This window comes from Helianthus annuus, chromosome 1 (genome assembly GCF_002127325.2).
Source record: "Helianthus annuus cultivar XRQ/B chromosome 1, HanXRQr2.0-SUNRISE, whole genome shotgun sequence".
NCBI classification, from domain to species: domain Eukaryota; kingdom Viridiplantae; phylum Streptophyta; class Magnoliopsida; order Asterales; family Asteraceae; genus Helianthus; species Helianthus annuus.
This window is the reverse complement of record NC_035433.2, coordinates 1,426,517-1,498,605: the sequence shown is the minus strand read 5'-3', so window position 1 is coordinate 1,498,605 and position 72,089 is coordinate 1,426,517. Positions and strand designations below refer to the sequence as shown.

General features: G+C 37.6%; 4 protein-coding genes across 4 annotated transcripts; 3 read left to right on the top strand and 1 right to left on the bottom strand.

The window, feature by feature from the left end:
• The first annotated feature begins 26,790 nt into the window (after nt 1–26,790).
• On the top strand, nt 26,791–28,578 carry LOC110941802 (protein LURP-one-related 8). The gene is made up of 2 exons (XM_022183470.2): nt 26,791–27,110; nt 27,932–28,578. The coding sequence occupies exons 1-2, from the start codon at nt 26,868–26,870 to the stop codon at nt 28,277–28,279; spliced, it is 591 nt and encodes a 196-aa protein (XP_022039162.1). The 5' UTR covers nt 26,791–26,867; the 3' UTR covers nt 28,280–28,578.
• Nucleotides 28,579–35,387: 6,809 nt separating this feature from the next.
• LOC110941794 (2,3-bisphosphoglycerate-independent phosphoglycerate mutase) lies at nt 35,388–40,402 on the top strand. The gene is made up of 9 exons (XM_022183462.2): nt 35,388–35,660; nt 35,780–35,907; nt 36,896–37,046; nt 37,135–37,338; nt 38,069–38,493; nt 38,570–38,762; nt 39,419–39,514; nt 39,585–39,740; nt 40,039–40,402. Exons 1-9 carry the CDS (start codon nt 35,496–35,498, stop codon nt 40,195–40,197), a joined length of 1,677 nt encoding a protein of 558 aa, XP_022039154.1. The 5' UTR covers nt 35,388–35,495; the 3' UTR covers nt 40,198–40,402.
• Nucleotides 40,403–41,968: 1,566 nt separating this feature from the next.
• On the top strand, nt 41,969–44,294 carry LOC110941807 (cell division control protein 2 homolog C). The gene is made up of 5 exons (XM_022183477.2): nt 41,969–42,783; nt 42,876–42,969; nt 43,474–43,543; nt 43,769–43,907; nt 44,001–44,294. Exons 1-5 carry the CDS (start codon nt 42,265–42,267, stop codon nt 44,091–44,093), a joined length of 915 nt encoding a protein of 304 aa, XP_022039169.1. The 5' UTR covers nt 41,969–42,264; the 3' UTR covers nt 44,094–44,294.
• A 2,319-nt stretch (nt 44,295–46,613) lies between these two features.
• Nucleotides 46,614–47,261, bottom strand: LOC110941289. The gene has a single exon (XM_022182913.1). The coding sequence runs from the start codon at nt 47,259–47,261 to the stop codon at nt 46,614–46,616; it is 648 nt and encodes a 215-aa protein (XP_022038605.1).
• Nucleotides 47,262–72,089: the final 24,828 nt, after the last annotated feature.

Sequence of the window (72,089 nt, the reverse complement as noted above, 5' to 3'; positions counted from 1 at the left end):
GCTTCAAATCAAAATTGGAAATCAAACCCGAATAGGTTCGATTCAAGACAGACCTGGAATTCTCATACACCCAGGTTCAGAACAACACAGAGTTGGAAAATATCAGTTGATATGACCAAACCCCAAGAGTTTTGGAAATCAAAAAATGTTGTTCAAAACCAAAGTGTTCAAAAAGTTTTACGTTTTTACAAACGTGGTACACCGAAAGGTCAAACATGGAGTGTTAAGAAACATGTTGATTCGGTTAAAGATGAAAACGTTGAAGTTAAAATTGAAAAGTTTTTGTGAAAAATGACAATGAATTTCCAGCATTGAATGAAAATTATTGTGTTGAAATGCCTAAGGTTCAACAGACCTGGGCTAAATTGTTCAAGTAATTCAATTAGTTGAATGTGCAGGTGCTCAAGAATTCTGAAGATTGTAAGTTTGGAAATTGGAGCAACCTGGCACACCAAGAGGAGGAGAAAGCTGCTAGACCCTGGTTTGGTTGAAACAAGGAGTTTATATGTTTTTTTTGTACATAAATAAACAATATTTCAAAAACTCTAAAAATTTGAAAATTAAAAACCAAAAATATGTTTTAGTTTGTTAAAATTTGAAAAACCAAAAATATGTTTGTTTTTTTTAATTTTTGTCAAAAATAGAAAAATCAAAAATATGTGTTGATTGAATACGCCGAAACCCTCACGGCTGAACAAACATGATTACATTCATCAGAATGAGAAACGGTTTTCAAACTGTAAAAATCAATGTGTTGTAAATCATGGGGGTAATTACTGATTTTTAGTATAATTCCGTGCATGAGAAGCAGAACATGGATGGCGAGACAAAGCTATCTACATCGGTTATCAAATTTCTTTTAATGATTTTGCATTTTAGGGGGAGAAATATTGTCAGAAAATACAAAAACATTAGAAAATTTGAAAAAAGCCAAAAACATGATAAAATTCGAAAATTTGAGTTTTGTTTAAAAAGAGGAAATGATAGTACATCAGTAGACAGTTACGGTATGCTAAAGAATTGTAATGATAAAATAGCGTTAAACAGTCTCACTGATGATATGCCGATAGGTTTTTATACATTTAGTAGACTTTTTCGGGATATAAACCTAAATTCAAACACTTGCTTATTTCGTGGGGAACACTACTTGGATATATAGGTAACCCCTGAAATCTCATTTGAAAGGTCTCGTATTCTGATATACTAGGTTTTTATACTCTATGATGTCTGGGGTATTATTCCGGGACTTCTGCTGAATGGAAGTTCTGACCTAGTCCTTGGATAATACTTTCACCGAATGCTTGAAACATAGCATAAACCCTCAGCATGCAGATGAAACAATAAAATTGATAGTCGCTGCTGTTGTAGCTAAAAGATCCTCTAAAGGGGACATACCAAAAAGTCGAAACTGATATCTCTCTGCGCATACGGAAGTTTCGACCTGAGATCCCTCAGTCCTCGCATACCTAATTTATGTACAGATATCATTGTAGTATAATTACCTGTAAGACTGAATATTGAGATTCTGGATATGGAAGTATATTCAAGAGGTGGGACACATGTTTGAGTTAAGTTTCTTAAAACATCTAATTCGTATCCTGAATCAGTTGAAATTTGTATGAAAATTTAAGTGGATCAGTATATTGACAATCTAAGTGAATTGTTTAATTCTTAATGTGTAACTAAGCTCAGCGGTACTTGTGACTTGTCAAAAACTGATATGATCCTCTGACGCATTGTAACACCTCGAAAAATTTCGTCCAATAATGTCTTGACACGTGTCATAAGGTTCCGTTATGTGAAAACATACTTTAGAGGGACTAAAAGTGACAAACAGTGAAAACTATGGAACGTAAGGGTCCAAAGTGTCAACAATGGATAAATAGGCTCTATGATAACCCTACATAATGTTTATAGCCTTAAACGGATGGTTCATGGATCATACGGCGCGGAAATTGCACAAAAGTGAAGTATTTCAAACTATAGGGGCCAAAAGTGTCAACATGTTTAATTTATACCTCTGAGTGAGCTTTTGGCAGACCCGAAGCTTTGTAAAGCTAAAATATACTCACTAGAATATGTGGTAAAAATTTCATGAAGTTTCGTCAACGTATGAGAAAGTTATGGCCAAAACCGTACTTGAAGGACTAAAAGCGTCAACGTCGAATTTCAGGGCTTTTCGGTTGAGCGCAAAATGTTCCGAGGACATTTCCATGTTGGTAAAAGTCCTAAGGTTCTTAGAAATCAAGTTTGGGGGTTTACGGGTCGAGAAAAGTAGCCGAAACATCGCGTACAAGTTCAGGGGCCAAAGCTGTCAAAGATTGAAACTTGTTTGGCTGAACAGGGGGTCAGGCGACCCGCCTGGACTGACCCAAGCGGGCCGCGTGGGTCTGCCAGCGACAGAATTCGCAAAACAGGCTGATTTGGGTCCGAATTTAAGTTGACTACAGCTCATTCCACCTCCCATCTGCCCCAATACGTGCCCTTGCATGCCTAGTTCAACAGGAGCCTACTACAAACATCTGATTCACTCTTTAAATCAGATTTTGATCATTGTTCTTGGCACTTGAAGTTGTGAACAAGGAGCTCTCTACATTCAAGAACTCTCTCAAGCTTTCTGGAGCATTTCTGAATATCAAGGACGATTTCTAGTGTTCACTAAACATCTATAGGACCCTTGTAAGCTCTCAATTCAATCTTTAATCCGTTCTTGTTGTGATTATTGCTAAAAGTCAAACTGTTTGTTCATAAGCTTTGACTTTCTGATTAAACAAGTTTCAATCAGTCATTTCTCGAATTGAAACCTGATACATGTTGGTAATATTATGGGAAACAAACCCTCAAAAGGGTACTCTCTCATTCCCACTACATGCATGCTAAATGTCGAGTCAAACCTATTTCTAAAAAGTCAACAGAAGCGATTTTTGTGAAAAATGACATGAATAATGATATAGATGACATGCAATCTGTTTGATCTTCATAGAAAGCTTTATTATGAATATAAGAATGTATTTTACCACGATCAACTCGACGATCTTTAGTGTAAACCCGGATTGGAACCGAAAGTCTTAATAAACGACTTTTTCGTAAACTATCGGTTCGGATCCGTACATGCATGTGTGAGATCTGTATTTTAGAGCATTTTTGACCATTGAAATTTTAGTTAAACTTTCTGGAAATTTTATGTCATAAGTCTATGCTTAGCCGATTCGAATGCATGTTTCCGATTTATGCATAAAGTTGACTATTTTGCCCTTTTTGATATAAAACGTGATTTTTGGAAAAGTGAAAGAGTAGAAATCTTTATTTCTAATATATAAACTTGCACTGAAAATTTCGGATCAGTTGGTGGTCCAGATTGTGAGTTATGGCCATTAGCGTAAAACTATATTATAAATTTACATAAACGGTCCTTTTCGCGTAGAACCCGTTTCTGGCCACGTTTTGATACGAAACTCTTTACCAACAGAAGTAATATAATATTCTGGGAATGTTGATGATTTTTAATTAATTTTTGGCTGAACGAATCCTAGATCGCCTAGTCATTTCGGCTTATGTCGGTTTTGACCGTTTTAGCCATAAAATGAGTTTTACACATCCTTTTGACCCGAAACCTTTTTCTACTGATTTTATATGATGAATAAATTATTTTAAGTATTCTAGAAATATAAAAATCTCAGATTTATTGTGAAAACCCGAAAACGCCCTTAAATCGCATTTTTAGCATTTTAAGCGCATAGTAAGCGTTATACTCGTTTTAAACATATAAGACTTATACCTACTGATGTAATTTGCATATTTTCATATAATAACAGTAAGTATAAGTATATGAACTCAGATTTCCAGTTTTGGCATTTTTAGCCCTTGTGAAATTACTAAAATACCCCTACGGTGCATAGTTTGGTTTTAAATGATAAATTTGATATATGGGCCATACCCTACTGATATAATATGTTATATTAAGTATATTTACTGTATGAACCAGACCCGAAACTCAGATTTCTAATTTTACTCTTCTATTATCTTTTAAATGACCAAAATGCCCTTCTAAGGCATAAATTGGGTTTAAAATTATTCCGGGCAATATAGAACATAACTTACTGATATAATATCATATTTTAAGCATATTATCTCAGGGAACTTGCATTTGACTCTTTTGGCTACCCGTAACGCCCTTATTGCGTTCGGTTCGGTTTACGTAACTAGTTTACGTAAATTGACCGAAACGGGTCAAACGTTATCATTTTTACCTTAAAATCCAGAATGTATTTAGTATACCCATATTATACAAGTATTCAAACTTGTCGGGTCTAAATCACATTCTATCCGGTCTTTCGCTTAATCGTGCGTAAACCGTATCATCCTTAAACTAACCGGTCAAAGCTTAAGCTTAAATAAAAGGCCGTTAGGAATCTAATAGGTTAATTATAAACCTTTGTTCCAGATTAGGAGGCCCGGTAAAAGCTACCAACACTTATCATTTGTGACTTATACTTGCTCAGGTAAATACATTTTGACTTATTTTCCCTATATGGGCTTGGGGTACGGTATTTAAAATACCGCTTGATCGGGCGCACAAGTCCTGCGCCTTATGGGTGTACAGTCTTGAATAGCTTGTGTGACTCGTTTAAACAGTCTTGTCTTACTTTAGGCTTTGGGGGGTTATTGACCGTGTCCCGGATATCCTTGGCATTATCTTACGAGATGGCCACGACCAGAGCACGGGGTGTAGGCGTACACTCGGCGTGTATAACTCTTTAATGTGGTGTGTCATTTAATCTTTAGCCCGGACAGTAGATCCCGGGCCACCAAAGATACGAGTGCATGTAAATCGTTCACAAGATTATATTATATAATTATCCCAAGTTAATAAAAATATTTATGCCTTGTGCATTTAAATCAATTTTCAATCATTTTCAAAATGAGTCAGTCGATTTGTATTTACCAGTGTAAACTGACGTATTTTTCCCAAAAGGTTAAGTGCAGGTACTATACGAAAATAGGCTGGCTGTTTCCTAAGAGCGTCCACTATAGTCTCGCAAGCTCGGACGACAAATATCTGTTGAACTATTTATTCTTATTTTTATTTGATCCGCCTGTGGATCCGTTTCAACTACTGTGATATTATTATTGCACTTTATTTAAAAGTTGAAATGAATCTATTCTGCTTCCGCTGTGCATTATTATATTGTGTTGATTGTCTATGACGATGCCAACTACGTCACTGTACCCCACACCGGGCCCACCGGTGACACGTGGAAATCGGGGGTGTGACAGGTTGGTATCAGAGCCAACGCTGAGTGAATTAAACACTATCCTAATGTGTTTAATCTCAGTTACACAATTGCACATTCCTCGATTTTTGAGTCTAGACAAAGAACTTAGGAAATGTTCAACATTTCGTTTATTTTATTTTAATCTCATTATTTGCTTTGTCTTATATATTTGTTGTGCAACTTGTTTAATTTTTGACAGGATCATTATGCCGCCACGAATGAGAGGTCGAGGAGGATTTGCTACAACTCACGACCATGAGGCAGGGCCCTCACATAGGCGAGCTCCATCCGCCACGCACAACACAGCCGCCAACGACCTTTGGAGGTCTTTCGCCGAGCCTGCTAGACACTCGGTATCCGCGAGCACTTCACCGTCATTACCCCACTCGTTTGGGCCCCACTCGGAGAATGGGCCCCATGGTTCGCATGGATCCTACATACCTTTGCATCAGTCACCGCACCAGTATCCAGCACCAGTCTACCAGGGTTTATATAACCCTGATGCTTTTGTGGATGAGCCAGTGGGTCATAACCCACTCGGACCGGAGGACCACTTTTCTGGTGGTCACGAGATGGACGTCGACGAGGATACGGACCCCTCGCTACCACCGTCAGGTACGCCCAACCATCCCATTGAGATATCGGATGGGTCGCCATTTAGGGGATCACCCTACAATGGTGGGGACATCTTTCAGGAGAGATTTAAGCAGCATGATTGGTATTACACCCCCAGCCACAACTCTCCGATGCTCCAGTCTCACCAGGTTTCGCCGGTGCACTCGCAGCACCACTCGCAGCAACAGCAGCTTCAGCAGCAGCCGCCTCTACCGCAGGACCTATCTGAGGCCCTATGGCGTGACGTGATCACTCCGTCACCACCGCCGCCACCAGTTTTACCTCCTCCGCCTTAGAGGCCTAGGAGGAACGCGCGCATGTCTACGCGCGGAGGGATTCGCATAGGCACCCCTCCACATGTTGGTAGCAGCCGCTACACGCCTCTTCCCGAGGAGTCCGAGACGGGGGAGTCTCAGCATCCCGTATCGGAGGTCACTTCAGTACCGATCCCGCCTCTGCCGCCGCAGAATTATGGAGAGCCGATTCCGGCTTATGCTAGTGCAGCTCAGTTTAACCCGTTCGAGCATGTTTTCCCTCAGGGTTATGATTACACAGGAGACCCTTATTGGCAAGCTGTGAACTACAGCTCACTCCCACCTAGTGGTCCATTGGGAGACACTTGGGCTGCTGGGCAGTCTACTTTTGGTTACCCTCCAGGTTACCAGCAGCCACCGCAGCCGCAGCAGTACCAGCCGCCGCAGCCGCAGCAGTACCAGCCACTGCCGCCGGCGCCTATGATGTCGCCGCCACAGGTTCAGGAAATCCTGCATGGGATTGATAGCATGCGACGAGAGTTTCAACACGAGATGCGAGCTGATCGCCGTCGCACCAGTGGCATGTTCAAGAAGGTGTTTGATTTGCTCAAGGGTAAGAGCAAGAAGGATCATTGAATCCTTCGATTATCATTTCATGTACTCATGTCCCTGTGTGGACATCTATTCTTGTATTCTACCCCTGTGTGGGTATATCTATCTTATTCTACCCCTGCGTGGGTATGTGGTTCTGTTAACCCCTGCGTGGGTTTGTTTTATTTTGTTGTTGTTGTTAGTTGTTTAGCCCCTGCGCGGGCATGTTATTCGTGTTATTTGCATTAAAGTCCCGTTTAGGGCAAATATGTACTGGTACTTTATTTGAAATTTGAAATGGTTAATTTGAACTTCTCACTTTATTTATATGCATGAATATAATATTAAAATAATGGAAAATATCAATTTTTATTTGATTTGCCATTTTATAAGAATCTTAGTAAGGTATAACCTAGCTTGAATGCCTTATTAACAGGTCTGGTCATGATGGTAAAACCTGGTTGAAAAGATTCAACTCCCTGTTAACGTCTGTGAACATGTTAACATTCTTGACTAAGCGTGATTCGTAAAATCACCCACGTCACCCTTTTTAATAAATTATCTACAGATTATATCTGTATACAAGTCTATTAATGACTTGATACCTACGGGTTATGACTATGTCATATAGTGACAGTTGTGGTTTATGACTCTCTGTCTAGTAAAGGATTATTTGTTTAGTTATACAATTTATAATCCTATAAAAATCTAAATTTATAATTTAGTGATTGTCCTTGTGACTAGGCCTATGGTGCCAATATATATATTTTCATTCCTTGATTGCTAATAAGAGCCTGAATGAAATTTATTAAATTAACTGCTAAGGTTCTTGATACCATGGTTAATAAATCGTCTAGAACGATAATACTGTTAGGTTCTAAAATAGACCTTGTCCTTTATTGTAGCTTAAAGCTACAATGGCCAAATCGGAGGAGACCAACAGTCATTCTAGGGAACACTCAGATAATGCAAAGATTCACGTTACCGGTGCAGAGTTGCAAGCACTGATAGATAACGCTGTTGCCAAAGCTATGGATAGGCAATTCAGGGAATCTAGTGGTACTCGGAGTAGGACCCGAACAGAACCGCACGCAAAGCCCAAGACTCATTCTGAGGCTCATAGTAAGCCACCTTCTAAAAAGAGTGAGCCGAAGAAAGCTGAGGATGATAATCACTCCTCCAACCACAGCAGCGTCCCAAAGCAGGAGATTAAGCTGAAACATGACACGTACAGCAGGTCCTGTACGTACAAGTATTTTGTATCTTGCAAGCCCAGAGATTTCACTGGGGAAAAGGGAGCCGTCGATTGTATGACGTGGATTGATGAGATGGATACTGTGGTTGATATCAGCGGGTGTGCTGATAGGGACGTCGTGAAGTACGTGTCCCAGTCATTCAAGGGAGATGCGTTAGCATGGTGGAAGTCACTCCTACAAGCTGCCGGTAAGGCCACACTGTACGGTTTGTCATGGGAACAGTTTGTGGCCCTGATCAAGGAGAACTTCTGCCCGCAGCATGAGGTTGAAAGAATTGAATCGGATTTTGTGTCTCTATTTATGAAGAATCTCGATTGTCAAGCGTATCTTACTACGTTCAACACCTTATCCCGGTTAGTGCCTTATTTGGTGACCCCGGAGCCGCGTAGGATCGCTCGATTTATTGGGGGTCTGGCACCGGAGATAAAGGCAAGTGTCAAGGCTTCAAGGCCTACTACATTTAGATCAGTAGCTGATCTATCCCTCTCCCTCACTCAAGATGTCGTCAGACTTAGAGCTATGAAGAGCTCGGAAGAAAACAAAAGGAAACGTGAGGATGACACCTCACGAAGATCTGAGAAACGACACAAGGAAAACAACGACCATAGGAAAGGGTCGGGGTTCAAGAAAGGGGATCAGTCGGGTGAGAAACCCAAATGCAAGGTTTGTAAGAGGTATCATTTTGGGAGATGCAGGCAGGAGTCTAAGTCCCAGTCTTTCGAGAAACGTTGTGGGATCTGCAAGTCCACAGATCATAAGGCTGTGGATTGCAAGAAAATGAAGGATGCAACTTGTTTCGGTTGCAACGAGAAAGGGCATATTCGGCCCAACTGCCCAAAGAATGCGAAGAAGGTTGATGATGGAAAGAAGACTAATGCGAGAGTCTTCCGAATGGACGCTAAGGAAGCAGTCCTTGACAATAACGTCATTACCGGTACGTTTCTTGTAAATGATGTTTTTGCTAGAGTCTTGTTTGATTCAGGAGCTGATAAGTCGTTTGTAGATGATAAGTTTTGTAAACTGTTGAACCTTCCTGTTAAAACCTTAAGTGTGAAATATGAGGTGGAATTAGCCGATGGAACCTTAGAAACCGCTTCCTTGCTTCCCTTTAAGATAGCTGGATTCGACATAGTGATAGGCATGGATTGGTTGTCGAGTAACCAAGCCCAGATTCTGTGCAACAGAAAGCAGGTGATAGTGAAGACTCCGTCTGGTGAGTCACTCACTATTCAAGGAGATACCCAGCATGGATTGCCGGAGCAAGTGTCCATGCTCAAAGCATCCAGATGTATGCAGAAAGGATGTGTCATCTATATGGCACAAGTTACCATTGATGAGCCGAAGCCGAAGATTGAAGATATTCCTGTTATTTCGGAATATCCTGAGGTTTTCCCTGAAGAGCTACCTGGTTTGCCACCAGATAGGCAAGTAGAGTTTCGGATAGATATCATACCAGGCGCTGCACCTGTAGCAAGAGCACCATACAGATTGGCACCAACAGAGATGAAGGAGTTGAGGACGCAGTTGGATGATTTATTAGCTAAAGGTTTTATTAGACCTAGCTCGTCTCCTTGGGGAGCGCCAATCTTGTTCGTTAAGAAGAAGGATGGATCGATGCGTCTGTGCATCGATTACCGTGAGCTTAACAAGGTCACTATCAAGAATAGATATCCGTTACCCAGGATCGACGATCTGTTCGATCAGTTGCAGGGAGCAAGCTACTTCTCCAAGATTGACCTAAGGTCAGGATATCATCAGTTGAAGGTCAAGGAAGAAGATGTGCACAAGACAGCGTTTAGGACTCGTTATGGACATTACGAGTTCCTAGTGATGCCGTTTGGGCTCACTAACGCACCAGCCGCGTTCATGGATCTCATGAATCGCGTCTGCAAACCTTATTTAGATAAATTCGTCATTGTCTTTATTGACGACATCCTTATCTACTCGAAGAGCCAAGCTGACCATGAGAAACACCTTCGTTGTATTCTCAAACTTTTGCATCAAGAGAAGCTTTATGCCAAATTCTCGAAGTGTGAATTTTGGCTTCGAGAAGTCCAGTTCCTTGGACATGTAGTAAGCGAGCGTGGTATCCAGGTGGATCCCGCTAAAGTAGAAGCAGTCATGAACTGGCAGGAGCCGAAGACTCCTACCGAGATTCGCAGTTTCCTCGGATTGGCAGGATACTATAGGAGATTCATCGAGAACTTCTCGAGGATTGCTGCGCCCCTAACTTCACTGACCCGTAAGAAGATTAAGTTTGATTGGGGCCCTAAGCAGCAGGAATCCTTTGGCATTCTGAAGCAGAAGCTGAGCAATGCGCCAGTATTGACATTGCCTGATGGAATAGATGAATTTGTGGTGTATTGTGATGTATCACATACTGGCATGGGCTGTGTACTCATGCAGAAAGGCAAAGTCATTGCCTACGCTTCTCGACAGCTCAAAGTGCATGAGAAGAACTACACCACCCACGATTTGGAATTGGGTGCAGTTGTATTTGCTTTGAAGCTATGGAGACATTACTTGTATGGAACCAAGTGCATAATTTATTCGGATCACAAGAGTCTTCAACACTTGTTCAATCAGAAGGAATTGAACATGCGTCAAAGGCGTTGGATGGAAACTCTCAATGACTATGATTGCGAGATACGATACCATCCAGGCAAGGCAAATGTGGTTGCCGACGCCTTAAGCAGAAAGGAAAGGGTGAAACCGATCAGAATCAATGCCAAGCGCATTGAAATAAGGAATAATTTGAACGAAAGGGTGTTAGCTGCACAGAAGGAAGCTGTGTTGGAAGCTAACTATCCTGCAGAAAAGTTGGGAGTAACTGAGGAGCAGTTATCCCACGGCAAAGATGGAATGCTACGACTAAACGGACGAATATGGGTTCCAGTTTATGGAGGACTTCGGGATGTTATCCTCCAGGAAGCCCACAGCTCTAAATACTCAGTTCATCCTGGGGCAGATAAGATGTACCAGGATTTGAAGACAAACTACTGGTGGATTGGTTTGAAAAAGTCAGTAGCTGAGCATGTAGCTAAATGCTTGACTTGTGCGCAAGTCAAGGCCGAGCATCAGAAGCCGTCAGGTTTGCTTCAACAACCTGAAATTCCCAAATGGAAATGGGAAATGGTGACAATGGATTTTATCACCAAGTTGCCGAAGACGAAAAAAGGAAATGATACCACATGGGTCATAGTAGACAGACTGACTAAGTCAGCCCATTTCCTACCCATCAAGGAGACGTATAGCTCAGATATGTTAGCCCAATTATACGTCGATAAGATAGTAGCGCTACATGGTATACCTATATCTATTATCTCCGATAGAGATACTAGATATACGTCACATTTTTGGAAAAGTTTCCAACAGTCGTTGGGCACTCGTTTGAATTTTAGTACGGCTTATCATCCTCAGACTGATGGTCAGAGTGAGCGTACTATTCAAACTTTGGAAGACATGCTTCGAGCATGTGCGATCGACTTAGGTGGTAGTTGGGATAAGAACTTACCACTGATTGAATTCTCCTACAACAATAGCTACCATTCCAGCATAAAGGCTGCGCCTTTTGAGGCCCTATACGGTAGAAAGTGTAGATCGCCCATTTGTTGGGCAGAAGTTGGAGATGTCCAGTTGTCAGGACCAGATATCGTCTTTGAGACGACAGACAAGATCGTTCAGATTCGCGATCGTTTGAAAGCTGCCAGGGATAGGCAGAAAAGTTATGCGGATCCTAAGCGTAAAGATTTTCACTTCGATGTAGGTGAAAAAGTATTGCTTAAAGTATCGCCCTGGAAGGGTGTGATGAGATTTGGAAAGAAAGGCAAGCTGAGCCCGAGATACATAGGACCTTTCGAGATTATCGAACGTGTCGGGTTAGTCGCTTACAAGTTAAACTTGCCTGAAGAGCTTAGTGCTATTCATAATGTGTTCCATATCTGTAATTTGAAGAAGTGTTTCGCTGACGATTCACTGGTTATACCGCATACAGATATACACATAGATGAAAGTCTAAAATTTGTGGAAAAACCTTTGTCGATTGAGGATCGACAGGTAAAGAAGCTTCGACGGAAGCACGTGCCTATTGTTAAGGTCAAATGGGATGCCCGTAGAGGACCCGAGTATACGTGGGAAGTGGAATCCACGATGAAAGAAAAATATCCCCATTTGTTTGAATAAATCTCGGGGTCGAGATTTCTTTTAAGGGGGTGAGGATGTAACACCTCGAAAAATTTCGTCCAATAATGTCTTGACACGTGTCATAAGGTTCCGTTATGTGAAAACATACTTTAGAGGGACTAAAAGTGACAAACAGTGAAAACTATGGAACGTAAGGGTCCAAAGTGTCAACAATGGATAAATAGGCTCTATGATAACCCTACATAATGTTTATAACCTTAAACGGATGGTTCATGGATCATACGGCGCGGAAATTGCACAAAAGTGAAGTATTTCAAACTATAGGGGCCAAAAGTGTCAACATGTTTAATTTATACCTCTGAGTGAGCTTTTGGCAGACCCGAAGCTTTGTAAAGCTAAAATATACTCACTAGAATATGTGGTAAAAATTTCATGAAGTTTCGTCAACGTAGGAGAAAGTTATGGCCAAAACCGTACTTGAAGGACTAAAAGCGTCAACGTCGAATTTCAGGGCTTTTCGGTTGAGCGCAAAATGTTCCGAGGACATTTCCATGTTGGTAAAAGTCCTAAGGTTCTTAGAAATCAAGTTTGGGGGTTTACGGGTCGAGAAAAGTAGCCGAAACATCGCGTACAAGTTCAGGGGCCAAAGCTGTCAAAGATTGAAACTTGTTTGGCTGAACAGGGGGTCAGGCGACCCGCCTGGACTGACCCAAGCGGGCCGCGTGGGTCTGCCAGTGACAGAATTCGCAAAACAGGCTGATTTGGGTCCGAATTTAAGTTGACTACAGCTCATTCCACCTCCCATCTACCCCAATACGTGCCCTTGCATGCCTAGTTCAACAGGAGCCTACTACAAACATCTGATTCACTCTTTAAATCAGATTTTGATCATTGTTCTTGGCACTTGAAGTTGTGAACAAGGAGCTCTCTACATTCAAGAACTCTCTCAAGCTTTCTGGAGCATTTCTGAATATCAAGGACGATTTCTAGTGTTCACTAAACATCTATAGGACCCTTGTAAGCTCTCAATTCAATCTTTAATCCGTTCTTGTTGTGATTATTGCTAAAAGTCAAACTGTTTGTTCATAAGCTTTGACTTTCTGATTAAACAAGTTTCAATCAGTCATTTCTCGAATTGAAACCTGATACATGTTGGTAATATTATGGGAAACAAACCCTCAAAAGGGTACTCTCTGATTCCCACTACATGCATGCTAAATGTCGAGTCAAACCTATTTCTAAAAAGTCAACAGAAGCGATTTTTGTGAAAAATGACATGAATAATGATATAGATGACATGCAATCTGTTTGATCTTCATAGAAAGCTTTATTATGAATATAAGAATGTATTTTACCACGATCAACTCGACGATCTTTGGTGTAAACCCGGATTGGAACCGAAAGTCTTAATAAACGACTTTTTCGTAAACTATCGGTTCGGATCCGTACATGCATGTGTGAGATCTGTATTTTAGAGCATTTTTGACCATTGACATTTTAGTTAAACTTTCTGGAAATTTTATGTCATAAGTCTATGCTTAGCCGATTCGAATGCATGTTTCCGATTTATGCATAAAGTTGACTATTTTGCCCTTTTTGATATGAAACGTGATTTTTGGAAAAGTGAAAGAGTAGAAATCTTTATTTCTAATATATAAACTTGCACTGAAAATTTCGGATCAGTTGGTGGTCCAGATTGTGAGTTATGGCCATTAGCGTAAAACTATATTATAAATTTACATAAACGGTCCTTTTCGCGTAGAACCCGTTTCTGGCCACGTTTTGATACGAAACTCTTTACCAACAGAAGTAATATAATATTCTGGGAATGTTGATGATTTTTAATTAATTTTTGGCTGAACGAATCCTAGATCGCCTAGTCATTTCGGCTTATGTCGGTTTTGACCGTTTTAGCCATAAAATGAGTTTTACACATCCTTTTGACCCGAAACCTTTTTCTACTGATTTTATATGATGAATAAATTATTTTAAGTATTCTGGAAATATAAAAATCTCAGATTTATTGTGAAAACCCGAAAACGCCCTTAAATCGCATTTTTAGCATTTTAAGCGCATAGTAAGCGTTATACTCGTTTTAAACATATAAGACTTATACCTACTGATGTAATTTGCATATTTTCATATAATAACAGTAAGTATAAGTATATGAACTCAGATTTCCAGTTTTGGCATTTTTAGCCCTTGTGAAATTACTAAAATACCCCTACGGTGCATAGTTTGGTTTTAAATGATAAATTTGATATATGGGCCATACCCTACTGATATAATATGTTATATTAAGTATATTTACTGTATGAACCAGACCCGAAACTCAGATTTCTAATTTTACTCTTCTATTATCTTTTAAATGACCAAAATGCCCTTCTAAGGCATAAATTGGGTTTAAAATTATTCCGGGCAATATAGAACATAACTTACTGATATAATATCATATTTTAAGCATATTATCTCAGGGAACTTGCATTTGACTCTTTTGGCTACCCGTAACGCCCTTATTGCGTTCGGTTCGGTTTACGTAACTAGTTTACGTAAATTGACCGAAACGGGTCAAACGTTATCATTTTTACCTTAAAATCCAGAATGTATTTAGTATACCCATATTATACAAGTATTCAAACTTGTCGGGTCTAAATCACATTCTATCCGGTCTTTCGCTTAATCGTGCGTAAACCGTATCATCCTTAAACTAACCGGTCAAAGCTTAAGCTTAAATAAAAGGCCGTTAGGAATCTAATAGGTTAATTATAAACCTTTGTTCCAGATTAGGAGGCCCGGTAAAAGCTACCAACACTTATCATTTGTGACTTATACTTGCTCAGGTAAATACATTTTGACTTATTTTCCCTATACGGGCTTGGGGTACGGTATTTAAAATACCGCTTGATCGGGCGCACAAGTCCTGCGCCTTATGGGTGTACAGTCTTGAATAGCTTGTGTGACTCGTTTAAACAGTCTTGTCTTACTTTAGGCTTTGGGGGGTTATTGACCGTGTCCCGGATATCCTTGGCATTATCTTACGAGATGGCCACGACCAGAGCACGGGGTGTAGGCGTACACTCGGCGTGTATAACTCTTTAATGTGGTGTGTCATTTAATCTTTAGCCCGGACAGTAGATCCCGGGCCACCAAAGATACGAGTGCATGTAAATCGTTCACAAGATTATATTATATAATTATCCCAAGTTAATAAAAATATTTATGCCTTGTGCATTTAAATCAATTTTCAATCATTTTCAAAATGAGTCAGTCGATTTGTATTTACCAGTGTAAACTGACGTATTTTTCCCAAAAGGTTAAGTGCAGGTACTATACGAAAATAGGCTGGCTGTTTCCTAAGAGCGTCCACTATAGTCTCGCAAGCTCGGACGACAAATATCTGTTGAACTATTTATTCTTATTTTTATTTGATTCGCCTGTGGATCCGTTTCAACTACTGTGATATTATTATTGCACTTTATTTAAAAGTTGAAATGAATCTATTCTGCTTCCGCTGTGCATTATTATATTGTGTTGATTGTCTATGACGATGCCAACTACGTCACTGTACCCCACACCGGGCCCACCGGTGACACGTGGAAATCGGGGGTGTGACACGCATACTCAAACAAAAATATTGTCTGTAAATATGTTTGTATATATTTCTTTACTGCTTTATATTTTCAGAAAATACAAAAAGATTTTGATTTCTGCTTTATTTTCGATAAACCGATGTCTGAGTTGCTGAGTTTCAAAATCTAAGTAAGCTGATTGTGTTTCTGAAAAATAAAACAAGTTCATTAATTTGATACTTGAATTAAAATCAAAAATTTCAAAAACAGTTTGTGATATCTCCAAGGTCATTAATTTGGACTTGGATGATTAACTGTGAGGGAGTTGGATTCTTTAACGCTGCCATATCTGTAAAGTTAGTTGATAGGGGGAGTGGATTAGAGAATTTAATTGAATGTTCAAAACATTGTTACTTATCATTTGTTGAGTGTTGCAGATGTTATACCAGACTACGATCCCGAAAGCCGAGTCTAAGGGGGAGTCTGAAGACGAGCTCAACGCAAACGAAAGCGTACAAAGAGCCAGATATCATTTCAGGAAGAGCTTGTAACCGGAAAGCAAGGTGTCGATCCCAAAGCACGGAAGCTTGACGAAAGGGGGAGCCTGACGAAGAAAAGAGTCTACAGAAAGGAGAAGCTGAAGCTGAAGACAGATCCACTGGGATTTTGTTTGAGCAAGGGGAAGTCTGTGTAGCTGAGGATGTTAAAGCTTCAAGAAGACTCAGAGAGAGAGAGAGAGAAAAGGCGCTACGAGTTGACTACAGATTGACTACAGCAATATCCAAGGGGGAGTCTGTTAGTGTATTATCTGTCTATCGCCTCCGTCAATCTAGTCCGTAGCAGAAACCGAGGAAAACGAGAGTTACATTGTTATATTTTAGGTTTAGTTAGTAAAAAGGCAAGGTGGCATAACTGTAATTAATGGGAAACCTCATTAAATGCCTTGGCCTATAAATAGAACTCTAGGGCTTCTAGTTTAGGACTTTGGAGCTTTTGTCATTTTCACAACTTGGAGGTTTCTAGAGCTAGAGAGAGAAAGCTAGAGAGAGAAAGTTCATTGTACGTGATTCAGGTGCTGTACACTTTCAGATTCGTTAATAGAATCACGTTTATATTACGTCTCGTGTGTTAGCTCGCGTTCGTGTACGGATTCCGCACGTCACACGTTCAATTACGCAATCGTTTCGGAGTCAAACCGGTCCTAACAGAAGAGATGATCCGTGAATGCGGTCTAGGACCGGCATCAAGGCAAGTAATGAAACGAATTGACCCCAGGTACGTAAACCTAGCGTATGGGCGTATGAATTGGCATGGTTAAGAAAGTGAAAGAAAAATTTTGAACAAATTATGACAACGACATGGTAAATAAGTTTTGAAAATGTTACACGAGCCGAAACTAAATTCTTCGGACATAAGGTGGCGATTACGCGAAGGCACGAAACTAGTACGTGGAATGTGTACCTGACCAGTACACAAGAAACGTATGACGTTCGTGAGACCGTGATAATTATTACAGGTATGTCCGATAGAGTTTGGTAGCAGCTAGGCGTGTGGGTGAAATGGGTAGTAGGACTCTCGGGGGATTGAGAGTACTTTGTAGGAATGAAATATGTGAATGCAATGCTTGAATCCGCGAGACGGATTCAAGGAATGAAATATGCGAATGCAATGCTTGAATCCGCGAGACGGATTCAAGGAATGAAATATGCGAATGCAATGCTTGAATCCGCGAGACGGATTCAAGGAATGAAATATGCGAATGCAATGCTTGAATCCGCGAGACGGATTCAAGGAATGAAAGATACGAATGATGCAAATCCCTTGCGGATTTGGTTAATATAGCGAATGCTATAATAAGCTATGCAAGTCGACCGGTTCAAGTTGAACAAGTCGAGTAAGGATAAGGTACCATCCGTTTAGAACGGGTGGTCGTGAATGCAATAACGAATGTATGAAGTTCAATCCGTTATACGGATAGAACGAAAGATTTATGTTGAAAGCAATTAACCCGATGTGACCGGGTCGTAAGCGGTATGCTTGAATCTCATTATGAGAGTATATGCCATTACCCCTTTAATTGGGTAATCGAATGTGTAAAGGAAATGAAAGTATATGAGCAAATGGAACTAAAATGTTAGTGTTGTAAGCGAAATAAGTATTATGACTAACTTTCAAAACGGGAAGGGCAAGTGTTTGCAAGAAAACACTGGAACAGTGAAGCGATGAGATCGTAAGTATGTCTGAATTGAAAAGGAGTACAAACATGTACCTCGATACGTATGTATATATAAATAATAAGAATGATATATTAAGAAATGGCCATGTATTGACCCGTTATGAATAGGTCTAACACACTAATGTCTTAAGAAGGAATTGAGAAAGTATTGATATATAAATGAGGTGATGTGATAAACAACATGTCTGAATGAGATCGAATGAAATGTGTAAATCACAAATTTTATAATGAGATTGGCAGTAATCATGATGCAATAAAGCTACCTAGGACGGTGAAAGAATGCTCATGAATGGAAGCTCATGTTACCAAATGGACAAGATCAACCCTGTTAAGATACGGGTTCGTGAAGGAGCAAGTCAACTCGGGTTGTTACACGTTGGCTCATGCCAAATTAGCGAGGTTAGTAAATGGTTTAACTTGTGGATGTTAAATAGAAAGTTACATATTGAATAATACTTCTATGCGAACTGGTGGTACTGAATTGAGTGATCGTAACTGTGGAAATTCTGATAGAATATAAGAAATGACAAGTATCGATAAGAAATGCTAACCTTGATGCTCGGCTAGTTGGCCATGTTCATTTGAACAAGGCATTGTAGAAAAGATATGCATGACATAAATAACAATAGTAACCATGGAAATAATGCTCAGTCTTCATGTTAAGTACGGATAAGTAGGTGTAAAAAGGGTGATTTTGGTTGTAATAATAAGTCTTTGAATGATTGCAGTAGGCGTATGATAATATATCGACCATTCCTATGCGCTTAAAGCTAATCAGAGGTAATGATAGTAATGGAATGTTTAGGATAGCTCATAGTGAACAAAATAAAAGACAGCATATGATGTATGAGTAGTATGAAATAAATCGATTTATTTTGATTAGTAAATGTATGAATGTAATATGGTTAAATAGGAAGCTAGAAACAAGTTGTGACCTTAGGTCTTTACGAGTAATAATTGTATACATTTGGAATAAGTTCAATGAATGAAATGCTAGTGATAGTATGTACTAGAAACTAGCAATATAAAGTGAAAGACACTAATAAGAGCTCTGGATCAGACCCTGACCTCGTGTGATTATGAAAGTAATTTACTAGTTTAAGAAGATAAGGACAATGCGTACGATCATAATTATTCATGATTAAGACTGTTGCAAAGACCCCGAATGACTTATGTTGTAATGTGCCCATTGAATGAGTACAATAGACTTGTACAAGAGTAAGAACGAGAAAGGTTTCGGGGACGAAACCTTCTTTAAGGGGGGGTAGACTTGTAACACCCCAAAATTCGAATTATTAAATTCGTTAGCATGTTGCCATGTTTAATAAAATGAGATACAATAACTGAGTTAATAAACCTAGTTAAATGCCTATTAGATAAGCTAAATGATGAAACTTGTGGCATTTATGATAGTAAGTTAAACTTGAGGGACTTAGAGTGCCAAACTTGGAAGTTTAATTTATTAAAACAAAAATCACACACACACCCACACAAGGTGTGCGTGTGATCGAGCAGGAGAAAAGGGGAAGGGGTGTAAACCCTAACCCACATGAAATCATCAAATTGGAAAAGGATTTGAGGGTTAATTGGATGCATAAACCAAGATTTATGATCACTCAAGCGTTCTTGACACCAAGTAAGTCGAATTTTGCATATTGGTGATGTTTGATTTAGTGGGTTTAGTGTAATTCGTGAATGTAATGCTAAATCTAGTATGAATGATGGTTGCTATGGCTGTGTAGACATCAAGATATGTTAAATTTTGAATATGAACATGGATTAGGCAAAACCCACTTGCATGTCAAGGAATGGCTAGAAATTTTGAGGTTTCTACATGTTAATTTGGTTGTTGTTGATGATCTTGTTATGAATAATTGATGTCACAACCATATGTTCATAGTTAGGATGAAATATTGTTTTGAACTTGATTGATTGTTAATAAGCTATGTGAAGAATTAGTAGGAATCACGCTTTAAAAGCTTGTACATAATGTGTTACAAATGCGAAACCCGCCAAGTGTTCGATGAAATGCCTAAGAGAACAAATTGTGAAATTATATGAAAGTTGTGGGTAAGTATGTATAGAAAGTGTTTGTAGTCGTTAGCAAAATAATATGTTAAGTGTGCTTACGATGGAGTCCATATGAGAATTCGGATTGAATGTATGGTTTGGTAAAATTATGCATTAGGAACTTGTACCTTATGCTTCAATGGTGTGATGCTCGCCATGTATTTGATGCGCTAGATTTATGGTAATTAAAAGTGAATGCGTATGAGTGTGAAATGAATAGCTTATTGGTAAACGATAATGTTGGAGTTATGTCGTGAACGTATGTAAGATAATAACTTTGATTAAGTGAATGTTGAACAATGTGGTTGTTAGTTCATGTTTATCTATGATAAAGTTCGACTATTAAGAGTCTATGTAGTTAAAAGTTGGAAATGGATGTGATATGAATGAACATGCGGACTAACTATGATATGGGCATAATGACTTGAAAGGATAGGAATCCCAAATTGACATGGACTCAAGTATGGAAAACTAACGGGTCAAGCGAAGGTGAGGAAGCAAGCATGAACACTAACGCTTAAGGTAAGTGATTCCGTAATCACTTCTTAGTTGTTTATGTAATGTTATATGCAATTTAATTATATGTGATAATTGAGGTCGAATAGGAATGAATTGTATGATGTCAATGAAGTATTAAACGGATTTTAGTTTTGATCCGAGCAAGGTAGGTGTGATTAAGAAATTGTAGCTAAGTAGTGGAATTGGTTACTTACGTAAGGAATTCCTTTGTTATTAAGGATAGAGCATAGTTGACTAAAATGCCCTTGATAGGTATATCGGGCAAACGACCTTAGAAGTCGTTTGGAAACGAGCTATTCGATTTGAGTAATGTCTTGGACAAGTATGAAAGCGAAGTATAGGGTTTGGTATGTCATAGTCCACTTAATGCGCAAATACCCATAACGGGTCAAAAATAAGCCTTTGAGCGAAAATGGGTTAAGAGGATGCAAGACGTCCGAGAATTTAATCTTTTATGATAGGTGCCAATGAAATTATTAAAGTTCATATGAGATTGAGGTCAAATAAACAGATTATGTTGATAAATGCATGAACGGGTCAAATAGTTAGAAAATGATAATATGTCGAATGCACGTAAGTTAAGAATTTCCTTAATCCGGAGGTAGGATTTTAAGTTAATATGATAGAATGTGAATTTACAAGCATGTAGGAAGAAACGGGAGGTTAAACGGGTAAACGGTTCAAAAGTTATGCGAGTTTTAGTGCGTTCGAACGACGAAAACAACACAGCAGGAAAACTGATTTTCGAGAGGCCGTAGCCTACGCCCAAGTAGGCCGTCGCCTACGACCCCTGGAAAGTCAGTTTTTGCTGACGGGTTATTTTGCTGCCTACGGAGGTTTTTGGCTACGTGTAAATGCAAGGGCCGTCGCCTACGACCCCTAGGGCCGTCGCCGACGCCCTCCCCATGTCCAAAGAGCTGAAATTTAGTTATTTATGTTAATTATGCATCGTAGGCTTCGGTATATTACCCGTGGTCTATGGCGAGCCTTCCAATCATGATTTCGAGTGTTCCCTTGACGCTTATGAGTTGTAAACCTAAGTCTAAGACCCATGTAAATATTGTATGATTATGTAAAGATGTAGGAAAGGTATGTACGTATGTAGTTGTGTATGTATGTATGTATGTGTAAAGACATGTAAGAGTGTATGCACGTAAGTAAGGTTGTAGGAAAGGTATGTATGTATGCAGATGTGTATGTATGTTTGTATGTAAGTACGTATGTATGCATGAATTGATATGTTAGAATTTTAACGTTACTAATTATGCATTTGAGGTCGGTATGTAATGCAGGAATGAGTACATCGGATTCTTATGAAATTTAATCCGAATCCGGAACAAGAGAAGGAGAAGGGTTATTCGAATGGATCAAGTTACATTATCGAACGTTATTCAATCTTTAATTATTTGAGATTAATGTTATATGATGTTGTCATCGACTAATGGCTAAGTTGTATGTGATGCCCACAGGTACTACACGGACTTCTTCTGCTGCTAAGGAAGTGAAGCGGACGTAGATCGAGTCAAGAGTAAGGATTGTACGGATAGACCGGTCACATAGTTGAAGTATATAATGTCTAGAAATCTAAATTTTAGTATGAATGTTGTGAATTCTTTTATAGAACGTTTAACATTTTTAGAATTTGGAACCTTCGTGAAAGTAATGTCGTTAATAAGGAAAGAAATTTTAAAGCTCTTTTTTCGCTGCGTCATTTTTAAGGTTAAACGTGTTAGGGTATAACACGGTGGATTTTGATGGGACAGCCACCGACATTTGTTTTTAAGATTATATAAATAATTAAAAAGTATTATAATTTCATCTATTTAGTTGTAGGAGTGAGTATATTGAATTGCAAACGAGGTTCATTACCTTTTACCTATTTGGAACTGAAAGTAGGAGCGAATATGAATAGAATTACAAGTTGGAAAGAAGTGATTGATAACCTACAAAAAAGATTATCTAATTGGAAGTCAAAAATATTATCTTTTGCGGGTCGCCTAACCCTTATAAATTCTGTTTTGAAAAGCATTCATAACTACTCTCTGTCGTTATATAAAGCTCCAAAAGCCGTAATAAGATCGTTGGAAGGAATTAGACAACGATTCCTATGGGGGGTTGTGGGGCGTAAACAAGATACGATGGGTAAAGTGGGAAAAGGTTGTCGGGAAAAGAACATGGGTGGATTGGGTGTGGGGGGAATACAGGAATTAAACCTAGCACTACTACTAAAATGGTGGTGGAGATTAAAAGAGGATCCGAACCAGTTATGGGTGAAACTAGTAGAATCTATTCATAGCAACACCAAAAAAGTTTCACAAATTTCATTAAAAGCGGCTAATACGGGTGTATGGAAAAATATTGCGAGGATCGGGGAGGATTTAAAAGAGGTAGGGCTAGACGTACAAAGAGGGCTCAATAGTGTTGTGGGCAATGGCGAGAAAACTTGATTTTGGCAAGACACGTGGACGACTTATGGTCCACTAAAATATGCCTTACTTTGTTATAATTTGGCAAAAAATAAGAGAGATACGGTGGCAAAACACTACAAAATGATTCAAGGGGTGCGATGTTGGGATTGGATATGGATTAGAGCACCACATAGGATTGAAGAGCAAGAAGAGATGCAAAGTATAGTTATGCTATTGGTCCAACAAAAGATGGGTGAGGGTAATGATGTGTGGAGATGGAAAGGAGAAAATGATATGGGCTTCTCGGTAAGAAGAGACCTAGGTGGGCAGGTGGGTCTTAACACCGATGCAAACAATTTTTAGTGGAACCGTATTGTAACATCAAAGGCAAATCTATTTGCGTGGAGAGTTAGTGTAGGAAAGATACCTACATTTGAAGCATTAAGAAAAAAGGGTATAAATGTAACATCACAAGTTTGTAAAGTGTGTGGAATGAGAACGGGAATGACGGATCACATCTTGATACAATGTCAATACGCGGACTTGCTGTGGACTCGGGTAGATTAGTGGCTAAATGTTCCAGCCGGCAATATTATGGATGAGGTTGAGACCAGATTGTTATATGTAAATGGGTTGGGAAGATCGAAGGCGAAACAAAAGATAATTCATGCAATCTTCCTTGCAACTTTATGGTACTTATGGAAGAATAGAAACAACATGGTTTTCTATGAAAGATTAACATCCACGAACAAACTAGTTGAAAAAATAAAGGAGGAAACTTTCGAACGGATGAGACAAAGATCAAAGAATGCTCGGGTGTCTTGGAGCGATTTGAGAAGATTTAATATTTAGCTGTAGAGTCGGCAATCACAATTCATCTCATGATCGTCATTTATTAGCTAGTACTTACTCATTACAAGGTAGAGTTACTGTTAATACTTTAAAAACCGGTTATTCTATTATTGTTATCTATACTATATTATAATGCATAAGAAAGTAGACATTTTAAGATACCGAAAAGATAAGAACTTTTTTTCTCTTAATTTGTATATACACCCTAAAATGAGGGTAAATTGGTCTTTTAAATAATGATTATATTTTAGCCCACATCTTATTACATTTAAATCTATGAGTTTTAACATATTATGAGTAACTAGTTACACTTTTCCCCCTCCACAACAAACTTATAATTCTTTTTTATATTCTTGTTATATCTTATAAACTATAATGCTAAAAAAATCCAAAAGTAACGTGACGACTTGCTCATTTTGTCGACGTTTCGATAGTTTCTTGTGCAGTATTGACGTGTGAATTAAATGGTACAAGTAGATGATGTCTTAGTTTACAAGTGATTAAAACCCAACGTACTTAGTCATTATCCTAGAATGTTTAATAGCTAAAGAATGTCAAGTGATTAAATATCGTCATATTATCATCTCATCTAAATTACACTTTAATCCCCAATCTTTAACAAAATTATAGACAATTAGTTAGTAGTTACATTTTATCTCCTTAGAAAAACTAACTCCTCTCTACGATTTTTAAACGGTCACAACTTTTTTGTACGTTAATATTTTTTTTTTTTAAATTACACAATATAAACGACTATTTTATTCTCTTTAATTTAAGTATAACATTGTTATAGATTTTTTTAATTAAAAAATTGATATTTTATGTGATTAACAGTGTCTAAGGGTAAGTAATAACTGAATCATTAACCGAAACCAAAATCAACCAAAAAACTAAATTAACTGAAAACTGATTAACCGAAACCCGAATTAATCAAAAACGGTAATCAATTTTTTTGTACCCTCATTTAACCACAATTAACTCAATCAAACCATTCATATTTTCATATGTCTAGCTTTTATACATTCAATTCATGTATTTCATATTTATACCCTCATTTTATGTATTTATACCTCCATTTCATTACATATACATCCATTTCATGTATTTCTAATCAAAAGTTTTTGCCCAGATTCGGTTTTAGCTAGTAACCGAAATTAAATGAATCAAACAAAAAACCATAAATCTAACTGAATAAACCAAAACGATTAACTGAAAACGGATTGGTTAATAAAACAGATTAATCGATGACATCGATTTCGGTTGAGGATAATAATCTAACCAGCCGAACAATGCTCACCATGGCAATGTTTGTGTTTCCCGCCGCATCGCGCGCGCACCTATTAGTTATTAATCAAAACCGGTTATCAATGAGCGATAACTAAATCATTAATCTAAACCAATCCGAAAACAAACGAAACCGAACAAAATCAACCAAAAAATGAATTAACTGAAAACCGAATTAACCAAAACGCAGTTATCAATTTTTCCGTGCTCTCTAGCTCAACCGAACCGAGTGATTTATATTTTCATATATTTATAGCTTTTATACCTCCAGTTCATATATTTCATATTTTTTTTATCTCCATTTCGTATATTTATACTTTCGTTTCATGTATTTATACCCCAATTTTATATATTTATAAGCAAAAGTTTTAGCTCAAATTTGTTTTTTTTTTGCTATTAATAGAAATTAAATGAACGAAACCAAAACCGTCAATCTAACTAAATAAATCGAAGTGATTAACCAAAAACCGATAGGTTAATAAAATAGATTAAGCGATGACTTTGTTTTCGACTTCGGTTTAGGATAATAAGCAAACCATGCACAACACAATGAAATGATTACCCGATTACTTCATTTTTATGTATATCCATCACAATGATGCTATAATAAATATTATATTAATAAGATAAATACCAAAAAACGAGTATCACAATGTGATGTGTCGCACCCGCCGCATCACGCGGGCATCCAATTAGTATACATGATTGAAGAAGTTATTAGCTACAGTGAAAAGAAGTCGTATTAACATGTAGGTAACTCACTAACATCATTATATTCAACCATGTGGAATGTGAATTTATCTTTAAATTCATACATATTTTGTATGAATAATCTATATTAATATTATTTTAAAATTCATAACTTCTAAATTTATTACACTTTTCATCAAATTTAATAACTAAACACCCCCACACACCCAACAGATGCACAAAAAGCTGTTAATTAATTTTATTTTTATGTAACATTCTTATTTTATAATTTAAATGTATAATAAATGGAATTATTTTTTCTGGAGTCATGTAGGTTTAGTATTTGTGTTGTGAGTATATTCACTAAAAGTCTATAATTAATTGAAATGTTCGGCTTAAAACACTCCATGAAATCCAACTACGGTTAATAAATACAAAATTGCGGTAAGATGTGAGTTCAACTATGTTAACAAATCATGAGATCCGACTGCAATTGATTTCTCAATCAATTTTGAAAGTATCTAAAGGGTTAGAAATGTAATCCCGCATTATCTTTTCTTCAAAAGCAATTGCAAAAAAAGATAATACACTCAAACCATATTAAAAAAATCGACCTCCGCAACGTGGGAAATCAATTCTAGTTACTTGAAAAACCGGTTTAAACAAACTTAAAAAAATAGAATTTTAATACCTAAAAAACCAATTATTTATCTAAAGTTTTAATAATCTCATAAATTATTTATCTTATTATTTTTTATACGAGTATACCATGATGGTATCATACATAATTTATTATACGAGTATACGTTAACGTGTATTTTCTATTAACATTATCCTATTATATTTTATACGAGTGAGTATACGATAAAGCTATCATACATAATTTATTATACGAGTATACGTTAACGCGTATTTTCTAACGTTTAAACCGATTTATACATCACCAAATATGCTGCAAATTTATTTAATATAAAATAATTTTATTTTTGTGGAGACTATAAGACACCCTTCTTTCTTCAACCCACCTGCAACCTCAAATCTCTCTCTCTCTCTCTCTCTCTCTCTCTCTCTCACATACACACACGTATACACAAACGTATAGTCATGGCAAAGGTATACCCTAATGCTGTTGTTCCTCAAACTCATCAACCGATCTCTGTAGCCAGCAATGGTCCCCTCGTCCTCACAGTTTGGAAGAAATCTCTACTCTTCAATTGCTACGGCTTCACCGTATTCCATCCCAATGGCGATCTCGTCTTTCGAGTCGATAACTACACCGCCGGAACCAAAGCCGAGATCGTCCTAATGGACGCATCCGGTCATTCACTTCTCACCATCCGCCGCAAGGTACCAATCTCTTTATTCACTCAATTGTTACTATTTTATTGTATATATTTGTTATTTATTGAAAACCGGATATTTCGGATTCGAAATATGCGAAAATTTTTAAAATCACTATCTGAGTTCGAATCTGAAAATTCGGATATCCGAATTTCAAGTATCCTATTTCGGATAGTTTGGATTCAGATATTGGATTTGTTCGGATCAAATTTTCAGATACGGATATTTTTGAACACCCAGTGTAAATCCGTTTTATGTATATCTAAACTATAACAATCTAATACCAACAAATAGGTTGGATGATTTTTCGATATCTTCGAAGTTGAAGGGTTTCAAATTCTTAGAGTTGTTATTATTTTATAATAGTTTTGGGACTAAACTTGTAATATGGTGGTATATATAAACAGGGGCGTAGGTTAGAAGGGGCCGGGGCGCCCGACCCTTCAAACTTTTCGCACAGTAGTGTTATATGCACGTAGCTTTCGTACAGAAATTTTTGGGTATATCGTTTTCGACCCTCCGGTTTTATAGAAATTTTTGGGTATATACGTTTTCGACCCACGTCGGAAATCTCAAGGTTCGCCACTCTATATAAATCCGCTTTATGAAAATGTACACCATAAAAATTTAATTTCTAGGCTTCATTTTCAAATTGCAGGTTTTTAAATTCTTAAGAGTTTTGGTTTTACGATGTAAATCGCTTCTAAAAACAGTCTAATACAAGTTTATTCCCTAAACTATTACATAATAATTTTTTTTGTCAAATAATTGCATGATTTGTTAATTTTGTTATTAATTACATGATTTGTTAATTCGATTACTAACAGAGGTTAAGTTTACTGGACAATTGGGTCGTCTACGACGGAGATACAACTTCGAATCCGCTGTTCACGGTGACGAAAAACGTGAGTCTTTTAAACACGAAGTCGTTGGCTCACGTGAGCAGCACGGGATCCAAAACGAAGAGGGTTCTCTACGAGATTGAAGGATCGTACACGCAGAGGTGTTGTTCTGTTTACGATGATAAGCGGCAGTGTGTGGCGGAGATTAAGCGGAAAGAGGCTGTGGGAGGTGTGACGTTTGGTGGAGATGTGTTTCGTTTGTTTGTGCAGCCGGAGATTGATCCGACGGTTGCAATGGCGCTTGTTGTTGTTTTGGATCAGATGTTCATGTAGACGGTTTGCTACGTGATAACTCATTTTAGAGAATAAAAGTTTAGTGAAAACAAGATCCGGTTTCAATCAATCGGATCTTCTAACAAGTTTTTGATGCTTCGGACGGGTTTGAAGCATGGTGTTTTGTGAAATTTAAGGCTTGATTTTTTCGTTTTATATAAAAAATCAAGCTTAAATGGGAGTGTTTGTGTATCACTTCACCAACTATGTGTAATGAAAAGTTTGATGTTGTAAATATGAATTCGGTTTACTTTTTTCTTTTTTTTTATAACGTTTGTTGTTGCGAGTGATTTCTTTAATCCGAATAGGTTTTGTCGGTTTAGATTGGTGGTTTCAAGTTTCAATCTCCTTTGTTGTTTCCAAAGTTAGTTTATACTATTTTAACTTTAGAATCATCATATGATGTATGAATATAATACGAGTTAACTTTATGTACTACGTTTTAAACGTACGAAAGACATAAAAAAGCCAAAAAAATGCGGTGACGTTTTTGTAATTATTTGCTTGTATGGTAATTATCAAAGTTATTCAACAAATGATCTTGTAAGATAATTTTGATCTTGTAGGATTATTTTTGTAAAATGTTTCTGTAGGGTAATTTTGAAACTTACAGAGTAATTATGTATAAGTACACATCTGAATGTAATAATTAAAACTTTATTAACAGTAAAATAACTTACAATTAAATACACTTTGGGTTGTTTCATTGGTTTTCGACTAATCTTTGCACAAGTTTTAACGAATTATGATTATCTTACTTGTGAAGAGATTAACTTTATATAAGGATGATGAGTGTGGGGTGTGTTACCGGGTCAGCTTGGCCCGTTGCGGACCGGCAGCACCGCCCCCGGCCTGTCACGTCTTTTGTCGCCTCACCAACGATGATGACGAGCCCATTTAAAAAATAAAGCCGTTACAAATGGCTAGTTTTTATAAACTTTTTTTTAATTATAACACTAAATTATAACCCTATATATACATTATTTTATACCCATTTTTTTATACCAACTCATCCAAACTCTTTCAATTTCTTATAAAAATACTCTATAACATTTAAAAAGCCATGAATTCATACAACCCAAACAACCCGAATCCAAACCTGTTCTCGACACACGCCACATTTTGCAAAAAAAAAAGGAAAAGATCGTTAAAAAATTGAGTTCCTAGGTTTTTTAAATTTAGTAATTTTTTACTATTTTTATTTTTTTATTTTAAGCAATCCTGTATTTTTTTTAAGTTAAGTTCTTTTTTTTTGTTTATGTTTTATTTTTTTTATTTGTAATGTAAGCTATATTATTAGTTTTCGTATTTAACTTAATTTATTTTTATATATGTTGAATATTAATTAATAAAAAAATACTAGTTCTAGTATTTAACTTAATTTGTTTTTATATATGCTGAATACTAAGGGGACTAGGGGTGGTTCATTAGTGATAGAATCTATCACTCCCACTATCCAATCAAGTCATGCCATGTGCACAACCAATATTCTATCACTAGTGATAGAAATGTAGGGGGGTGGTATCACTGGTAATGGGATTCCAATGTACAAGTATTAATACCCAATGTACAAGTAATACACATTCATTTGATCAAACTTCAACGCGTGACCAGATTAACGCGTTTTCTTATTCACGCGTGATGGTGGTGACCGGTGGCCGTGTATAACGGCGTTGTATATTTCATCACGGAACAAAAAGTTCCCACCCCGGGTCCTCTAACTAATAAAAAAAAAGGGAGACTTATCACTCACATCGGGCCCGTCACTTAGGTGAGATGATGACCCTTAAGTGACGTGGTCGCTTACATGGCGGTCCATCACCGGCCTAAGTGCCGAGAGAACTTACATGACGTGTACTCATTCACAATCGTAAATATTTGTGATGATTTATTTTTGTGGTTACAAAATGAAGAATTTGAGGTTGATATTTTTCAAGGGCAAAGATTACGTGGTATAATTCGTTTGTGATATTGAAGCAGCATCAATGGTGAAAGCAACAAAACAAGGGTCAAGCGTGTGTGTTGGCAGGCATCTAGAAGGGTTTACAATCTAGAGGTGTGATTTATAAATCTTGTTTGAAAGCTTCGAGACATGTTGATATTCAAATGCATTCATATCGAGATTAAAAGCTAATTAAAGAATTGGTTGTGTAATCAATTCTTAGAAAGACGGTTGTGATTGGTAACCTAAAATGGAAAAAAAAACGCCATATTTATACTTTTATAGAAGTACATCGTTAGTAAACTACATTGTTCGGCAAGCGAGGCTAAATTTATTTAGAAAAAAAAAAACACAAATGATAGGAAACACAAACAACAAAACAACTAAACAGCACAACAAAAACCAGTTTAGTAAACATATTATCATAGTAAAAAGAACTTTTTTCTTCTCTTTCGACATTTGCAGCCGGTACACATAAACAAATCAGATACGGTAGGGATGAGCTCGGTATCAACCGGTACCGGTATCAAAAATCCCAAAAAATGGGTACCGGTACTGTTATCAAAGATACCCGGCACGGTACGGACCGGTATTTGAAGATAAAAACCGGTACCGATAACACAAAATGTGGGTACCGAAAATTGAATCGATTCGGGAAGTTCAACACTGATTCCGAATTGGTACCCGGTACCATTTGCTCATCCCTAAGATACGGAATGAGTATGGAAAAGGACCAGAATTTGGAGCCAAATACAAACCTGCCATCATATGGATCAGGCCAAGATACATTGAACTAGAAGATTTTCAACAATCTCCTGGTTGTATACACTTTTTTTTTCTAAAAGGGGACTACACCCTGATAAATTTTATTGATAACCAAAAATTGTAAAGACATTGGGCTTCCCGGGACATACCTCAAAGAAGACAACTGGAACCTTAAAAGGCCCATACATAAGCTAAACTAGAGTCAAAAAAACAACCTAATCTTGACCTAAAGCCACACCCGGCCCAAGTCCAACATAAAAAAAAAATCTATACAATCAAGAAGTTCCAAACAGTGGAAGCCAAAGCAACCTGGTAAGACTGTTCAAAAGAAAAACCCTGCAATCTGAACCAAATAGTATCTTGATTTATTTGGCAAAGAACCTGAACCGATCTTTGATTACCACTGAAAATTATGCTACCACTCACCAAATAGACGTTTTTAGACCGTGAGTGCCAAAGTTAACATTCTTTTTTTTTTGATCGCTAAGCATGGTCATTTAGGCCATGAAGGCAATTTCTATTTTATTCTAATCATAACCTATGACTATGTTTAATCTTTATAGACAATACCTTCATTTCTACGATCCTTTGGGTTATTTATACATTGGTTTTACGTGCCGAATCCATCATTTATGGCCCTATAGACCATGAATGACGATTATCATCATCGTTTCTTATTTTATTGGATGTCCAACAACAATGATTATTTACTTACATGTCGTTTAAATGTTGACGCTTCTAATGTACACCGATATCATACAAAAATAATTATTTTACTTTTGAAATTCTCATGTCTGTACGTGACATTGGAGATGACAATAATGTCACCCAAAGTTGGGTACCGAAACTTCACCGAACTATCAAAACTGAGCTTTTTGGATCTCAAACCAGTTAAACTGCCTCACTTGCTTTTGTTCGGGTAGTCCAATTTGTTTCAATAGTTTATGAACATCCTTAGCATATGATTGTTTAGGGATGACTGTTGGTGGTTATCAGCTTGTTAGTTTAATTAATTTATACATGTTCAAGTAATCAGGTATCACACTTCAAACAAATCCTAAGTAACATATACAAGTAACATATGGCATGTTTCACACGTTCACGAAAGCTTCATTCTATACAAAACTAAAGAATATATCATTAGTTTTTAGCATTTTAACTACTACTACTCTCTCCAACATGCTTGTTGGTCAAAATTCAAACCACAACAAAAGTGTTGTTGGTATATGGAAGGATATTGTTTTGGTTGACAAAGATTTTTCCAGTTTCAACCTCTCCCTAAAGTCAAACTTGAAAGGCGTGGTTGGTTCGGGTCAAAATATTTATTTTTGGATTGATAATTGGCTGGATTTTGGGCCCCTTATGGATAGATTCAAAGAGCTTTTTAAGCTGGTTGAAAACAAATTTGCAACAATAAGTGATTATTTGGAGGGTAATCAAGTTAAATGGGATCAAAACTGGGCTCGGGTTCCGTCAGTTGGCCTGAATCGCAGCAGTTGGCAGCCCTTATGCAGGTTTTATCTTCTGTTTCCTTCTCGCAAAAGCAAGATGTTTGGGTTTGGAAAGGGTCGGATTCGGATCCTCTTTCAGTTGCGGGGTTACGGGCCAAAATTCAGGACTTTAATAGTCAAAATTGTAGCCGGTGGCCGTATTGGAATTCTTGGGTCCCCCAAAAATGAATATATTTTTTTGGAGGGCATCCATGAATCGGATTCCATCCAAGACGGGGCTTTCGTATAGAGGCGTTGTGTTGGGAGATGTGTTATGTTCCAGGTGCGCTATAAGGTAGCGTTCGTTTCATGGAATGGAATGGAATGGAATTAGGAAGTTTTTCTTTGTAAAATTGATCTTAGTTGGGGGAGGGAGGAATTTGAAATCCCATGAATTTCTTTAATCTATGAAATTTGTGACTATTTCAACATTCCTTAGAAATCCTTCACTCTAATGAAGGAATGGAATGGAATGTTGAAATAGTCACAAATTTCATAGATTAAAGAAATTCATGGGATTTCAAATTTCTCCCTCCCCCAACCAAGATCAATTTTACAAAGGAAAACTTCCTAATTCCATTCCATTCCATTCCATGAAACGAACGCTACCTAAGAGAAGAGACAGTTAATCACATTTTGTGGGATTGCTTATTTGCAAAATCAGTTTGGTGGTCAATTTTCAATTGGATAAAGCTTCCTTTTCCGGATAAGCCGACTACGGTTCAAGAGATTTTGGCGAATGCGGTTGAGACGAATGGATCAAAGACTTGGAAGAAATTAATAGGGGTCGTGATTCAAGTTACGGCGTGGGAGATATGGAAAGCGAGAAATGAAAAAACTTTCAACGAGCGGCAAATTCATTTCAATCGAACGGCCGATTCTATAAAAGAAATTGTTTTTCTTTTTGTTACAGGTAGATCAAAATTTTGTAATCTTGATTGGGAAAGGTGGATTGATTTTAACATTCGTGATGTAATTTTGTAATCATGGATCCCAGTTTCTTGCTGGCCCGTTTTCTATATTTTATATAGAAGTTTTTGCCGTTTAAAAAAAAAAAAAACAAGATTAACCCTAGCTAAGTCATTGTCAACCCTACTACTTTTATATGATTAACTACTTTGATTTGAACTTAGCTAACTAGGATTTCATTGCCAACTTTTCACATGATTTATCATCCATCACGAGATTTAGATGAATAATTATACTCAATTCCACCACATCTTATTTTTCCTCGACATCAACAACATATTCTCAATTTAACACCTATTATTATCCTGTCACATGTTACAAGATCATGCGTGACCCGACACGTGGCTTCGGTGGGCTTCGCTGGGCTGAGCCACATTGAAGACGGTATGGTGAGGCGGGGGTTTGGGGCGTCTCCATATTTAATTTTTTTATAAACAAATTTAAATTTTTTTAATAATGTTTTTTAAATAAAGGAAATTACATAAAAAAATTCTAGTGCTTGTAATATTTTTTTATATTATCTTTTCTCTCGTATCCAACATTAGTTCCAATTCTTCACCTGATAGGCGATCGATGGGCTGGGCTAGAAATTTCATATCATCTCGTCTTTGTTTCAGTGCATCCCTAGCTTCTTTGCTCTTCCGAATTTCAGCCATTTGTTGTTGGAATACGTTGAATGTATCTAACTTGCATGCAATGTCTTCCAACTGATCGTTGTATACTCCTATACGCAAGCCCGAACTCCCAACTCTAGATCTCGTGCATCCGATTGGGCTTGGGACGAGGGTGTCCTTGACCATTTGGAAGACGTGTTAGTTTCGCTACCACTGGGGATATTCGCCCACTTGGGATGGAACTTACAAATGTCCCAACAATGCATGATACGTAAGTCGCTCCCCACATTCGTTTTGTATGTAACCAATGCATTTGTCACAAAGTCGGCTTCGGTTTCACCACTTTTTGGATTTTGCTTTGCCTTATGTAAATAACCACTAAATTTGGTGAGTTGCCCGCTTATCTCGGTCCACTTCGAGGATAAGCTTTCATTTTCACGATAAAGCTCCCTTTCCATTTCTTCATGGAATGCTTTACTGATCGTGTCCCACAAATGGTTTCTATGTTGAGAATTTCCTATTTTAATAAAAACAACATTTAATATATTACAAAGTTATATATAAGAAAAAACATAAATATTAAAATAAGGGCTACAAAATTTTTAAAAATACCTAAAGTTGGTTGTAGAGATTTCTGAACCCAAGCCCTCGCCAAAGCAACTTCTTCTTTAAGGACCCATCTTTGTTGATGGGTTTGGATGTGGAAGGACCATCGATGGGGGGTTGAGTTTCTGGGACAGTTTCGGTTTGGGAAAGGTTGATGGGCGTTTGTGAAAGGTTGATGGGCGTCTGTGGAATCGGGCTAGGTATAGAATCGTCGGTGTAAGGGAAGTTAATATACAAACGATTTGAGAGAAACGATGCGTAACCAGCCATATCCGGCATATGGGAGTGTATTAAAAGGGAGCAATTGGACGATTGGATGGTGGGCTAGATGTTTCTTGCAATGCCCACGGATTGTTCGGGTCAAAACCACAATTATGAAGATTCATTTTTCGTATTGTGGTTAGATGGGATTTTTTTTTTAAATAAGATAGAGATTGATTATAGAAGAGGTGGAGTAGTTGTGGTAAAAAAAATGAATAGAAGTGTGAGTTTTATAGTGAAGAAATAATTTTCTTTTTTTTACACATGGCCGTTGGCCCACGCCGAAACCCAAGCCCACCCAGGATGGTGACTTAGGCGTTTGTACCCAACCCCCGCCCGATACCCTATAGTCTAAGCTAATTCTTGAAATTAAGAACCATAAACATATATAAACCTAAAGTTAAGGGGTTGTTTCCAAAGTAAATTTCATAGTTAAAGGACTTTCTAAGCACCTCCCCCATACTTGCGATCACTAGACACTTCCTTCCATTCCATTCCATGCTATTCTTCTAATCAATCAAACCTTGTTTCATTTAACAGACACAAACCAAACCGAACCGAACACAACCATGGCGGCAACCACCGGAACATCATGGAAACTGGCGGATCACCCGAAACTACCAAAAGGAAAGACCATCGCCGTCGTCGTTCTGGACGGTTGGGGTGAAGCTTCTCCCGACAAATACAATTGCATCCATGTCGCCGAAACTCCAACAATGGATTCCCTAAAAACCGTATCCTCTGTTTTTCCTTTCAATTATATTATTTCGTATTTTTTTTTCATTTGATATTATATATATTGATCGTACGTAGGAAATTGTGATTTGATGTATTGGAAAATGTTTACATACAGACTGCTCCTGATCGGTGGAGACTGGTGAGGGCACATGGTACTGCCGTGGGGCTTCCCACAGAGGATGATATGGGGAATAGTGAAGTTGGACACAATGCTCTTGGTGCTGGAAGAATTTTTGCTCAAGGGTGATTTTCATAATCCTTTTTTAATTACTTTTTGTTGCTTGATGACATGCATTGAGAAATGGATTTAACATAATTTGTTGTCAAATCATATTGGTGGTGTTTGATCATTGATTTGTCATGTGCAGTGGTGGACCCAGAATTTTTTTTTTATTTTTTCACGTGTGTAGGAATTTTTCGGTGTTTGGATGTCTACCACTTTGATTTTAGATTTTTCGGTCTGTCGGGTCGTATTTTTTTCTAAACATTACCACTAACCATCTAAATTTTTAAACATGAAGGGTGGCGGCGCAGCTTGTTGCCCGTCTACCTTCTGTTTTGATGTAACCTGGCAAGTATGACTGAGATAAGTAACGAATTTACTTTGTAAAAAAAACATGATTAAATGAAACAATTAAAATCACAAATGATTAATTTTGAACTTTAACTATCAAGTATTCAATCTGAACATAAAGAATCAGATTCGGGGGCTGTTCAGGATGCAAACAGGGTGTATGGCAGAGGGATATTAATTTTTTTGTGTATCAAAAAATGTTGGGTGTCGCCCGGGGTTCAATTATATATGTTGTATGTAAAAAAGAATTTGATGTGTGTCGGGTTGACGCCCATCCTAACCAGCTAAGGGGAGTGGGGGTGGTTACAAGTGATGGAATTTCATCACTCACAAACATCCAATCATGTTCCGCCATGTCAGCAACCACTATTATATCACTCACAAGCATTTTTTAGTGGCGGTGGTCATCACTAGTGATGGAATTCTAACGTACAAGTATTAATACACAACGTACAAGTCATACACATACAATCAATTTTTACAACGCGTGAAGATTTCCACGCGTTATAAGTTTCACGCGTGGAAGTAATAGGTGGCGGCGGTGTTCTAAGGTTCATCACTCGTGATATATGGGCCATCACGGACCACCCCGCCTCCCCTAAGTCTGGCAAAGAGAATGTGTTATATTATAACTGTTTGATCTGCTATATCTACTAGGGCAAAACTTGTAGATCTTGCTCTTGCCTCTGGAAAAATATATGAAGATGAAGGTTTCAGTTACATCAAGGAATCTTTCGCCAACAACACTCTACACCTTATTGGATTAATGAGTGATGGCGGTGTGCACTCTCGCCTGGATCAATTACAGGTAATTAGGTTACTGTTTCGACATTTAAATTAGAGCATCAAATGTTAATTTACCTTTTACTGATCGTGTATATCTTATTGTTTTACAGTTGTTGCTCAAAGGTGCTAGTGAACGTGGTGCCAAGAGGATACGCGTTCATGTACTGACTGATGGTCGTGATGTCGTAGATGGTACAAGTGTCGCTTTTGCTGAAACGCTTGAAAAAGATCTAGCTGAGTTACGTGGTAAAGGCATTGATGCACAAGTTGCTTCTGGTGGAGGCCGCATGTATGTCACCATGGATCGTTATGAGGTAACGTCTATAAGTTTCTTACATTTCTTTCATGTGGCATATATAATATTACTAAGAGTAAAGTACACGGATGGTCCCTGTGGTTTACCAAAATTCTGGATTTGGTCCCTAGTTTTCCAAAAGTACGCGGATGGTCCTTGTGTTTGTAACGCATTTAGTCCCCAGCCAATAAATCTAAAGGAGTTAATTGCACGGATGGTCCCTGTGGTTTCACGTTTTTTCACGTTTAGTCCCCATCTTTTGGAAATAGCAGGTATGCTCCCTATGGTTTGTCATTTTGTTACTCGGATAGTCCCCTGACATTTACTCAGGGGACTATCCGAATAACAATATGTCAAACCATAGGGAGCATACATGCTATTTCCAAACTAACTGCATCTACTCAGGGGACTATCCGAGTAACAAAATAACAAACCATAGGGAGCATACCTGCTATTTTCAAAAGGTGGGGACTAAACGTGAAAAAACGTGAAACCACAGGGACCATCCGGGCAATTAACTCAATCTAAAGGTTTTAGTATGTCCAAGTCAAGGACTAAATGCGTTACAAAGAGCAAACCACAGGGACCATCCATGTACTTTTGACAAAAGCTGAGGACTAAATGCGTTACAAAGTGCAAACCACAGGGACCATCTGTGTACTTTTGGAAACAAATCCAATATTTTGGTAAACCATAGGGACCATCAGTGTACTTTACTCGTATTTAAACCCGTATTGTCACATTTGCAGAACGACTGGGAAGTTGTGAAACGCGGTTGGGACGCTCAAGTTCTCGGTGAAGCGCCGCACAAGTTTAAAAACGTTGTTGAGGGAATCAAGAAGCTGAGGGAAGCACCGAATGCTAACGACCAATACTTACCACCGTTTGTGATTGTTGATGATAACGGGAAGCCTGTGGGTCCCATAATGGATGGTGATGCTGTTGTGACATTCAACTTTAGAGCAGATCGTATGACGATGCTTGCACAAGCCCTCGAGTATGAAAAGTTTGATAAATTTGACAGAGTGCGGTTCCCCAAAATCCGCTACGCTGGAATGCTTCAATATGATGGCGAGTTGAAGCTTCCAAATCATTACCTTGTTTCTCCTCCGTTGATCGAGAGGACTTCTGGTGAATATCTAGTTAATAACGGTATCCGTACCTTTGCCTGCAGGTTAGATTATATTTCTTTACACTTTTATGGAAAAATATTAAATATTGATTCTTACAGTTTCTCTGTTGTTTGATAGTGAAACGGTCAAATTTGGTCATGTTACATTTTTCTGGAATGGGAACCGTTCCGGGTATTTTAACAAAGAGTTGGAGGAATACGTGGAAATTCCAAGTGATAGTGGAATTACGTTCAATGTCCAACCGAAGATGAAGGCTCTCGAGATTGGTGAGAAGGCCCGTGATGCCATACTCAGTCGCAAGTTTGACCAGGTAAATCGGTAGTAGATCGAATTGGGCTGTATATATATATTATGGGTCAGTCGCACCTTTTAATCCAACGATACAGTTGTTGTGTCAAATATGATTGCTAAATTATAGATTTTCATGAAATGATTAAGGAGTAGGGGTGCAAACGAGCCGAGCGGCTCGCGAGCTACTCGAGATCGGCTCGAGAAAAAGCTCGAAACGAGCCGAGCCTTATCGAGCCCGAGCCGAGCTTGAGCCTCAAAACAAAGCTCGTTTGTTTATCGAGCCCGAGCTCGAGCCTCACATGTGAAGCTCGTTAGGCTCGTCGAGCCTTATCGAGCCTTAGTGTAAACGAGCCGAGTCGAGCCGAGCTTATTTAAACTTGTTTACAAGCCAACCTCGAACCTAAAAATAAGCTTATTTAGTAAACGAGCCCGAGCTTTACTTATCGAGCTCGCAAGCCTAAAAAGTCTATTATTTATATTATTTTTATTTAATATACTAATTAATAGATAATAAACGAGCCGAGCTCGAGCTTGATAAAATAGAAACGAGCCGAGCTCGAGCTCTCATAAGTTAATCGAGCTCGAGCTCTTGGGCAAAATAAACTCTTGGGCAAGTTTTTACTTGTTGACCCATTTGATCCTTTGGAGCTATATTTTATATTTTGATGTTTGTAGATAAGGGTGAATATACCAAATGGTGACATGGTTGGGCATACTGGTGACATCGAGGCTACAGTTGTGGCCTGCAAAGCTGCTGATCAAGCTGTTAAGGTAGTAAACTATGTGAATATTAAAATTCAATGTATATGTGCATTTAATTTTTTTTTTTTTTTGGTGACAGATGATTCTTGACGCAATAGAGCAAGTGGGTGGAATATACGTGGTGACTGCCGATCATGGTAATGCAGAAGACATGGTGAAGAGAAATAAGAAAGGCGAGCCGCTTGTTGACAAGGATGGCAAAGTTCAGATCCAAACCTCACACACTGTACAACCGGTAAGCAACAATATTAAGCGTCGCAAAAGCAGACTGTGTTGGGTTAGGTAACAGGTCAAAAGACTCAAAACAGATCGTATTAAAAATTTTGGATAGTCCTTGTGGTTTACCAAAATTTTGGATTTGGTCCCTAGTTTTCTAAAAGTAGACGGATACTCATAGTCCATGTGGTTTGCACTTTATAACGCATTTAGTCCTCAACTTTGTCAAAAGTACATGGATGGTCTCTATGGTTTGCATTTATTTATTAATGGGTAAAATGGTTCACTCTAATAATAGTGAAATGATGTTGAAATAGGTGCCGGTTGCAATTGGAGGTCCTGGATTAGCAGCAGGTGTGAAATTCCGCAAGGATGTACCGAATGGTGGGCTGGCTAATGTAGCAGCAACGGTGATGAATCTGCATGGGTTTGTGGCTCCTGATGACTATGAGACAACCCTTATAGAAGTGGATTAAGCAGTTTGAATGGCTTAATTTGAGTTTATTATTATCATCTCCTTGAAGAGGTTGAAATCGATTAGCAAACATGACACATTATCTCAATGTGTCGATTTGAGCTTCTCAAATTGGAAATAAATTGTAACGGAATAATAATATACCCTTTTGGCTTGAGCCTTGAAATATTGAGCTATTTCGCCTATTTATTCAGATCGTTTCACCAGCCAAAGTGTCAACTTTTCTCAAATACCCGTTCAGAATGTTTTAGGTTTTGGTTTGGTTTTTTATGCTTTCTTATGTAGGATTTAGGAGTTGTCACAAAATTTCTATATATTAGGAGCATAATGAATGAATGATAATTCACAAAGATGTGATCAAAGATTTTTTGGGAGTTTGCTTTGCTGTGTCAAATCGTATCCTAATAATCAAGGCCGTCTTCGAAATAATGTAACAACAATTAATTAAATAGTAACAATAACAACAATTAATTAAATAATTAAATAATAACAATTAATTAAATAGTAACAATGATTAACGATTATGATCCCTAAAAATTACATATAACTATGTATAACTATATAATTGTTAGGATTGTACATGTGATGAGTCTATGATCCCCAAAAATTACTATATTAAGGCCTTGTTTGTGTTCGTTCATTTAAAATTAAGGAATTAACATATTTGTGAACAGTTCACGAACGCTTACCGAACAAGATTTCTTTTCGTGTTTGTTCATTAAGGAAATGAATGTATTCATGAACTGTTCACGAACATTACTGAATTCAAGCAAACGCAAACAAGCACAAGAACATAAACAAGTGTTCATGAACACACATGAACACAAACGAACATTCATGCACACAAACAAATACCAAAGAACACATATTCATTTTAGAATAAAATTTGAATCTCATCACAACGATTATGAAAAAATCCAGTTAAAATAAATAAGTACTTAATATTATTATTCAAACATAGCTGACATAATTGTCATAAACATAACTAACACAAAAATTAAGTTTATCAAGATTTAAAACAAACTGAAATTGAATTAGTCGAATGAGAGATGTTGGTGGAGATATATAATATAACTAGGATTTCAAAGTTTTTAAATAATTAAAACCAATAAAATAAAAATAAAACAGAACGCATACGAGCGAATATAAACAAACACATTACCGAACATAAATGAACACCTTATCGAATGTTCACGAACATAAATAAACGAACTTATCCTCTGTTCGTCTTTAACTTTATACAATAAAAACCCGAAATATCATCCATAAATTTAGAGCGTGTTTGGCTAAGCTTTTTGAAACACCTTATTGACTTATTGGCTTTTTGGAAAAGTTAGTATTGAGTGACTTATTAACTTATTGGTTTTTTCCCTCACATACATACTCATTGTCAAATATCATTTTAAAGCTTATGACTTTTTAAAAAGCCAATAAGTTGTTTCAAAAAGCTTAGTCTAACATGGGGTCAAGTTATTGTACAAAGACTTCTAATTGTAAGAAGGATTTATAGAGTGACAAGTGTTCAATAACCTAAAATTAAACCCACTACGTCACCACTCAAAACCTAAACACCACCTCCCCCCACCACCCAAAAACCTAACACCCCCTCCCCCCCCCAAAAAAAAAAAAAAAAAAAAAACTATACCTCACCAAAAAACCTACCCCCAAACCAAAAAAAAAAAAAAAACCTTAAAAAACCTACCCCACCCCCACCTAAAAACCTAAACCCCCACCCCCTCATGGGGGGTTTTAGATTTTTGGTGGCGGTGGATGTCTATTTTTTTTTTTTTTTTTTTTTTTGTATAGTAAGTTTTTTTTAGGAGGCTTTATACCCTTCTTACAATTATTAAGATCCTTTGTATTTGATCATAATCCATCTATGAACTTAAAATTATTCAAGTGGACCAAAAAAGAAAAAAGCCCATCCCCAAATCAAAAAAATTTGAATCGGTAAGAGCAGACGAGAGGGAAACCAACACTTTGACTACCGTTACAATTTCAAATTCCAAATCCCACATATATCCGCTCCTCTCCCACATCTCTCTCAATCCCCAAACCCTAATCCACCATGGAAGACAAATACGAGAAGCTCGAAAAGGTAGGCGAAGGTACCTACGGCAAAGTCTACAAAGCCAAAGACAAAAACACCGGCGAACTCGTCGCCTTGAAAAAAACCCGACTCGAAATGGACGAAGAAGGAATCCCACCCACCGCGCTTCGCGAGATCTCTCTCTTACAAATGCTCTCAACTTCAATCTACATCGTTCGTCTTCTTTGTGTTCAACACATCCAGCACAAAGGCAAACCTATACTTTACCTCGTGTTTGAGTATCTGGATACAGATCTGAAGAAGTTTATTGACTCGCACCGTAAAGGACCGAATCCTTCGCCTCTTCCCCCGTCGCAGATCCAGAGTTTTCTGTACCAGTTGTTGAAAGGTGTGGCTCATTGTCATGGCCATGGTGTGCTTCACCGAGATCTAAAGCCGCAGAACTTGTTGGTTGATAAGGAAAAGGGGATTTTGAAGATTGCGGATCTTGGGTTGGGTCGGGCGTTTACAGTTCCGCTTAAAAGCTATACTCATGAGGTTATCATCTTTTTCCTTTGGTTGTTACTTATTAACAGTGATGTTGATAGTTAAATATTGGAATCTGATTGGTGTTTTGGTTTGGTTTGTAGATTGTTACGCTTTGGTATAGGGCTCCAGAGGTTCTGTTGGGATCGGCTCATTACTCGACTGGAGTTGATATGTGGTCTGTCGGTTGTATTTTCGGTATGTAATTCCAAATCTATGTTGATAGTGTTAGTATGTAATTGTGTATGTACCATATGAAGTTACTGTTGATTCTTTTAAAGTGGCTGAAATCAATTTAATATATAAATTGTATGATATATAAATATCAGGATGTTTAGGTTAGTTTCTTTATTATAGATCTTTTAATTTAATGGTTTTAAAAAACGGTTGAGGCTTGCGCCTCAGGCGAAACACCCAAAAAACGGTTTTGAGGCGCGCCTCAGGGGGTTTCTATTGTACGTGCGTCTCATAGGGGCTGAGGCGCTAAAAAGGCTGCGCTTCAGGGGTTTTGATATTTGTTTTTTATGTTTTTGACTTTTTGTGTCAATTTCAAGCAATTTATGTCTTTTTTTGTGTGTTTCTGATGATGAATTTAGCTAGTATTATTATTTTTATAAGATGTATAATTTTATATTTATTTTTTCATTCCGCCTCGAGTAAACCTTGTTTAATGTTACTGATTTGGATTGTGATTTTACACAGCTGAAATGTCAAGAAGACAAGCTTTGTTTCCTGGTGATTCTGAGTTCCAACAACTGCTTCATATATTCAGGTTCTTTTTATAGCTTAACATGATTAAATGACATTTTCCGTTTAAATTCAACTAGACAACATAAATGTTTGGCCTTGGGTTTAAAAGGCGCAGCCTTATTTGTGGGACGAACAAGTAGATTGGGATAATCGCTCTTGCACGTGTGGGTCAAAACCGGTCAAAACTAGCATCATGTGTGGGCATAAATGTAAAAACAATCATTTGTGATCTTATGTTAACATACAGGCTGCTCGGGACACCAACCGAGGAGGTGTGGCCAGGGGTTAGCAGCCTAAAGGACTGGCATGTCTATCCGCGTTGGGAAGCACAGAATTTGGCACGCGCTGTTCCGTCATTGGGGCCTGAGGGTGTAGACCTTCTATCGGTATTCGTCATACGCATAATGTTTTTAAGTTAATTAACAGTTAGGTTTTGTTGACTTCTGATTTGACTTAATTTCATGCTTTGTTGTTTTCAGAAAATGCTGAAATACGACCCTGCTGACAGGATTTCGGCTAAACATGCTATGGATCATCCTTATTTCGACAGCCTTGACAGATCACAGTTCTGATGCTTTTGTCCTGCTGTTTGATTGTAAGAAATCATCATCATCTTGGTGATTGATTATACCGTGTGATATGCATTCTACAAGTTATGTTCTTTATCCTACAAGTGTTATGTGTTTATCGTGCTTCTGTAGTATGTCATCCAACAAGAACTCATCTACAATTCCCTATTGTGATATACAAATATTATGTTTTCTCATTGCGTATTGGATTAGTTTGTGTTGATTTAATTTTTTTATCTGCTTTGGTTTTTTAATTAACTGTAAGTTTATTAAATATGACATTAACCAATACACACATCAATAATGTGTGATTGAGAAGGTTGTATGCCTTAAAAATATACTTTGAATGTTCTATTTCATGAGAAACTTCATCCTTGACACAAATTCTTACATGAAACTGAATATGACTAGTGTATGTGTGAACTTATACGCGTATGACACCTCTAAGACCATGCGTATTGGTAAGGGTGAATAACGCCCCCACCCTTGGGCGTTTTCCGCCATGTGGCAGTACAGTCAGCAAGGGTCATTATTGGGCGTTTTTCTAAAATGGGTGCAATGGGGATGTGGAAATTATGTTAAAATTGTGTAGAGAATTAGATATAAATAAAAAACCAACCAAAAAAGCTATTGGCCAAAAAAAGGAAGCTCAAATGTGATTGGCCAAAAAATTGCCCCAACAACGTGATTTAAAACACGCCAAAACAAAAAAAGGCCAAACACGCCCATGCGTAGTGGTTGGTCGGCGTGATTGGGCGATATTGAGCACAAAAAAACGCCCCTTTGGGCAGCCACTACGGGTGGTCTAATCGGGAAGTTGATTTTTTAGCGTTTTCATGAAACTGAATACGACTTGTGTATGTATCAACCTGTGTTCGTGTCCCCTCTACTCGAGACCAACCCTTTTCGCTAAAGAACTTAATGTATAATTCTTTTTAGCTTTTAAAGTGACATGAATTACCAAATCCAATTAATTTATTTGATATAAACTGCCCCTTAAAATCTATTTTTAAACTACTGACTCCAAATTAACAAACTTGTGTCAAACCTATCAATAACAACACAGAAGATATAAACTTTGATAATATATAGTCTTAGAGTTAATTACACAAATGGGTCCTGTGGTTTATACATAATTTCGCCTTAGGGTACTAACTTATTTTTTTAACAGATTTAGGTTCTGTGGTTTCAATTTTGTAACACCTTTGGGTACTAACACCAAAATTAGTTAATTAATGACTAAAATACCCTTGCATTTTTTAAGTTTATCAATGTAACACATTTGGGTACTAACACCTAATTTTATTTAAGTTTAAATCAATTTTACAAAATCTATTTATTTTTTTATTTTCATTATTTTATTATATCTCTTAATTAACATAAACTCTATTTATTTTTTTTATTTTCATATTTTTATTAAATTTCTTATTTAACATAAAATCTAATTGTTATACCAGTATTTTTTTAAATAGATTTTTTAAATAAAATCTACTAGCTATATAGTTTTATTAAATTAAATTTTCATTTTCAATTTTGGATTGAAATGATTGATAATAATAAATATCTTTCATGTAAAAAAATTAAGCCTTTTTTAACTCGTTTTTTTGTTCATTTACATTTTACTATTTTAGAAAGATATTTAATTTACATAAAACTATATAGCTAGGTATTTTAGATAAAACTATATAGCTAGGTATTTTAGATAAAACTAAAAAAAATTTAAGCCTTTTTTTAACTCGTTTTTTTTTGTAAAATAGATTTTTAATTTACATAAAACTATATAGCTAGTAGATTTTACTGGTGCAACTAGTAGATTTTATGTAAATTAAATATTTTCTAAAATAGTAAAATGTAAATGAACAAAAAACGTGTTAAAAATGGCTTAATTTTTTTACATGAAAGATATTTATTATTATCAATCATTTCAATCCAAAACTGAAAATTAAAATTTAATTTTCATAAAACTATATAGCTAGTAGATTTTATTTAAAAAATCTATTTAAAAAAAATACTGGTGTAACAAGTAGATTTTATGTTAAATAAGAAATTTAATAAAAATATGAAAATAAAAAAAAAATAAATAGAGTTTATGTTAATTAAGAGATATAATAAAATAATGAAAATAAAAAAATAAATAGATTTTGTAAAATTGATTTAAACTTAAATAAAATTAGGTGTTAGTACCCAAATGTGTTACATTGATAAACTTAAAAAATGCAAGGGTATTTTAGTCATTAATTAACTACTTTTGGTGTTAGTACCCAAAGGTGTTACAAAATTGAAACCATAGAACCTAAACCTGTTAAAAAAATAAGTTAGTACCCAAAGGCGAAATTATGTATAAACCACAGGACCCATTTGTGTAATTAACTCATAGTCTTATTTCCAAATAAACAGAATACAGGTAAAAACACTAACATCAACTCTATCAACAAAACATATCAAAAAACCACAGAACCGAGTATACCCGTGTCATGTAAAATCAAACAAATCTCATATAACCACTAGCTACATCTACAAACACTAAAACTTGTTCTTGTAATGACAAGTCTGATTCCCAACACTCCTATTCTGTGTATCAATATCAAAATCACAAGTAGAGGTAGAGGTAACCCGAATATGAACAAAAAGCACGCGGACCTTCGCCTTAATCCTAGTATAAGTCGAAAACGGCAAACTACCTCTTAAAACATCACGATAAATCTCCGAATCCGAAACCAACCGATCAGCAAAAACCGTTAGAGTCAAATTCAAATTCTCCGTATCGTCGGACCCAAGCCGTCCAGCGGGTATAGGAACATCCCCCACATCTTTATTTCTATACCGGAGAGTCGCCGAGCTGCTCCGGTACTTAATACTCACCTTGTTCGGGTTTTTGATTGCTATACCGAGTGCCAGTGACAGGTTTAATGAAACCCGGATCGGTATGGGGTTAACCGAGACGTCGAAGTCTTCGAGGGCAACGGAATTAACGGTTATAACCGGTTTTTTGGCTTTGAAAACGGTGAGGCCTAATATTAAGAGGACTAGAGCGATGGTGAGGATGACAGCGGTTATGGATGAGCAGATGATGATGCATCGACGGCGTTTGAGCTTGCGGGTCGGGTCGGATGGTGCAGAGGTGGGTACGGGTGATCTGAGGGGCTGTTCTTCTTTCTTTTCGATGTCCATTGATTGTTTGTGAGTGATGCGTGAATGTGGGAAAGTAATGGTGTTTAGGGGAAGTTGGGGGAAGTTGGGGAGGAGGAGTAATTATAGGTAACGCGGAATGGGTTGACAGTTGGGAGTCTAAACTCTAATGTTATGTTAGCCCCCTTTCTTTTACTTTTTATAAGTTTAGTATTTAATATGTATGTATATTTTTTATGTGTTATGTGCCAGACAGTTTTTGTGTTAAATATACTTAAATCTAGTCCGAATCAAACTTGCTATGTCGGTGGAAAATGAGAGGAAGACGGGTTAACTAGAGGTGTAAAAAAAAACCGGTTTTAGAATCAAAACCAGGAAAAAAACGAAACCGGTTTTTTTATAACCAAACCGCCGGTTGTAGACCGGTTAGGATTCTTGGTATGAAAAACCGATTAATAACCGAAACCGGTTTTAAAAAAACCGGTTTTTTGGGCAAAAACCGGTCCCAACCGGTTACACCGGTTATTGTTTTGGACTTGAAAAACCGGTTATTAAAAAAACCGTTTTTCATTTTGGATGAAAAAAACCGGTTCAGTTAATAACCGATACCGGTTTTTTTCGGTTTTTGAAAAAAACCGATTTGTACACCTCAAGGGTTAACCATTGTGCTTTGTATTAGTTTTGGAATAAGTTTAAGATCAGGTTTTGGGTAATAGGAATCTCTGTATGTGATTTTTAACAACGTAAGATCATAAAGATGTGTGGCAGATACCCACAACCCTGACGGGTTATGAGTAATGGAAGCGGGTATTGGATACGATTTTACCATCAAGCATGTGACACTGTTTGATAATGGTAGCCTACCTATGTTATCCCTAATGATTACCCTATAGATGTGGACAAGGGTACCCCAACATGCCTTCAATCCAGGAAAAATATGTGTTACGAGCATGGTGTTGTTATTAACAGTTAATGGGTTCTTTGTCAATGGTCCATAATATGTGCGTCGTCGGGCCATTGCAGCTGTTGTGAATTGTGATTGAGTTTATGTCATCGATGTTGTTTTTAACATTCCACTTTGGTGTCACCGTTAAGGGAAATTGAAGTTTTTTGATGTTTGAATTCGGGTTGATATTTATGACTCTGTGTGACTTTTCAAAAGTAGGGGATGGTTCAAATGAAAACCACTTTTAACGCGAAAACTCGAAAACTAACTAAAAAAAGCCTAAAAAACACACAAAAATTTTTTTTTTTTTTTTTCAATTTTTTTAATAAAAATCGCTAGTTTTTATATATAAAAAAACTTTTTTTCAAAAAAAAAAAAAAAAAAAAAATTTGTGTAGTGCACATGTGTAATAAACACATGTGTAGTACACAGACACATGTGTAGTATTACACATGTGCACTACACAAAAAATTTTTTTTTTTTTTTTTTTTTTTGAAAATTTTTTTTTTTTTAATAAAAAAACCTGCGAAAATTTGATTGAAAAAAAAAATTTTTAAAAAAAAAAATTTTTTGCATGTTTTTTTGGCTTTTTTTAATTAGTTTTCGAGTTTTCGCGTTAACTAGTGGTTTTCATTTGAACCTTCCCCTTCAAAAGTAACCTTAGATATATTATGTATAAATTGTTTACAAATTGTTTTTAGTTAATTTATAAGATCAACTTTGAAAAGATATATTGTTGCCTTTTGTGGTAAGGTAAACTTCATTATTAAGGATTAACAAAGAGCTCTTAAAGCCACTCATGTTGCGATACGTGTCACTAGCCAACAGGGTGTTTTCGTTCGCCGCCATAATTACGCGAACACATAATTACACAATTACGTACGTTATTTTATAATTACACAAAACATAATTGAACAACCTATTAAGGTAATTATGCAACATTTATTACGCAAAACATAATTAAACAAACTATTATAAGGTAATTATGCAACTTTTATATAATTAAGCACGTTTATATGCATAGCATATCAAGTGTTGGCAAAAGATCAAGTACAAATAGTCTTATCGTACAAAACGTACAAAAGGCGTGAAAAGGTAAAAAACGCGGTGACGTTTTTGTAATTATTTACTCGTAGAGTAATTATCAAAATTACCCTACAAATGATCTTGTAGGGTAATTTTGTAGAGTGTCATAATTAGTCTACAAATGATCATGTAGGGGTAATTTTGATCTTCTAGGGTAATTTTGCAAAGTATCGTAAAACTCTACTAATGATCTTGTAGGGTAATTTATCCTGTAGGGCAATTACGAGTAAAATAATTACGAAAATGTCAAAGCGTTTTTTTTTTTTAACTTTTCATGTCTTTCGTACGTTTTGTACAATAAGGCTATTTGTACAGGATCTTTTCCCATCAAGTGTGTTAGAAAAAAAAAGTCAAAGTTATGAATATTTAAAAAACACGAAGAGGATTTAAAAAACAAAATTAACATTGGTATGGTATAGCAATTTTACCCTTTCGAACACTTTTTCTTATTTGAAAACTCTAACGCTGTGTTCCCGAGTTAAGTTAAGGGGAGAAAAGAAATGTTTCTCTCATTTTCTTTTCTCTTCTCTCCGTTTCTTTTCAAATTGAAAAGATTAAATTTAGGCAAAAAACCTCTAATTTTCTCTTCTCTTCTCTCCTTTAATGAAACTCTGGAACTCAACTAAAAATTATTTCCTTCCAAATCTTTTCTTTTCTCTCATTTAATGAAACTCAGGAACACAGGTCCATACGTGAATTTGAAATCCTCAATCTTAATTCTTGACCAGTAACTTCCTAGATCAATAGTCCATAATTCCTTTTACATTTTGTAGAATAAGAGCACTTTGTATTTATTCCTTTCACGATAATATAAATTAACTTTGTTAACTAATGTGTGTATAAAACGAGTAGAGTGGTTGGTATCTTTTGTTTTATTGATTCTTCTTTGCAAAGAAAAAGTATAGTTATTCACCACTTGAAAAACTCATAAATATATTTTCCATTGTCACTAACTTATAAATTATTTTTGTGTATAGTATTTTCATCATCAAATTTAGAATAAACTGTTAAAATGGTTTCTGAGGTTTAGTCACTTTCTCCACTTTGGTCTAAAACTCAAATCTTTTGAATATAGATCCTTGTGGTTTCAATTTTATTGTCATTTTCATCAAAAACCAAAATATAGTCAGATTTTTTACTTAACATCCTTCACCTTGACCTTATAATAAAACTTTAAAAGACCATTTTGCACTTCATTAAAAGGGGGGAAAAAGAAAAAAAAATGATTTTAAGTGAAAAATCTGACCAGATTTTGGTTTTGAATGAAAATGACAATAAAATTGAAACCACAGGGACCTAGATTCAAAAGTGACGAAACCTCAGAGACCATTTTGGTAGTTTACTCTACAATCTATATACACTCATTACCAAAAAGTAATACAACGGTGTTTGTCACCTCGTCCAATTCCTCGAGAGCCCTCCATCATATGAAATAACACTATTTAGGAAAAATCCTTATAACAGATGGCAACGCCGTTAAGATAAGTCGAGTGACGATGTTTAGTTTCAACGAAACTCCGCCACTTGTCAACAACCGCCTGTATTTCAAAAACATCATCGCCTCCGATGGTGTTCCTGTAGCTACCGTCACGGGCAGTGGCGCCGATCTTACACTATTTTCACGGGCGTCAACACCCATGTTCTTTTTTTTCTTAACATTGAAAATACCGACTGTGACTAAACAAGGTCGGTCTGCTGGTGTTCAAACATTGTCGTCCCCGTTGGTAAATTCAAACCCTAAACTTTGCAGCTTTAGCATCGACATTATGTCCACTGCCATCTTTTCACAAATAGAAATATATATATATATATATATATATATATATATATATATATATATATAACCGATTGACAGTGGCGGACCCACAAATTATTTTGGATGAGTTTAAGTTCTCATTATTGGTGATAGGAATTCATTGCGTAACTTTTAATAAGATAAGATCATAAACAGGTGTATTGATACCCGTGAAGCTAAACTTGACAAGTAATGAAAGATAGAACCGGGTATACGAAACAATTATAGAATGGTGTATGTGACACCGCTTTATAATCAGATATGTAAATGTCACTGGGTTCATACTCTATACTTTAATCTGCTGTTTAATTTTGATAGAAGTATCATGTCATATACTCATATTATGATTTTGTAAGATGGGCGACTTCTATAATTTATGTCTAAGATACATGTACCATTGCCTTAGATCGACTGACCAAAAGTCAATGTAACAACCACAAAATTATATGTGATATGTCTATGCTACATTATAAAGACCAACCCCAAACCTTATAAAAGATCAAGTAGAACACATATATCTATAACATTCTACTACATTTTTCAGTCCACCACCTCTTCCTCAATCTAAAAGTTGTGTTTGTGGTCTTTCCATCAAGCATCTTGTCCGGTAGTCGTTACAATTTCTTTTTCGTTATTATAAGATTTTTTTTGTCTTTATGTTTTATATAAATTGAGCGTGTAGGGATGTTAAAATTATAAAAGGTTATATTTTCTTTGTTTTACAATTTAATATCTGTTATGAATAAATGTTCTTGTTTTACAAATATTTTTTGTTTTCTTTGCAACATGTTGGGCTGTGGAGTGTCCCGGGCTGGTGATAAAGGATTTATTTTGGGCCAAGCAACTACTGGGCTGGTGATATTGGCTTGTTGCAGTTGGTTACATGGGCTGTTATAACTACCCAGTCTACAAGATAAAAGAAGAGGAGATATTAATTACCAGGGGATGCTTTCGAGACAAGTTGCGTGTGATACTTCTTTCCAGATTCTTCTTTCTCTCTCTAGGTGAATTAGGGTTTGTTTCTAAAAAGCTTTGATCCGTTGTTTTTCAAAGTTCGTAACATAGATCCGGTTGTAATTCATTAGAGATTATCACTTTGATAATCTCTTTGTGGGTGAGAGAGCTTAGTTTGAGAGATCTGTACTTGTGTCTTGTTTCTATCAGTCGAGTTTCATTTTTTGTTCTTGGGTTAATAAATAAACTTGATTCGAGTTCGAGATACCAGTTTTATTGACAAGGGATATAATAAAAGGAAAAAAGTAGATGTTAAGAGGCCGCCGTCGGGACCGACCCTGAGAATTCGTATACCTTGTTCGAGCTCGAAAAAACGTGCCCTTTGGCCTTAACGAAATTAGGTATTGGGAGGTCTAAACCTAATGACAATGAGTTAATAACTAATCTAAACCTTAAAAATAGTTTTGTAAGTGGGCCTATGTTGGTGTTTGTATGAGTATACCCTATTAATTTATTTTTTTACATATACATATCAATTTTTTTAAAATAACATTCCTTTCGAAATATCGGGCCCTGACCGGTGGTCCTCCCCGCCCACCCTCAGGGCCGGCCATGGCCGCCGTATATTTATTAAATATTAATACTTCTCGATGAAGACTTGGCATTTATGTACGAATTGCGATGACCGTAATCGTTATATTTGCATGTTGTAGACCCAAATTCTGTATGTTAAAGTCGGTCAAGTATCATATTCTTTGTGACTCAATTTTGAAAACAAGACTTTGATGTCTACCATGAATTGTTTGTGTTTACCTAATTATTTATGATGGTCTTCTAGATTAGGCATAAAATTAGAAAGCAACGGTTTGGTGAAGGAACACGTCTTAAAATATTACATCTACGCTATATTATGCATTTTAGGGGATAAAAATGTAATTATACATAACTTTAAATGTTTAATTAATTACAACATTTAAAACATAATTTTGTGTCTTCCATTGCAGCGTACACATCTCGGTGAGGGCTTGGCCCGGGGTTTTACCCGGGTTCGAGCCCAAGGGGGGCGCGGTTTTACCTATTCCATGGGGTTTTCACGCATCTGGGGTGTGCTTCGCTTTCTAGCGGTGGTCGAGTAGTCGGCCTTTGGACATAGCTCCGAAAGGGTGGGTTTACACGTTGAAAGCAGTTAGCCGTTCAAAAAAAAAAACATATTGAGTATGATATTGTTATAATTTTTTTTAAATTACAGTGCTACATGATTATCCGTGTTTGTATTCCCTACCGCATCACATAAGACCACACGGTGCGGGCGTCGAAACCTGACGTTGTTGACAGTCCACGCCCACTTTTCCACCCCATGCCCAGCGTTGTTAACAGCGTTGTCCTGTGGGCGACGGGATTTCCACCGGTGTTGAGCTAAACTTCGCGTTGACGTGGCATGTGTTGATTCGACGTGGAGACGAGCGGTTTAAACCCAACGGTTACTTTTTAAAAATTAAAAATATTAACTTTCTAAAATTCAATTTTTACCTCTATAAATACCACACATCTCTTTTTTATACACATCTTCACAACACACCTAAACTTTTTATAAAATCCTACACTTCCACACCCAAAACCGACACGATGGCAGCCATCCCGTGGACGCAAGAAGAAGACATCACACTTTGCGAGTCGTGGGTCGAAGCTTTAAGCCACTACACGCGACACAACCCGTCAAGCGGCCCGTTTTGGGGTAGAATTCTACAACACTTCTCGGTCCATAGGGGTGATCACACCCGAACCGTTGACGCCCTATCTTCTTGTTTTAGGACAATCCATATGGATTGTGAAAGATTCGAGCAACTCCACACCGCGGTGGAGCACCAAGGGGGTGACTCGGGGAGGACGACACCATACAAGTCGTTCTCATTAACTATCGGCATGAGGTTGGACGTGAATTCAAACACGTTTCGGAGTGGCAAATCATTAGATTTTTTATATAAATTATGTAATGTTTATTTTTTGTGTATTTAGTTTTAATTTTATGTGATGTTTTTTTCTAATTTTAATGTTATGTAATGTTTTTTTTAATTTTAATGTTATGTAATGTTTATATATTAATGTTATTAGATTAATTTCTAGTAATGTTTTTATAAAATTTTAATAGATTTTATATAATTTGAATTATAAAATAAGCACAAAGGTTGCGCCACATGTCGAAAAACGCCAAGCATCAACGCCGCGTGCCACACCGTCGGTTTAAATACCACGTCATGTTATGAGGGTTGATTCCCCTGTCGCATAATGCCCCGTCTTCAAGCCCCTCCACACCGTGTGGTCTAACCAGCCCTCTAGTGTGTGTATGTATATATTATTGAGACTAGGTTAGAACCCTATGTATTATACGGGTTGAATAAATATAGTTTTATTTACTAAAGAGTAAATTACGATTTTGGCCCCTGTGGTTATATCACTTTTACCTTATTAGCGCAAAAAAGAATTTTTAACATCTGAGTCCCCAACGTTTTTTTTTCTAACCCTTTTGGCCCCTAACTTCTTTTTTTCTAACCCTTTTGACCCCTAACATTTAATGGATAGGAGTTAGTGTTAGGGGCCAACAGGGTTAGAAAAAAGACGGTGGGGGCTCAGATGATAAAAATTTTTTTGTTGGGCTAAAAGTAGTGATATAACCACATGGGCCAAAATCGTAATTTACTCTTTACTAAATAATAAAGCCGTGTATTGCACTACACAGGTTGAATAAACCCGTGTTTTACACATGTTGAATAAATATAATGTAATAAGTTAAGAGATATAGTCGTTAAGATATGTTTTAAAAAAAATAAACTTTGATGTACTATTTACCTATTTTAATCACAAAATTAAGAATATAATCTTAATTTAAAATATGACAAGGACGTATTGAAAACCCGTGGGTTTGTACATATACCGTTTCATGTAAATGATCGTGTAAAAAAACATTTTCACATACAATTGATGAACCGGCCTAGAGGTTTAGCGGGTCAGGGGGCTGAGTGGCCCAAGGTGAATGTGAGGCCCAAGTAGAAGATGCTTGTGAAGGAGCAGCCAAGCCCAAGTAGGCCAGGAGGGTGGTCGGTTTTACTGAGTTTGTGTAGTCGGTGCTGAGCCATCAAATAGTGCAGAAACCATGGCTTTATTTGCTTTGCGACTCTCTTCAAGGCATAATTTCGTAGAAATCTGGTAACAATTTTGTTTGCTGAATTATCATTGCGAACGTTAATATGCTTATTTTTAAACCTGAACCAATCTTTGGTTAGTAAGGGGCCGGAGTCCCAACGTTTGAGAGTTGGTCAGCCAACATCTTTAGGGCTTGACAATAAGACGACTTTTGGTCCATATAGAAAAAACTTATTTGAAATGGAGGAAAACTCTATATAAATGAAAAGTCCTCCCAATAACTTGTTCTATAGGGACAACTTTTGTCCTCCCTATAGATTTTGTCCCTACAAGTGTTTTTTCTTGTAGTGGTTTTCGGACTTCAATTTCATCTACATTATAGAAGACGGGGAAAACAATCTGCTTGTTCGTCGTATGACACTCCATGATCTTTAGAAGCTCGTTTAAGCACCATGATGAAGATGCATAGCGTTTGGAGAAAACAATAATGTAGAGTCTGGAGGGTCTTCAACGGATTGTAAAAGCTCATCATTGATCCTTTTTTTCTTTTTGGAGTCTCGTCATCCCTGAATGTGTAAATACCTTGTTGATCAAGAGCAGCATAAAGATGGTCAACAAAGGTCTTGCGCGTGACTTCGCCGCTAAAGCTCAGAAACACGTGATACAAGTAGCTCTTGTTGTGAACGCATGAACTTGAAGAAGCAATTGAAAGTATGCTTATGCTTGACAGATCTAAAAAATCCGCTGTTTTGAATCATTTTTCACTTGATGCTACAAACCTGACTAATTGTGACTGTTAGTGTTGGTATATTTTTCAGTTGCCCCGTGAGTTCATGAAACCTAAATAGGTCTTGCTGAAAATAACAAATATATATATATATATATAAATTTTTTAATATTTTTTGGTATTTTAAATACAAAATAACCCATCTAATGAAAGTAAATGACAGTGTAGTATAATATTTTCCGTTAAAAAATGACCCTGTGGTTTCCTTGAAAGCCACAGGCAACAACTTGGATCCTAAATGGTCGTATCTTTTTATTTTAAGTTTACTTTATAAGGATAACGTTATTGAATAAATAAATGCTAATATGCTAAAGTGAAGAGATTTTTTTATATATATTTTTGTTTCTATCTAGTCAAGTATTTATTTTGTTTCTAAAACCTAAAAAAGATTATTACTCTAGTTGAGTAGTTATATAAGTAATTATACAAAAACAATTATTTATCTTTAATTTTTCAACTAAATAACATGCTTAAGTAAATGAAAAAACTAATATTCTTTTACTTCTTACGTTAAATACGTTAAGATCCATTTGTATTTAATTCTTACGCTATTTTTTTTAAGTCATAAGGTCTTCTTTATGGATATCAATGGTAGGTATCGTTAAAGGCCATCATGTATATGAGTCTCAACTCCCACCTCTAAATCTCCCAACTCCAAAATTTTATTTTATTGTAATACTTTTTATAAATAAGTTATAATTAAACTTAAATGAATGCATTTATTAAATAAACAATTAACTAGAATAAATTGTTTTTCATTATTTTTTTAACGTCAAATTTATTTTTTTCACTGCTATCTGTGGGACTTGAACCCAATACCTCCTCCTCTCCTAAAGTGTTTAAAGGCTTTGTCTTTGCCAATAAACACATAATAAAAAAATACACGAAAAAATCTACATTAGAGAAAGTCTTCTTGCAGCGGCTTCTTTCATCTTTTCTGCCGACACACATATATTGTGGAGGGTGAAATGTGTTAGGACTGAATCACGGTTTATACACATTCGAGTTGTCATGGTTATTTTGTATTTAAAATACCAAAAAATAATTAAAGCGCATATTTATTATTTGCAAATACAAAGTTTTACTCGTTTTATAAGAATCGGAAACATAATATTGATGTCAAAAATCATTTAAAAACAAAATTAATAGGAAATGGGCCTTGATGAAAAATAGGAAGAGACTGATGTAACGTGTTGAGAGGTCCTTCGCACACACTCATAGATCAGCCAGCCCTTTTTTTTTTTTTTTTTTTTTTTTTTAAAGGGTTACCCCGGTGATTCTATTAAAATGCAACCGCAAATAAGTACAAGTAGTGAGGATGAGTTCCACACTAGTTCATATACAGGACATGCCCCATATATGTAAAACAAAACAAAAACAAAAAACCAAAGACCTAAAACACCCCATAACCTAGTCTACTATACATCATGACACGACATCTAGTAGACAAAAATGCAAAACCATAAAACATAATCCTCAGCCACCATCATCGAAAATAAAGAAGCCACAAAACAGCAGCCCCTTCAGACGAAAAGCAGACAGCCTATCCATTAGAGAACTTGGTAGAAGAGGTGTTTGCCCCTGCTTTCAAAGAAGAAGGATGAGTACCCGATGTCATAAATGCACTAGTTTCATTATATACTTCTTCAACCTCCTCCTCATCCGATTCCTGCCTGTTACTCGACAATTTCTTCTCCACGCGACCCACAGTGGTACCTCCCTGTTTACCAGTATCATCCCTCAGAACGTCAAACGGGTTAGATGTTGAAACCTGATTCTGCATCGGGCTCTTTAAGGACGATTTTGGTTTAGGGTTAACAACTGGCCTGTAAACTACCTTAGGCTTCTGATTTTTCATGTGGATGCCTTGGTTGTTCACTTTCTTCTTCTTGCCCCCTACAACCTGAAATTCATCATTATGCTTTTCAGCATCCCCACTAGAAGATACCTGAATGTTCTTCGGGCACAAGCTGTCATCATGACCAAACACACAACAAGAGGAGCATCTAAGAGGCTCCCAATCATAATCAATCTTGACTTCCACCTTCGAATACCCACTACCATCCATAGATGGGATAGCCACAGTAACACTCTTTTTTAACTCAGCCCCCGCTTGCACTTCAATAAGAGCTCTAGCATAGCTGCTTCTTCCCCAAGATTCCGCACACATTGTGGCAGTATACGAATCTAACATTATAGGCACCCCAATCTTAGATGCAAGTAGACTGAGCCCATCCTCAGTAAATGCCGCTAACGGGACATCATGCATCTTGACCCAAACTGGGATAGCTTTTAAATCCTCTTTTTCCAACTTGATAGAGGCCGACCACTCTTTCAAAATTATTGGAACATTTCTTATCATCCACGGTCCATCCTTTAACATTTGATCCATCCCTTCTTTTGTTTTGAACTTAAAGAAGAAAAACCCGTGAGCATTCATCATCATTCTTGACAACCCATATTTCGCCCAATTATTCTTTGCAAAGAAATCAACCACAGGAAATGCCAGCCGTTTACCCAGAAAATAACCATACAAAGTATTCGCATACCTGTCAGTGACTTGTTTAACTGAAGACAATGGAATGACAACATCAGCTCCGTCAACAGCCTCAACCGATTCCATCACCCTAAAGTTCACCTTAACTTTCTCAGTATTATCCTTCACAACATTCGCAAAGGATAGATGTTCCACGGACCCAGAACCTGTTTGTTTCCTTTTATCAGCCGAGAAAGATGCTCCAAAGAGGTCTGATTTTGGCGTATATTTGCTAGGATAATCCCAAAAATTATCTGACTTTTCAACATCCCGTTTTTCTAACCGAACCGGAACTGTGACCTTGGTGAGCTCATCGATGATGTTTGTAGCCTTAGGGTCACTTTGTGTTGTAATCGGTACACCACGCTTTGGCTGCAAAGTGTTCCCATCTACATCAAGAAAACGAGCAGCAATTTCTTCAAACGTTAAAGACGGCTTCCCACGAATAGGCTGTTGGTTTCCACCAGAAGTGTTAGAATCATCCATTCCCATATTAACAAACCCTAACAGCCGTCAATTGAAAGGATATGACGGCTGAAAACTGAACCTGTTACAAACCCTAGAAGCCGTCAAGATGAGGATGACAAACCCTAGAAGCCGTCAAGATGAGGATCGTTCAGCAACTTAAAGCAATCAAAATCGGATAATAGGATGACCGATTATAATGATTCTGCCAAAAAAACCTGGCCGGCAACAATGGAACAAGACAGCCGAAACCCTAGAGAGTATAAACGCCGTCGCTATCCCAAGAACAATAAAAAAAACGTAAACTGAAGAAAACAAAACCCTAGAACCCGAAGTGAATCTGATTTCAATTGATTATAGCCTAAAGAACCAATTGACAATTCCTTAGACGCTAATCAAGATCAATCGGGACCAATGGATTGAAAAATCGTCTAGGGTTTCAAGAAGTCTCCAAAATCGCCCAGAGCCTCCATCTCTTAACTCAAATCTCCTCTTTTAGTTTAAAAATCGTCTAGGGTTTCAAGAAGCCAGCCCTTTGTGAAACCATTGTTAGGTTAATTAAATCGAAAAGCATACATTTTGCAAATCGAAACACACATATAAATAGACACACAAGGGATGTACATCATCTTTTCAAAATTGTCCCATGATCTAGATTTAAAGTAGTTGACAATCGGGACAAACACGCAAGAAACATACATCTAAACCGTTTTGTGTGTTTAATAATCAAAGTCTTTGTTTAGGCATTCCGTAATTATTTTACTAAAAAGTGAAAAAGTTGTGTCAACCTTACTGTCACATGGGCATGATTGTTTTTTATTCATCATTTTCACTAAAGTGTGTAGTGGTTTCACTAAACCACTTTAAATGAAGAAAATCATAAAAAAATAATGAGTGTGATTTGGTTAATTGTGATTGGGTGAAAAATAATAGAAATGGTTTGTGTGTGAGAGTTGTGTCGAATGCCCATGACTAGGACAACCAAAATCAAAGGCCTTCAATTTTTAGTAAGTTTTGTATATTGTATATGTATGGGGAAAGTTCTATACAGAACACAAAATATTGCGAGAACACGCAGAACATAATGAATCACCTATTTTTTTCAATCCTAAAAACCTAAAAAGTAAATGAAAATGTTGCAAATGTAAGATTTATTGTTTCTTACAATAGAATTCAAAACAAAGTATGGAAAATTTCCACTTTTTGTATAACCTACACATATATAGGCTATGTGTAGGTTAAATTACCAACATGTATGTAAGCTATGTGTAGGTAAAAAAATATGGTTTTTTATGTATACATAATACACATATAAATGTAAGAAACATAAAATTTAAAAAAAACATGAAACTTAAATCCCAAAAATTAATGTTTTAGAGATGTTCTTTTTGTTCTCGTAATAGTTAGTGTTCTGTAATGATTATCATCCGTATATGTATTATACCCAAATATAAGCAAAACTAAACAAGGTTTTTTTTTTTTTTTTTTTTTTTTACTTTAGGAGCCGAGATAAAAATTGTTTAGAAAAAAAGGTCTACATTTAAGGTTCAATTTCGAAATTAAACTATAGACATGATTGCATCAACCATAGACCAATCAACTCACCCCAAATCCAGAAAAATAGATTTTATTTAAACACATACTATATCTATACAAAACATATAACTTTTGAAAAAAAAAAAAAAACTTTACCTACTATAAACTTTTTAGTTTAAAATTGTTGATCCCAACTCCAGGTAAAGGAGGATGGTTTTGTTACTAAATATATTGAAAATGGTAATTTTACAAAAATGCCTCCACTTCATAGTTCGCTTAGCGTCTTAAAAAACGTAGGAACGGCCCTGGTGTTCATTTTGATGAATTTAATTATTTATACATACAAACCATGATTGAACCATAAAACCAAGTTCTTTTTATTTTTTGAACGGCCAACGAATTTTTCAAATGAGTTATTGACAAAATTCATCACATCAGGATGCACTACCTTCAAACCGGGGAAAACCTCACCTAGAGTCAAATCCCGTCGCACAATGGGACGACAGTGCTGAAAGGTAAACCCCACTCAATTCTAGGGTCGAACTAGCGATCGCCGCCTACTCGCGTAGTCTCTATCATCACCAGGTGCCGCTGAAACTAAATGGTGGAGACAGGAAATCGAACCTGGGTCACTTGAAACACCAGGTCTCTTCCTTACCACTCCACCACCAGCTCATTGGCCATAAAACCGATTATTAAAAGAACCAAAAGCAAATCATCTATTTTGACTCAATAACTTTGTTTTAATCTTTTAGTATCCTTTAGTTAATCTGTTTTTCTGCTCAGTCCAATCTCACAGAGACATTTATAATTAAAATAATTAAATTCAGTTAGTTATGGTTTTTTTAATTATAATCTATAATGGTAAAGGTTAAAATGAAATGAAATAGGCAAAATATATTCTAGAAAAGTTTGCGTTTGATCAAGTGCAACGCGGTTGGGTCAAAGGAAGACATCAAAACGACGCAGGCTTGGTCCTTTCTCAATAAAAAAATGGTTGGCGGTCATTATGTGAGTGATGTCCAATTCAATGCATTTCTTTGACTATTTTTTTATCATTAAACTAGCGAGAAAGTCCGTGCGATGCACGACATGCATAATAGCTATTGTTTGTTTGTGGTAAGACGTCTGACCAGTGGCGGATCTAGGATTCACGCCAAGCCGTAACGTTTTATAAATAAGCCGTAACGAAATCGAAAAAACATCAAATTTTTCCAAAATTTACACTAAAAACGTCAAATTTTTCCGAGCCAAGCCGTAGCGGAGGTTACCCCCCGGTAACCTCTAGGTCCGCCCCTACGTCTGACACGGCCGGTTCATAACATGTAAGACAATACGCCTACAAAGGGGCGTGCTTAAACTTTATTAAACCATGGACCATAAGTTGTTTCTTTGGCAAAACTTGCCGGCCAAAAAGAAGTGAAAAAAGATGTCTTCCAAGGAAAAAAATGAAACAGAAAAAGGAAAACCGCATAAACTCTCGCACGCCTTCCTATCTTATTGGATAACACATAGACCAAACTTTAGCTAACGCATGCCACCGTCATCCCCAATCTCATCACCAGCCAATTGACTGCAGTGAAATAACGAAAAGAAAACTATTAAAAATGGTATACTATGTTTACGTATATATGCATCAAAAAGTAGTACGGGTTTTCATTACTAACACTAAGTGCAGACGGTATACCTTTCATGTGGGTCACTGTCAACTGTTTCTTCTGAATCCGAATATGTATAAGCAGGCCTACGAAGGAAAAGCACGAAATTGTATGCTCTATAAAGATACATAATCTAGAATGAATATTCTATATATACAATGTAGTTTGTAGGGGGCATACCATGTAATGCTTGTTTCTTCTACCGTGGGTCAAGATGGCTTCTAGTGTGGTCCGTTTTTCTGAATACCCAGCAACAGAATCGTTCCTTGCCATGGCCACACGTGTAGACATAGCGGTTATAGGTTGTTGGAGAGAAGGCGGGTATGGGCTGCAATATGGACAAAGATTGATAAAGCCATTTAGATGGTCTTTTGGAATGGACAACGTTAATTAACACAAAATTAAATGATGATTGTTATGGGAAAATGATAAGTCACTTACTTTTATTAGAGTGAAACCGAGAAGTTAGGGGTTTGCATACAAAGGAACATAACAATTATAGCCACATTAATATAATAAAGTAGAATTAAAAACATCATTAAAGCTGTATTTATGAAGGTAAATATGTAGTTAGGGTCTGTAATCAATGTTCTTTAATTGATGTATGGTTAGAATATAATTTAATGTAACACCTCGAATTTTTGTGTCCAATAATGTGATAACACGTGTCAATTGATTACACGTGGCATTGATATTAAATAAAGGACTAATATTGACAAACCTTGAAAGTATATAAATTCGAGGGTTATAAATGTCAATCAAGGGTAAATATACTGTATAGTAACCCTAAATAATGCTTGTACCTTCAAACGAGTAAATCATAGATCGTACGGAAGTGAAACGCGGAAGAAAGTGAGAGATTACAAACCACAGGGGTTAACTGTGTCAACATGTTTAATTCTACCTCTGAGTGACCCTTTAACGTTCCCAAGGTTTTGTAACAGTATTATACGCTCACTAGAATGTAATATATAAATTCCGCGAAGTTCCGTTATAAGACGAGAAAGTTACGATCGAATTCGTGTGAGAAGGGTTAAAAGCGTCAATAATATAAATTAAAGCCTTCTGAATAATAAATAAATTAACCAGGGGCTTAACGACACGGGTAAATAACGCGAGGTCCCTAATCGTAATTAATCAAGGGCCTTATCGCAAAGTTACCCCTTCAAACCCGAAAGGCCAGGTAATTAATTACCAAGATTTTTAATCATTGCAAAAAGATTTGAAAAAGATTTAATTTTAACCCCTTACGGACCGTAAAGGGTATGCCTTACGGACCGTAAGGAGGGGGAATGATTGCTGAGATCCGCCTATGGCTTACGGACCCAAGGCCGAAGCCATACGGTCCGTAAGCAGCGCCCAGCGACAGATTGTTGGCTGTTGGCTGATTTAAGCGCCAAGACATGAATTTATGGGTTTTTCAGAGGTATGGTTGCCCCCTACTCGACCCATAAGCCTCTAGGACACATGCCATTCATCCATTACCAGTTGTAGAGTGATGTGTGATGATCTTGAGCTTGGTCTTTGGCTATAAATAGCATACTTGTGTTCATAAGTTCATCACAACTCAAACACTCTCATCTGATCATTTCAAAGGCTCTCAAGTGTTCCTCTCTGCTCCCTAAGCAAGTCTTAACTTCTGTAAGTTGCTTAGATCCTTTGTAGTTCCATTTATGCTTAGTAAATCACTAAGAACCAAACCGTCGTAAATACGGTTTGACTATTAAATAAATCCGTGATGGTTCTGTCTTATGACGAATCAAAAGTCGTTATGAGTTGGTATTTATGTGGGTAATAAACCTCTAAAAGGGTTCCCTCTGATCACCACTCTAACTATGTCAAATGTCGAGTCAAACGTACGCTTAAAAAGTCAACAGAAAGCTATTTTGCCGTTTTATACATAATCTGTAATGTATACGTTATGAAACCTGTTTTGGCACTCATAAAACATGATATTAAGTATATAAACTTGTTTACGCTCGTTTGAATCGACCATTTGCTATATTGACCCGGTTCGGAGCCGAATGTCGCAAAAGTTTGACTTTTGCTTTGACTTCAGTTCTGACCCGTTTTAGTGAGGTATAGATATGCCTTAGGACTCTCTTAGGACCAGGTTACATGATGGTATAGACCTCTGTGATCGGTTCATGGATTGTCCGAGTCTTTTACGCATTTCCGTTAATCGCCTAAAAGTTGACCGTAACGGCCTTTTAAAAATAAAACGAGTATTTCGGACACGTGAACGGACTATAACCTTGCTTACTAAATTACAAGCATGTCCTTAAAGTTTCACGTCAATCCGAGGTCTAGAATGAGAGTTATGCTAAAAAGCGCAATTAAAGTAAACTTTTGTAATTAACGGCGCAATTAGCATAACGCCCATCTAAACCAAGATTTCGTCACCAAAACTTTTACCCACTGTTATAAAATAATATTTTTGGAATTTTAAAGATTTTTAATAATTTTTACCTTGCTCATGACCTGCGGTTATGGCTACGGTTCGGTAAATACCGAATATGCCCTTTTCGGCCAAAACTTGAGTTCTACAAGGTCTTTTGACCCGATTCCAGTTGCTACTGAATTTAAATAATAAATAAAGTATTTTAGACTTTACAAACTGATCGGGAAACCCAGATTTCCTGTAGAACTCGAAAAGCCCTTTTAAAGTCTTTAAAATGACCAAAAAGCCCCTACGGGGCATAATATTAACATAAACTCGTTACGGGCATCACGGAAGGTATCCTACTGATACCACCACCTCTTTAAGACATATTGACTTAGGAAATAAGCGTAAGACTCTCATGGTTAACCGTTTCGCCTATTTGCGCGCACGGTACGGCTTATGAAACTAGTTTTCATAAAATAGCCGATACGGGTCAAATTATAATATTTGGACCCCAAAATCCAGAGTGTGAACCTTGAACCCATATAAAACAAGTCTCTGAACTCGTTTGGGGCAGAATCACATTCCATTGTCGGTTTTCGCCTTTTCGCACGATTAAACCATATTTATATTCCGGAACCTACCAGTCTAGGCTACGGCCAATATAAAGACCCGTTAGGATTCTAAGAGGTTAATTAAAACCTTCGTTCCAGATTAGGAGCCCAGTAAAAGCTATCGGTGATTTAATCAAATTAAGGAATAATACTTGCAAAGGTAAATACTTTTAACTTATTTCCCCTATACGGGCTTGGGATACGGTATAATATTTACCGCTTGATTGAGCAATATATCATCCATCGCTTAAGTGGTTAATTAAATATTATGATCGGCTCATTTAAACAGTTTTGTTGCTTAAAAGCCTTTGGGGGGTTAATGACCGTTGTCCCGGATATCCTTGGCATCATTTTACGAAATGGCCACGACCATCGACATCCCGGTGTAGGCGTACACCCGGTATACATTGTCGACATTTAATTAAAAGACGTAGCCGTTGGTTTCTATACTACGGTTTTACGCAATGTGGTGTGTCTATTAATCTTTAACCCGACACGATCCGGGCTACTGAACGCATAAAAGAACATGTAATACGTTCACAAGATTTTAATAATTTTCCCAAGTTATAAAAGAGTTTGTGCCTTGTGCATTCAAATCAATTTTAATAAACATTTTCAAATGTGTCAGTTGAATGTATTTACCAGTGTAAACTGACGTATTTTCCCCAAAAAGATTAAGTGTAGGTACTATACGAAATTGGCTGGTATTAGCTTCCTAAGCATCACGAATAGTCTCGCAAACTCGATGCCGTATCTGAATGAACAATATTTATTTATTTGATCCGCTGTGGATACATTCGACTTCTGTAATACATTTGATATTACAACCAGAGGTTGAAGTATATATTTATCTTTAAAGCTTCCGCTGTGCATTTATATAATTGTGTGGTTTGACTATATTGTTGCCAACTACGTCACGGTAATCCCCCACCGGGCCCACCGGTGTTACACGTGGAAATCGGGGTGTGACAGGTTGGTATCAGAGCCAACATTGAGTGAATTAAACACTATCCTAATGTGTTTAATCTCAATGACACAATTGCACATACTTGAGTCTAGACAATAACTTAGGACAAATTCGGATTTATACTCCTTTTTGTCTTTATTTTCATTTCGATTTTTAATAAGTTTTGGAGCAGGAGACATGCCGCCAATAATATTCCGAGGAAGAGGAAGGGGGAGAAGAGGCAGAGGAGATATCGTGACACATCACGATCACGAAGCTGGACCGTCAGGTACAAGACCTCCTTCAATGACAAGGAGCGAAGAACCACAACGACGAAGAGACCTTTACGAACCCGCGAGGCATTCCACCTCGCACAGCTCGACGCCATCATACCGGCACTCCTTTGGGCCAAACTCAGAGAATGATCCCAATAACCCACAACCTTCCTTCATACCTCTACAACGTTCGGTATCGCACCGGAATTATGACGACCCTACTCCATACTTCATAGGTCAGTTTAATCCAGCTGACTACATACAGGAACCTTCAGGCTTTGTTCCATTAGGGCCACAAGATCACTTCTCCGAAGACCATATGGATGAAGATACTGATCCAACAGAACCTGCTCGTGGTACGCCCACGCATCCGATAGAAGTCTCTGATGGGTCATCCTTCCATGGCACACCCTATCAGGGGCCAGACAGTTTCCAAGCGTTGTTTGACCGACATGAGTGGTACTATACACCACCTCAACAGACATCACAATAACCGCGACATCCACAGGATCCCTCTAAGGATTCACGTTTTGTGGCAGTTACGCCACCACCTCCGCCACCGGCGCAACCAGTAATGCCTGATCCGCCAAGGCGTAGGAGGACAAATGCTCGTATGTCCACACGCGGAGGAGGGGGTATCCACTTCAGCACCCCTCGACACTCTAGTAGTAGCCACTATCCGCCGCTACAAGAAGAAGGACCTTCAAGTCCTATACAGGAGGCGAACTCCGCACCAGCTGCACCAAATTCGCCACCATTTGGGTATGACCAACCCATACCTGCTTACACGGGTCCAACGGCTTACAACCCGTTCGAACCGTCACAAGCACATTAAAATTACAATTACGAGCGCGACCCATATGTGGTATCGGCTAGATATAATGCACGATATCCCGACGGAGCTCATGGGAACATGGGAGCACCGGACTACTCAGCTCATGGGTATCCAATACCTCCCAGACCTCCAGTTCCGCAACAAGCGCCACAACCACGTTTCTCTCCTCCTGAACAGGAAGAGATACTCCATCGACTAGATCGTGTGGAGAGAGAGTTCGAGGAAGAGAAAAAGAGCCACCGAGGATTTCTCAAAGGCTTAGCGAACCTACTAAAGGGCAAAAAGAAGAAACGTGACCACTAGCCCTTAATAGTTGTACTAATTTCTATTTTGAAATAAGCCCCTGCGTGGACACTTATCGTATTTCAGTCCCTACGTGGACTTATCTTTTAGTCCTTGCACGGACCCTTATTTTATGTTAGTCCCTGCGTGGACTTGTCACTTATTTTAAACCTCTATGGAGGTATGTACTATTTGAAAGACCCATTTAGGGCAATGTGTGATTGTATTTGAGATTTTGGAATGTATGTTATGAGTTTTGTTTTAATACGTATGAAATAAATCAAAACCATTCCTTTTAAATTGATCTGCCTAAATAAAGAATCTTACGAGTGAAACCTAGCCTGGTGTCTTTTAAGATCTGGCCAAGATGGTAGGACTTAATTAAAAGATTCAGATTCCCTGTTAACCTCTGCAAGCATGTTGACATTCATGGCAGATGTGATTCGTTAAAATCACACACGTCATTCTTATACAATAATCCTTTAAGGGATTTCAAAACCCAACTAAATGATTTATAAATCATGGGTTAAATCACCAATGAAGGTGATCAACCTTATTTAAAACATCCATTAGTGATGTAGTGCCTACGGGCCGATCTTATTAAAACATCCATTAGTGATGTAGTGCCTATGGGCCAAAGCCTATTAAAACATCCATTAAGTGATGCAGTGCCTACGGGCCAACCATATTAAAACATCCATTAGAGGTGTAGTGCCTATGGGCCATAATAATTGTCTTATAAAGACAAAAGACAGTGGTGGTCTGTGACTCCCTGCCAGAACGGGGTAAGAGAACTACGGTTCAAACCCCTATGCCTTTGATTCTCTGAAATCTCGGCTAATATTATAAAACATCCTCGTGATTAGGCTTTATGCCGCCAATATTATTGATATAGCTAAAATAGGATATATTCAAATCCTAAGATTTAATGAGTAATAAGTTAACCAAATATGGTCTCTGTTACCATGGTTGACAAATTGTCATGAAAGACAATTATATAATAATCTCCTGAATAAAAATTTTGTTATCTTCTGTAGTAGATTCAAGTTACAATGGCGGATCCCAATGGAGAGAACAGCGATACAAATGAAGATGACTACGACAATGCGCCAGTGCATCTGACAGGCGCACAGTTAAAGGCTCTAATTGACAATGCTGTTCAGGCAGCTCTGGATCGTCAATATACTGAGTCCCAAGGCAGAACCGTATCAAAACCACCCTCCAAACCAAAGTCACAATCCAAACCAAAGACACACTCCAAACCACCCTCTCAACCCAAGAAAGATGACGACAACCACTCGTCAGCTGAGAATAGTATTCGTCATGAACGAGAATACACCGATGCATCTGGTGCCAAGGGTTGCACCTACAAGTATTTTGTATCTTGTAAGCCCCGGGAATTCACAGGGGAGAAAGGTGCTGTTGATTGTATCACCTGGCTGGATGAGATGGACACTATCGTGGACATCAGTGGGTGCGCAGAGAAGGATGTGGTGAAGTTTGTGTCCCAGTCATTTAAGGGCGAGACCCTGGCATGGTGGAGAGCGTTGGTGCAGGCATCAGGTAAGTCTGCTTTATACAAGATGACATGGGAGGAATTTATTGCTCTCATTAAGGAAAACTACTGCCCTCAGCATGAGGTTGAGAAGATCGAGGCTGACTTTGTGTCACTGGTAATGACGAACCTGGACTGCCAGGCTTATTTGACGAGCTTCAATACGATGTCTCGCCTGGTTCCGTACCTTGTGACACCAGAGTCTAGAAGAATCGCCCGTTTCATTGGGGGTTTGGAGCCTGCGATAAAGGCTAGCGTGAAGGCCTCTCGGCCGACGACCTTCAGGTCAGTTACTGACCTCTCCTTGTCTCTCACCTTAGATGCTGTCCGTCTGAGGACGCTAAGGAGCAAGGAGGCTGAGAAGAGGAAACGTGAGGATGATACCTCACGAAAGTCAGGAAAGAAGCACCGTGGAAACGGTGATGGCAAAAGAGGGTCGAAGACGAAGAAAGATGGCCAGGCTGGTGAAAGACCCAACTGCAAAATCTGCAAGAAACCCCACTCTGGGAAATGTAGGTTTGCGTCGAATTCACAGTCGCAGCCAAGGACTCCTTCCTGTGGACTGTGCAAGTCCAAGGATCATAAGACAGTGGATTGCAAGAAGATTAAGGATGCAACCTGCTATGGTTGTAATGAAAATGGGCATATCAAGAGTAACTGCCCTAAGAACGCCAAAAAGACGGAGGAGACCAAGAAGTCAAATGCGAGAGTCTTCCGTATGGATGCAAAGGAAGCAGTACAGAACGACAATGTGCTTACAGGTACTTTTCTCGTAAATAATATATTTGCAAGAGTACTTTTCGATTCTGGCGCTAATAAGTCCTTTGTAGACCAAAAGTTTTGTAAACTATTGAACATGCCGATCAAAACCCTAGATATGAAATACGAGGTAGAGTTAGCAGACGACACGATAGAAACCGTCTCCACTGTTATAGAGGGATGTGAAATGTCCATTAAGAACCACTCTTTTCCTCTATCTCTACTTCCCTTCAAACTAGCGGGTTTCGACATTGTTCTGGGCATGGACTGGTTATCCCGTAATCAGGCCCAAATCATTTGCGGCAAAAGGCATATAGTGTTAAAGACTCCAAATGGTGAATCGCTTACCATTCAAGGAGATACACAGTACGGATTGCCCGAAGATGTATCTATGCTCAAAGCTTCTAGGTGTTTGAACAGAGGCTGTGTAATTTATATGGCTCAGGTGATAGTTGAAGAACCTAAGCCGAAGATCGAGGATCTTCCTGTCATTTCTGAATATCCCGAGGTTTTTCCCGAAGAACTACCTGGTTTACCACCAGATAGACAACTGGAATTCAGAATAGATATTATACCAGGAGCAGCTCCTATAGCTAGAGCACCTTACAGGCTAGCTCCTACTGAAATGAAGGAACTGAGAACCTAGTTGGATGAATTGTTGGCAAAAGGTTTTATCAGACCTAGTTCATCTCCTTGGGGAGCACCTGTCCTATTTGTAAAGAAGAAGGACGGATCGATGCGGTTGTGCATCGATTACCGTGAGCTGAACAAAGTTACCATAAAGAATAGATATCCTTTGCCAAGGATCGACGATCTGTTCGATCAGCTGCAAGGAGCGAGCTACTTCTCAAAGATCGACTTAAGATCGGGCTATCATCAGCTAAGGGTCAAAGATGAAGATATACATAAGACAGCATTTAGGACTCGCTATGGTCATTACGAGTTCCTAGTGATGCCTTTTGGGCTCACAAATGCACCGGCTGCGTTCATGGATCTCATGAATCGCGTCTGCAAGCCGTATTTGGACAAATTTGTCATCGACGATATTCTTATATATTCCAAAAGCCAAGCTGACCACGAGAAGCACCTCCGTTGCATTCTCGAATTGCTACAGCGTGAGAAACTCTACGCCAAATTCTCGAAATGTGAATTCTGGCTACGAGAGGTTCAGTTTTTGGGTCACGTTGTAAGTGAGCGTGGTATCCAGGTGGATCCCGCTAAGGTAGAGGCAGTCATGAACTGGCAAGAGCCGAAGACTCCTACCGAAATTCGTAGTTTCCTGGGGTTAGCAGGATACTACAGAAGATTTATTGAGAATTTTTCAAGGATTGCTGCGCCCCTGACCTCCCTAACCAAGAAAAAGGAAAAGTTTATTTGGGGCTCAAAGCAGCAAGAGTCCTTCGAAGTTCTGAAGCAGAAGCTAAGCAACGCACCTGTGTTGACATTACCGGAAGGTACAGATGAATTCGTAGTTTACTGCGATGCATCACACACAGGCATGGGGTGCGTGCTTATGCAGAAGGGCAAGGTGATTGCCTATGCTTCAAGGCAATTAAAGGTGCACGAAAAGAATTACACCACCCATGATTTGGAGCTGGGTGCCGTTGTATTTGCACTGAAATTGTGGAGGCATTACCTTTATGGTATTAAATTTGTAATTTATTCCGATCACAAAAGCCTCCAGCACCTGTTCAATCAGAAAGAGTTGAACATGAGGCAGCGCCGTTGGATGGAAACCTTGAATGACTATGATTGCGAGATCAGGTACCATCCCGGCAAAGCGAATGTAGTCGTTGATGCCTTGAGCAGGAAAGAAAGGGTAAAACCTATTAGAATCAATGCCAAGAGCATTGAAGTCAAGAACAATTTGATTGAGAGGATATTAGCTGCACAGCGAGAGGCTGTGTTGGAAGCTAATTATCCTAATGAAAAGTTAGGAGTAACTGAGGAGCAGTTGACTCTTAGCAAGGATGGAATCCTTAGACTGAACGGACGTATATGGGTTCTGATTTATGGAGGACTACGAGATGTTATCCTCCAGGAAGCCCATAGTTCCAAATACTCAGTCCATCCTGGTGCTGACAAAATGTATCAAGACTTAAAGGCAAATTATTGGTGGATAGGCTTGAAAAAGTCTGTAGCCGCCCACGTAGCAAAGTGCTTGACTTGTGCTCAAGTCAAAGCCGAGCACCAAAAGCCGTCTGGCTTGCTACAACAGCCTGAGCTTCCCGAGTGGAAGTGGGAATGTGTAACTATGGATTTTATTACCAAGTTACCAAAAACCAGAAAAGGGAACGACACGATATGGGTCATAGTC

Bases quoted from the DNA above. Each gene is read 5' to 3' on its own strand.
- LOC110941802 (XM_022183470.2), top strand. From the start codon at position 26,868: ATGGCAAAGGTATACCCTAATGCTGTTGTTCCTCAAACTCATCAACCG. The intron at 27,111-27,931 runs GTACCAATCTCT...GATTACTAACAG, and splicing joins TTCTCACCATCCGCCGCAAG to AGGTTAAGTTTACTGGACAA.
- LOC110941794 (XM_022183462.2), top strand. From the start codon at position 35,496: ATGGCGGCAACCACCGGAACATCATGGAAACTGGCGGATCACCCGAAA. The intron at 35,661-35,779 runs GTATCCTCTGTT...GTTTACATACAG, and splicing joins CAATGGATTCCCTAAAAACC to ACTGCTCCTGATCGGTGGAG. The intron at 37,339-38,068 runs GTAACGTCTATA...TCACATTTGCAG, and splicing joins TCACCATGGATCGTTATGAG to AACGACTGGGAAGTTGTGAA.
- LOC110941807 (XM_022183477.2), top strand. From the start codon at position 42,265: ATGGAAGACAAATACGAGAAGCTCGAAAAGGTAGGCGAAGGTACCTAC. The intron at 42,970-43,473 runs GTATGTAATTCC...GATTTTACACAG, and splicing joins GTCTGTCGGTTGTATTTTCG to CTGAAATGTCAAGAAGACAA. The intron at 43,544-43,768 runs GTTCTTTTTATA...GTTAACATACAG, and splicing joins CAACTGCTTCATATATTCAG to GCTGCTCGGGACACCAACCG.
- LOC110941289 (XM_022182913.1), bottom strand. From the start codon at position 47,261: ATGGACATCGAAAAGAAAGAAGAACAGCCCCTCAGATCACCCGTACCC.